This window comes from Schistosoma haematobium, chromosome 7 (assembly GCF_000699445.3).
Source record: "Schistosoma haematobium chromosome 7, whole genome shotgun sequence".
Lineage (NCBI taxonomy): Eukaryota > Metazoa > Platyhelminthes > Trematoda > Strigeidida > Schistosomatidae > Schistosoma > Schistosoma haematobium.
This window is the reverse complement of record NC_067202.1, coordinates 11,011,513-11,083,601: the sequence shown is the minus strand read 5'-3', so window position 1 is coordinate 11,083,601 and position 72,089 is coordinate 11,011,513. Positions and strand designations below refer to the sequence as shown.

At 34.1% G+C, this 72,089-nt stretch overlaps 2 protein-coding genes across 4 annotated transcripts in view; one reads left to right on the top strand and one right to left on the bottom strand.

The window, feature by feature from the left end:
- MS3_00009592 (uncharacterized protein) overlaps nt 1–23,838 on the bottom strand; it is a 45,002-nt gene extending 21,164 nt beyond the window's left edge. The window contains exons 1-10 of one of the 3 annotated variants that reach the window (XM_012941215.3): nt 23,401–23,707; nt 22,546–22,799; nt 19,479–19,671; nt 15,822–16,057; nt 12,357–12,474; nt 10,756–10,870; nt 8,849–9,014; nt 4,831–4,986; nt 3,915–4,074; nt 1,938–2,118 (exon numbers count right to left, since the gene is read on the bottom strand). In XM_012941215.3, coding sequence (XP_012796669.1) covers nt 1,938–2,118; nt 3,915–4,074; nt 4,831–4,986; nt 8,849–9,014; nt 10,756–10,870; nt 12,357–12,474; nt 15,822–16,057; nt 19,479–19,671; nt 22,546–22,770 — 1,550 coding nt within the window. In that variant the 5' untranslated portion in view covers nt 22,771–22,799; nt 23,401–23,707. Of the gene's footprint in view, nt 1–1,937; nt 2,119–3,914; nt 4,075–4,830; nt 4,987–8,848; nt 9,015–10,755; nt 10,871–12,356; nt 12,475–13,649; nt 19,672–22,545; nt 22,800–23,400 lie in introns of those variants that run through there. The other 2 variants (XM_051217978.1, XM_051217979.1) reach the window with 2 other exon arrangements.
- Nucleotides 23,839–53,562: 29,724 nt separating this feature from the next.
- MS3_00009591 (uncharacterized protein) lies at nt 53,563–70,832 on the top strand. Its single transcript, XM_035731297.2, has 8 exons — nt 53,563–53,900; nt 55,761–55,923; nt 58,326–58,429; nt 59,967–60,041; nt 64,989–65,093; nt 66,499–66,583; nt 68,476–68,663; nt 70,310–70,832. Exons 1-8 carry the CDS (start codon nt 53,847–53,849, stop codon nt 70,352–70,354), a joined length of 819 nt encoding a protein of 272 aa, XP_035588153.2. The 5' UTR covers nt 53,563–53,846; the 3' UTR covers nt 70,355–70,832.
- The last annotated feature ends 1,257 nt before the right edge of the window (nt 70,833–72,089 follow it).

Below are 72,089 nucleotides of genomic sequence, written 5' to 3'. Positions count from 1 at the left end.
TTAGATTCCACTACTAGCTGACACATTCCTTCTATTCTATATCACATTCAACAAGTATTATATTATTCTATAAGATTATTGATTGTCAACTATACTCAGTTCTACGTCTATTATCAACATAAAACCGACAATACTCAGGTTTTTCATAACGTATGAACTAGATATGATTGACTTACAACTTGAATTCAATTATGCTATATACTAATTAACTGACTAACTAACTAACTAATTTAATATAATCAGAGACGGGTTTTATGGATACTATAGTAATTTAATAGTTGAATTCATGAGTTACTTGAAGCTAGACCACCATGGAATACGTGAAAGCATTGGATGGCCGTTTCATGGGTGCGCACTGCTGAAGAGTCCCATACTAGGATGAAACGGCCATCTAGTGCTTTCAGAGTTTCTCTAGTGGTTTAGCTTCAATTGACTGATGAATTCAACTATTAAATTAATTTAATATAATCTAATTTTCGCTAATTATTTATTATTATTAAGAATGATCATGATTTATATTTGAGAAAATCATTTCATAATTTATATGTTTACACAAAAACTTCACAAAAGTTCACATTCATTGTTACAAATATCTCTGAATAAACTGATATATTCCTTACAAAAAAATGTTTTATTTAATTTAAGGTAAAACAGTATAATTCACATAGAGATTAGATAGAAAGTAGTGTATTAAACAAAAAGTGATGTCTAGTTGTCGGGTAGTGGTATTTGTGAATAGGAGTATATATGGGTGCAACACTGTGGGCTTAGACAACCAACCAACCAACCAACCAATCAATCAATTATTCAATTGATCATGAAACACTTAAATTAGATAAAAAGTGCAAATTTAATAAATTTACATGGTTCATTTAAAAAAAAGTGAATAAATCACTGAATTATTTACACAATCTGTAGAAAAAAAACATATGCAGACAGTTACGCCAGTATTTAAAACGGATGGGTTTATGAAAAAAAGGGAAGGAAGAGAAATTAGACAAAATAAAGATCATTTTATACAATGTGAATTGAGAATGTAAATAAATCGGTAAAATCCTATATGACATAACAATCTATCTATGTAGGAATGTATTCAGATGTAAGTTACTGAACTACTGAACTACTGACAATATCCATAGTTGGTCCAATAGAAAAAATTTAAAAAATTTCAATGGTTGAGATCATGAGTCAATTGAAGCTAGATCAACATAGACAGCCTGGAAGCACTGGAAGGCCGTTTCGTCCTATTGTGGGACTCTTCAGCAGTGCGCATCCACGATCTGTCGGAATAAGTGAAGAAACTCAACAGGAAATAAGATAAACCATAGTACCGCTAACTCCGTGGAAAAAAGACAACACCCAACTAACTTCACAAGAACAAAAAGCCTTAAAGAAACTCAGAACTAGAGATGATATTGTCATAGTCCCAGAGGACAAAGGATGCACTACAGTGATTATGGACAAGGAAGATTATATCAGAAAAGCCGAAAATTGACTGTAATTCCGGATAAAAAAACATTGGACCCTATTTAGGGTTCAATGAAAGTCTAATCTATAAAATGACTAGGTACAGTAACAATGAGAAAACATAAGTTTCGAAAATAAAAACTGGATGAAATAACGTGATTTTGGATCGGCGCTCGAAGATTTTGAAGTCGATACTGTGTACACACTCATGGATGAATGGAAATGACCTCAGAAAACAATTATATGATAAAACAATCCATGTAGTGTTCTTCATGATTTTAAAATTATTCTAATTAATCTGATCGAATGTCATAGAAAGCAAAGATAAACAAACTTTGTTCATCCCAGCTTTCACTATACACGTACAGAAATCTTGATTTCTTAATATTCGAATTATTAAAATCAAGGTATATTTGATAATGACCACACGAACTATTAACCAAAACAAAATTAAAAGGAAAGAAACTTACAAGAAGCCAGCTAAGTAAATATGCAATTGATATCGTAATACAAAGCATAGACTACGTGCACGTTCCATAACAAGAACTAATGCGATTAATGTGGTCCAACAACGTGTACCCGTAGAACCAAAAAAGAATATTGCAAAATGCAAGTAATTTAACCAACGTATTGGTTGACTCAATTTTCCACCTAATTTTAAGTAAAACAATGAGGAAACTACAAAAAAACTCAATAAATAGGAAGATGGTAGAGAATAATCAATTTGTAATATACAAATAATGCATAAAAAGGGTATAGTTAAGAATATATATTACAACAAATATTCTAAGGCATGTGAATCGTTTTATATAAGACTACAATAGTCAATGCATTAATAAAATTCATCTATGACATACGAAATCTCACGTATTCACCTTTAAATGAGGGCTACTGGTTTTAGACGGCCATCCAAATCGAAATATGTAAAGTGAAGTTCCGACTTGAAACTTACTGTTTGGAAGTCTGATGCTTGACTCAATAAGCCACAGTGATTGATATGAGCTAATATATTCCTTAGTTTTCAATCATTTAAGAAATTGATCAAGAAATCTAACAATGTTTGTCAAAACGCAACCGACCAACATTTATAGATGAAAGTAAAGCCATATCGAATCTTGACTTGGCCACAATGAACTTTGTTCCGTTCAGCGATAATTCAGAGTATTACTCTACAACATGCTTCACATCAAGGATCTTGGTGAAAAATCCACTGAAAACCAGAAAGCATCAGGAGAATGTTTCGTTCCGCTATGGCACTCCTTAGAAGTACGCACAGGACTTTCAGATCTGAAAGTGAGTATTTGAATTCTGCAGTGAGCCAGAATTCTGTGAGCACAGCCCACAGGTGAACTTAAGGTAGCTCAGAAAGAGCCGAATACCTTCCATCCAATCATCTTTTGGAAGAACACTCCAGAAAATAGACGTGTAGCTTCTCTATTGGACAGAAGCTAAAAACGACTGTGAGCGGGCTGGATGATTATAATGATGATTTCGCTTTTACTAAAAAATATAAATACCTGAGAGTTTTGCACCATATTTGACACTGTTGGAATAACGCTACTTCTCATTCATCTCATTTGAGAATTGGAGGGTTCTAGCGTTCGAGTGCCCAAGTAGTACGCGGTATAGCAAGAACCTAAGCTTTATATGTAACACATACTGTAGTGAACAAGACACGGGTGGGGACAATCGAATGTATCTAACACAAAATTACAGGACTTGTTAAAAAAATCTAACAATCATAAAGTAAATGCTTAATTTGCAAAATGTTTACCAATTGTCTCAAAATGACTCAGACTTCATTGTTCTTGCATTTTCATACAAATTGCATTCTGTTTCCATTCTTTACTGTTCGATCCTCTTGTCTCCCTACTGCCAGACCTGTTCACGACTAACATCACATACTACTTATGTCAATATAAGTAGCACACACCACAATACAATTGTTTTCGATATATCCATAATACACCTGGACCAACTTAGTCCATTCAGGTTCACAACAATAACGAGACGAGCATATACTCATATTTTTGGACAAAACACAATTTACACTAGCTGGTCATATCATGTTTATCTAATCCCCAGAGGTGACTGAATTCTGCACAAACATGAGATTAAGAAACTACTTCGCAACTAAGTGCTGCAAATATCTCAGTCTTATAGGTCGGTTAGGATATAAATAACTTCTTGATCACATCATGTCACTAAACGTGATAATGAGTGATGCTGGTTCAGTTCCTATGGGTAGCATAAGATCTTTCAAGATTCCAGGTATATCTATATGACAAGTGCCACCTGGATAAAACAGAGCTCCATTTCAACGAATGCCTACAACTAGCTTATAAGTTAGCCGATTACAAGTATGAGTATCACATGTTATATATTCTAGTCAATGTTCAATAAACAATAACACGATTTTCCAAAATTTAATAATTTGTATAACAAACCGTTTACACTTTCTTCAATACCATAATAATAATAATTTACGAAACGACCAAGTAATAATCCAGTACAAGTGAATAGCACACAAATTAAATGACATAATGTGAATCGATTAGGAACTCGAATAGCTTTTCGACTAACACAAAGTACACCCAATGTCCAAATCTATTAGTTTTAAAATGAACAGTCAAAGCAAGTTAGAGGTTTTTACTTTAAAAAACAAACAAATACAATAATTTAGTTTATACAAATAGATATAGAAAACGTTTAAACTCAAATTATTCCGACCGTTTTCAACCCTTAAGGTGTGTGTTGCTTCTGACAATTTCAGTCATTTTGTTGTTTATTTAGTGGGCTAGTGGCGGATATTGAAGTGCGATTTACCTTAAAGTATTCACTTCAACAGGGTGAAGTTTCCTGTAACTGTCAGCTATAAAAATGTCAGTGTAGCACAATCAAACATGCCGGATGAAAAACATAAGTATGGTGAAAGTTAGGGCATAAAAAAGGACTTATACTGATGATTGTAACCTAATATCCGGCACTCACTCATGTAAAAATGGTTCCGGATACAACACGTATATTGAAGACTGAAAACGGAACGAATAACTTCAGTCGATTCATGAAGAACGCTGAGAGCAGTTCACCTAAACCTACAAAATATACTGAACAAACAATTTCCTAGGCTCTGCATTTCTCATTGGTAATATTTAGGTTGTGTATGACTGATTGACTATCATTCAATGTCTATTGAAATGGGTAATAATAAAATCACTGCACATTTCCTGAATGACATGTGGTCTTTTTCGTGAAGTAGATCGGTTTTTGCAAATAGTTGGCGTATATCTTAATATTGCAAATAAAAAAATTGGTAAAATACCATTTTGACAACATACAAACAAAACTGATTAGTAAACTTACACAGCATACAATACTAATCCAAGAAATATCTTCAACAGTTGTACCGAGTATACTTGCATAATCACTTGGTTCTGCGTTGTACAATGTAATAATACGTGCAGAAATAAACATAATTGGCACACATAGGAATGTTCCCAAGACAAGACCAACACCGATCTGTACGTGTATATCCCAACCATGCACATAATTAGATAGTGCGAAGTAGAAAAAATTAATGAATAATAACAGATGATTAGAGTGACCATGGACGAAAAAAGTTTACCAATTTTAACCAACGATAAAAAAGAGATAGGAACTTTAAAGTGTACACTCAATGGAAGTCATGTAACTTTAGGTATCAATCGTTAACAAATATACTATGGAGTCGGAAGTTTGTATGATTATGAGCTGAAAATTTACTTTACCCTATTTATTATTGACTTTTGTGATTTTGGACAACCGCATCGTAACAGTGACTTGATGACTTGGAAGTAGCAAGATTGTATTCCCAGGGATAATGTAAGTCTTTAAAATTGACAAGATATAGTTATACATTTGGCCTTAATGGTACATCAAACAGCCATTCAGAAAACAAATATACGGTTAAGGCATCAGTACTGTGCTACTCTTTTAGGATTATGAGGCGTAGATGTCAGGATTGCCTGAATACGATCATATTTATGTGATCACTTGAAAGTTTGAAGGAGAATGACAGTGGTATGCAAGATAGATAATCAATTCAGGGTTCAAAGTTGAGTTTAATAGAGAGAGATAAAAGGTCTTTTTTATTAAAATCATGAACCAACCAATGTTAAATCACCATCAAAAACCTGAAAACATTGAACGCTCACCTCGTCCTAGCATGAGATTCCCTATCATTGAGTACTCACGATCACGCGCACGAGAAACGAGTACAGCACCTCCGGTCTCTCACGAACACTTAACTTCTAGATCACTGAGTCGGCATCCATCGATGTTAATGTTTGATTTCAATCAAACCATGATATTACACAACAATCTTCCATTGTCTCTGGTGGTAACTACCTCACACTACACACGGATCTACGACATTGATTGAGATTAGATAACAACATTGTTGGATGCTGGCTCAGCGGTCTAGAGTTCGCGCACGAGGTCGAATGTCATAGGTTTTGCCCCTCAATGCGGGATTGTGAATGGACACTACTGAGGTGTAACGTACTAAGAAGAGACGCCCGCTCAGTGCTTCCAGGTTTTCAGGGGTGGTTCACACCTTGGGTCGGTCCATGATTTCAATGAGACTGATGAAAAGCGGATTACAGAGGGCAGACGTCTCAACTTCATGAATAATGGATGACTCAGTCTTTATAAGCATGAAAGAGATTCCAGTAAGCATATAGACGTACATGTGTTAGCATACATACGTGTATAGACATGTGAGTAATAGGATAAATGGAAATATGAGACGCTTTTGTCCAAGTGCTAAAACAAATCACGAAGCCATGTGATAACAGAAATCTGCTAGACATTACAAAGATTAAAAAAAAGGAAAAACACTTTTTATGTATGATGATAAAGGCATAAATTATTGCTCTACTCTCCCTCTATTATTTCACCTCTTATTTTGTCATTTGTGTCAACATTCTATACAGTACAAAAAAGTGCATTTCCATTTAATAAAGCGACGACAAACTATAATGTAATATCTCTTCAATTCATTTAAATTCTGTTGTTGTTTTGTTCTTTTCTTCTTGTCATCTATAAATCGATGCACTTTTATACAAAAACACTCTGTGTTGTTCTGTGCGTGTGTGTTAAACAGTTACTTTTACACTGTTCAATTCGTGGTTAATTCCTACTGTGTTCATCTTTTCATTTGTAATAAATGGAGAGTTAAGCAATGGAAAATCGGGTAAATTTGTAGATCGGTTCAAGTTGCTACACAGCATGTGTAAGTAAAATGAAATGAAATTATGAAGACAAATATCAACTGTAGAAGTAGTAATAGTATCAGTAGTAGTCGAAAAAGATTAACGATGAGAATATTATATGAGAAAGATAAATGAGTTTATGAAGTAAGAATTGTAAATAGGACAAAAGAATTAATGCATCCGCACTACTACGATTGATTATTAGCTGTAAACTGAGAGAATTCAATTGAGTCACTAATCTCTTCTAGATAACGTTCTTGGATAAAACAGTAATAATAATAATAATAATAATAATAATAATAATAATAATAATAATAATAATGGCTTAATGCGAAATGAACTTGGTACTTAATCATGAAGTTATAGTAGCTTGGTGAAGTTAAACACCAAGTCCATCCAAGGCATGGTTAATTTACATTACAACTATAAAGCTTACATCGATTAACTCAACATTCATTGGCTTCATAGACTGCTCGAATTTATCGATGTACTTCTCTATTCCGGCGTTTTGGTTTAGACATTGGACTATAAACTCGTAATATATAAGACAATTGCATCAATCAGTATAATTGGTAAAATGATCTGTTCATGTGCCTACGAGTAAGTAGCTTCGAGATGAAATCCCCAAACAGGGTCAGCCTATGTAAAATATCCGAAATTAAACGGATAGTTTATGTTAGTAGTTCATGTCTCGTTCGTTCCTTCATTATTCCTAATGGGATAATGATCTTGAGTGCTGTTAGGCTCTTTACTCGAACACTACTAGTGGAGTCAGAACTTATGGAGAACTTTCATCTGATTTTTCAACCTCAAGTGGTGTTCGGTAAGGTGGTTGTCCACTATCTCCATTTTTGTTCGACTTCATCATAGACCTACTGCCGGAAATAATGTTCTCGTCGACTGGATTTTCAAGCATTGATCCCCTTCAAGGAGGTTTACTTATCGACTTGGAATACGCAGATGACATGGTCCTGTTTGGTGAAGACGCTGATAAAATGCAGTCTTTTGGTAGCACTCAGCAACAATGCCAGGATGCTTGGGATGCGTTTCTCTCCCTCTAAATGCAAGTTGTTGCTCCGGGACTGGCCTGCGTCAACACCTTATCTAAGGATAGGGAGTGAAGTAGTCGAACGCGTAGACAACTTCACTTATCTTTGAAATCTGATCAGTCCTAATGGGTCGGTGTTTGAAGAAATCTCAGCACGGATTCGAAAAGCTCGTTTGGCTTTTGCCAACTTACGTCACCTGTGGCGAATGTGAGATAACCTATCAATTAAGGGACAAGTACACTGCGCAGCAGTTCGTCCTGCTCTACTTCACGGCTGCGAAACGTGGCCATTAAGAGTAGAAGATATTCGCAAGTTACCAGTATTTGACCACAGATGCCTTAGAAATATTGCTGGCATCTGCTGGGATCACCGAGTAAGTAACAGTGAGGTTAAACGCAGGGTATTACGGAATGATGATTAATCAGTTGATGAGGTTGTGGATCCTCATCGACTGAGATGGCTGGGCCACGTATTACGTATACCTCAACACCGACTACCACGACGTGCAATGCTGACTAGTGTTGGGAATGGTTGGAATAAAGTTAGGGGCGGCCAAACCAAAACATGGCATCAGTGCTTGAAGTCAGTAACATCTAGTCTGTGTCATGTTAGTAGATGCAGACTACTTGGTTGGGGTCCACGTGACGATCGTAACCAATGGTTGGAATATATCTAATGAATATATTTAATGTATGGATTCTATAGTAATTACTTCAATTTTCTTCAAACGACGCAGAAGGAAAATATACAGACTACCATGGTGATACTTATGAATTTCTCAGTAATAAGATTCATGATAGATATTCAACATTTTATGAGAGCCAGTAAGTACATATGATTGGTAAACATAGTGTACGAAGACAGTTTTAAGACAAGGAAATTGCCAGTAATTAATGTATGTTTGGAAAAACAACAGGTCAGAAATTTGAACAAGTCTCCATGTCATATCACTTAGCTGTCTAAATTGGAAAGTAGACATTGAGGAAAAGGTTCAAAAACCAACTACACTCTATCGGTAAAATGACAGAAAGCAATTTTTATACAATTAGATAGTATACATTTATTAATATATAAACTTACGGCCACAGGTATAACTTGATATTCAGCAGCAAATAAGAACACAGGTGGGGCTGTCGGTGTAGTACCATACAAGAAACCAAATGTAGAATAACGTAATGTTTCATTAGCCAATGCAATAGGCATCATTTGAACAACAAGTTCACGTGTAATAAAAGGAACAATCAAACTATTAAATTAAATTGTAACAGAAAAGAGAAAAAATTAGACATGTGATTTCGTAAACCATCTTTTTTTTAAAACTAGAAAAACTACTTTAAAGTTTGTAGCAATACGTAAGCTGTTAAAGAAGAAGAGTGTATTTGTAAAATCTCAGCGAATTAACGTCTACCCATGTGGCCTAATGGATAAGGCGTCTGTGGGTTCGAGTCCCGCCGTAGGTGTGAATACGTAAGCTGGTTTTAGAAAGAAACGCACGTTAAATGTGTCGACATTATTTAATTCATAAAATTGAGAAATAGAAAACTATCATGATTAAAATTCAGAATTTGGTGAAGAATTCTACAATGATAACTTCTTACTAATCAGTATAAATAACTTCATTTTCTAAGAAGAAATCTAATAAATATCGTTTAGTCAATCAGTTATATACAACGTGCAACTTCGTACATGTGTACATCGATTCAAGTTGTCACATTTCATTAGCATAATGAGATAAAACTGTCAAGGGGAATTTCAGAGTACTAGAGGTAGTAACATTATATGATACTAGAAAAGATTAGGTATCGAAGATAAGATTCGAGGAGAAAATATGGATTATTGAAACCAAAAAAAATTGGATGGTAATTTAGAAACTTAGGAAAGAAAAAAGAGTGGTTGTACTTGTGCGATTGTGAACGATTCTGAGTCACTGTCATTCAAATCCTCCGACCATTGGTTATTATAATCACGATGACTCGAACCAGGTAGTTAGTTTTTATATACCTACATGGCTCAGTTTAACAGTCAGCATTTTCATGAACTGATGCTACGTCTTGATTTGACCGTCCCTAACTTCCAACCTATTTCTACACTAGCCATAACCAAGTATCAGGGTAAGCAGTGGATGAGAATACTTAATACATGTCCTAAATATAGCAATCGATAAATATACAATACCTCATCGATCGATTTGATATCTTTACTTAGTATCTTGAGTATAACTTAATATAAAGTTTCTAATTCGCAAAAACTCACTAATTCACATTATAACTATCTTCAATGCAGATTTTAATCTAACTTCATTTGACTGGAGTCAAAGTGTAAACATCGAAGGTTGGTGATATTAGTAATGAAAATGACAAATAAGCAAGATTTCGTTATATTTTACCAAATACCAACATAAAGCTGATAATTTAGTGGATTTAAAGTAATCGACTTTCAACTAAATAGGTTACAGATCCGAATCATTTTTCATTTATTTCAGTTTCAGCATTCGGGTAGTATCACTAATTCTTATTAACAGCGTGGCTCAATGTCAAATGCATTAATCTGTAGTTGATAAGTGAATTGCATTAATTAATCATTTACTCACTAGTGACCAATTTATAGAATTCTTGTAGTTTTGGAGAGGAAAAAAGAGGCCGATGGTATTTTTCAAGAGTGAGACAGGTATCATTGACTACAACCGACTATATTTATGAAATATCACGAATTAACTGAAATCAAAAATATGAAACATTGATTGTCGACTCAGGGATCTAGAACTGACTCATTCGATGTGAGATCTGAGGGTGTGGATACACACTGCTAATTAGAAGTTCGATACTAGAACGAAACAACCGTTCAATACTCCCTATTTTCAATAATTATCTAGGTAAAATCCGTTCGTTATGTGAGCGAACTTCAAATTAAACAGTTCCCACGAATCTCCAAAGCTATTAATACAGACTACGTAGGAAGTAGACACACATTGAAGAAAGGGAACTTACAGTTTTGTCAATAGGATTGTTGTCAAAATGTAAGCTTCTCTTTGAGTGATGGTAGACATTTTGCCAACCATACCATAACCGAGTGAAAATAAAGCAGTCGCACCGAAGGAGTCAGCTTTCAAAAGAACATTAAAAAGACGAAATATGTTTTATAATGGGCCAAGCTTGCATGCAAGATTAAAAGTACAACAAACCCTGGCAATCAGTAACGAAACGGATGACAGACATGAAAAAAAAAACAAATCAACTAGAGTAAAACTACAATCACATGAGGATTTTTTAAAAATATGCTTCGAGGTTGGTTCTACTCTCTTTAGGACATTACTCGTCGAAATTGCCATAAACTGGTATTTAATGAAGTGGCTTTTATAGAGATTTTAAATTAGTTATTGAAAATCGGAGAGATCTGGGCCAGTTTCTTTACATCTCGGTTAACGGCAGCATAGAAACGAGACAGCATATTGATGACTAAACATGATAAACTGATTGAATTTTTTAAAAGTAGGGACTATTGGATTTCAGTTGAAGAGAAGGCTTAAAATTTTCTGGATTCAGTCTAGTGTTTGTGGAGCTGCGACTCAATAGCTAAAAGTGTACGACTTTCAATCATTCAACGCTAGATTTGAAATTTTTTCCATCTATTTTAAATTGGACAACTGCCAATATCATCAGCTCTCATATGTAGAGTGCGGCTCCAAGCCAAATACACGAATTTATATCCTATGAGTTTTGTAGTGTAATTGTCGCATGATGAGCGGACTGATGAGGAATCCAAAGTTAAAAAGAAATAGCTGCCCAGTGCTTTTTGATTTTCAATGACTCACCAGCATAAAAAAACATGAATAACGGTCATTTGAAACAGAAGCGATTGTATTTCGTAGGTCACCCGTATGTCAGTGAAATGAAGACTCAACTGTGACGTTTAATTCTTGTTCATAATATCAGAAGTGAATTACTACTGAATGAGTATAACATTTTTTTAAATTTTAATCTGTACATTCTGGAAAAACATAAAAGATTTAGACGTCTAACTGAATGAAGTTGGGAATTTGACCATAGTGATGTTATTGTTAAACCACTGATCCAAACAGCTCTGATCAATTTGATGTACCAGATGTGCTGATGTACTGAATAATTTACTCATTCCAAAATGAATACTCATAAATCTATCAGTGGTGATTTCAACCTGGATTTAAACGAAACGACAGTTTTGTACTTAGATAGTTCTGATTCATTTAACACACAATCCGATATCAATTGATATGACTAGGTACTATTTATCTCCACATATTACTCAATACTGAAATAACAAACAACTAATTAGTACGTGAAACCTATGCGCTATAAGATTGGCTCAAAGATATCGTGTCTGTCATGAGAACTGAAAGTTTTGTATTCAATACCATGTGAGGTAGGAAGGGATTATGCCAGTGAGCACTTATACTAATGGAGAGTTTCAAACTACCAAAAAATAACAATCTATAGAATATTGATTTCCAATGATACTATAATTTTGATTTTTTATCTTACTTTAACAAAAATTACCCTCATAAAAAGTCCGAAATAGTAGTAATTTAAGAAAAAAAAACAGGAACACTTACCTATAACACTGAGCAAGCCATTTATATACACTGGTAAATGGTGCTTCAATATAAGATTAAAAATGATACCAATTAAAGTCATGAAAATTAAAGGATTCTTGAGAACATTGAACATAACCTATCGAATAGAAATAAATAAGTGGATACATGTAGACAAAAATTACAAGAGAATAATAACAGTCATGATGATAACATGTATTCCGTACAATTGCACTGTAAATAGTTCATTGACAAACTTTAGTTAATTATACACTAATAAACTTATGGAGAGAATTAGCATCTATCCAAAAATGAAGCATAAATATCTTTCATTTGTCAGTAAATAACAGATTTCTTGTTGAATAAACCTGATCACAATGTAGCTGAAAAGAAATTCATCTAAAATTTAATAATTCCGAGTATTTGTAATTAAGTAAGAAAGAGTATGGTGAGCCCCCAAATGCCCTGGTACGGTCGAGGGTGTGGAGAGTCAGCACTCCCTCTCCAAATGCTCTCACATGGCCACGTGCATACAACCACTCTCAGGGAAGTCCTACTCACTGCTTTCTCGCACCACGAGTGTTGTTTACGAAATTGAGAGGGCGAAAAGCGAATGTCCGGAACTTTAACCAGGTTGGTGGATACGGAGCATTCACCTAGGGGATTGGGAAAAACCTGATTCCAAACCAATGGTGCACATGGGCTCCGGTATGCTGAAGGAACAAATGGCGTATGAACCAATCGTTGGTCACCGGCTACCATGAAACTGTATCTCCTGGAGTTGCTTCACTGCCTTGTGGATCAGGTCAAATGCTCCGGGTGTGGTTCCCCAAGAAAACCACCTTCTTTGGATCGGGCACACGAGCAGTATTCAAGCCCCTTAGACAAATCGAATGATTTACGTGGAGTATATCTGTTTGGTGCCTCCTTGTACCAATGTTTGTGTTTAAATAAATAAATAAATAAATAATCTTTTAATAATGAGAAAGGTTTTTGAAGTCAGTAGAAAGACGGTTTAAAGTAGACGGAAAGTTGTTGCTGAGTTCTGAAAAAATCTCAGTCATTTATGGAAACAACATGCCAAACAGGGTTTGAGTTCTCTAATTGAAAAAAATCATTACTGCTAAAATTTTAAAAGATATTCAACTGAAATTAGTGAGTAATTAACAACCAATAATGATAGTTGTTATTTATCTAGAATAGATCACACTCAGAACACCATTAGACACTGTACCATTTCAATCTTCAACGATAGAAGAATTTAAATTCACACAAGTTCAAATACCATTCTATCAATTAGTATTCACAAAAAAAGTCGGAACTCCAGTATTTAAACCAGTGGTATTCAGTTTTTAAGCTGTCTACTTTATGAAATTCAATTTTTGGAGTAAGATAATGTCTGTAATAAATCAAATTAAGCCTCAAAGCTTAGTAACATATCAATCTGAATTTAATTGAGTACCACAAATTGTTTGAAATTATTAATATCCGTGGCAGTTTGGGGGTAATCTAGGTTTTATTCGAGTTGATACTTATCAACAAGTAGTTTTACCCTTGAAGGGAGTAATTTTCTACGTGTCGCTCGGTTTTAAAATGATAAACGTTTCTTTTGGGCTACAAATTACCTCAAATAAGACTAAGATGTTTACAAACTAGTTAATCACGGAGTATTAAACTATTTTGTATTGAGCAGTCTTTGGTATTATATAGATTCAATTAGTCAAATGGCAATAGGCCTGTAGTACTTCTATGGTTACTGCCGGTCCCAAGTGCGGATAAAGGAGAAGAGTTGGGCATGGGGTCAACAGCCCCATCCAGTAGGAAAAAATATTGTCAAAAATCATTTAAACCATTCACACTGTATCTTGGGATTTGAAGAGTCTTCATTTAGAAGGATTATGAGGCCTTATGGTGAAAACCGAGATTCGTTGGAAGTTATGAGGCCGATGCCCTTTCTAACAACTAGAGCAACGATTAATATAGGTACATGGAATGTCCGTACAATGTGGGAGACTGAAAGGATCGGTTAGAAAGCTGAAGAAATGAGGAGACACAAAACTGTGGTGCTCGGAATAAGTGAAACCGATTGGATGCAGGCTGGACAAAAAACATGAGGTTCGGGTAACATGCTGTTGTACTCTGGTCATCAAGAAAGTGCTTCGCACACATAGGGAGTTGCACTAACGCTGTCCAAAGGAGCGCAAAAGGAACTTATAGGATGGGAATCTCATGGACCTAGGATCATCAAAGCATCCTTCAAAACAAAGGAGGGGGTCACAATGAATGTTTTCCAGTGCTATGCACCCACTAATGGAAGCAACGAAAACAATAAAGATCAGTTTCAAGGAAGGCTGCAATAGATCATAGCGAAGTGCTCAGAAAAGGACCTGATTATCCTGATGGACAGCCTAAATGCCAAAGTCGGAATGGGCAACACCGGGTATGAAGACATGGACTGAGAGCAAGGAATGAAAATGGGTGGAGTATGATGATTCGGAATTCGCAGATGACCTGGTCCTTCTATCCCATACACATCAACAAATGCAGGTGAAGAAACCCAGGGTGCCAGCAGCCTTTTCAACGAAAGGCCTCCAAATACACAAGGAGAAAATCAGGATCCTGAAATACAACAGTGAGCAACAACCGGTCCGCATTTGATGGAGAGGCTCCGAAAAAGGTGGGAACTTTTACGGGTATCGGCACTATCATTAATAAACAAGGGGGACCTAATGTCTATGTAAAGACAAGGATTCGCAAAGGAGGGTCACTATTCCTACAACTAGAGAATATATGGGAGTGAAAACAACTGTCGGCTGACCCCAAAGTCAGAATCTTCAATACAAAGGCCAAGTCAGTTCTATTGTACGGAGATGAAACTTGGAGAATCCCCACAACAATCATCAGAAAAGTACAGGCATTTACAAATAGTTGTCTGGACAGTATATTTAATATCCTTTGGTCGGATACCATGAGCTTCCAACTGAATAGGAAATCTGGAAAAGATGCTGGAAGTTGGTAGGACATTCAGGAAATCACCAAACTGCATCACGAGGAAAGCCCTAACATGGAGTCATGAAGGCAAAAGGAAAAGAGGCAGACCGAAGAACACTGCGTCGGGGAATCGAGTCAGATATGAAAAGGATGAACATAGCTTGGAAACAACTAGAAAGGGGAGGTTGGGATAGTTGGTTGGAGGATCCTGGTTGGCGGTCTATGCTCCAAGGATGTGTGTAGGTAACCTGATCGCTAGTCCACATGAATTGACATAATCTACATAATATGTCTTCACTTGGATATTCATGGATGGTTCGTGATACTACACCCGATCGCCAAAACCAAGGTAAGTGGAATGGGATTCGAATATGTGAACTAGTGGTTCAGAAGGCCGAACTTCTTAACCACTTCTAAGTAGCTACATTACAATAATAAATATTGAATATATGTAGTTAAATACAAAAAAGCGTTGGTTCTATAGAAAAGCCTTACCTGTGTCAATTGTTGGCATCGACCACATGATGGGACTGAATTCGAGCTTTTACCATCTATTAATTGTCTTCTATCAATATCGCTATCTTCACTATGAATTAACGGTTTAAGCTCACTATTAGTTAGTCTGACTCGTTCTAGCTCCAATAGAAAATAAGCGAATGGATTAAGAACAATCAGTTGGATTGGCGCAAATAAATAAATATAACTAGCCAAATCAGGGAAAAGAGCATAGACTAAAATTTAAAAGAGGGAAACAAAGAGATGGTTATTTAATGAAAATATGACAGTAGAATGTAATCGACCAGTAATGTGAATTGTTGATTCAGAACAGATTTGTATCAACACCCAGAAAGGCCGAAGGGAGTGCTAGGAAAGTAGTTAAGTGCATTTTTCACTTCATTTGTTATTGAAGTTTCATCACCCTTAATGAGCTGGTGGCTGGCAAAATCCTGGTACCAACACATAACACTTGCTTAGATTTTACTAAATCGTCTCACCTGTTGAGTAAGGAAGATATCTCTCTGTTTATTAAACAGTGAATATACTAGACATTATTCCCCTGTCCTACTTTAGGGCTGTGATATAGGACGTTTCTAGAGTAGAGGATATCCATAGCTACTCTTATTTCATCACAAAAATATTCAAATAATTGATGGCATATAGCAGAACAGTTAGGTAAGTAATACTGCAGAGATTAAACGCCGGGTCATAGGTAAATATTTCAAGTATGTTGAGGCTACGAAGTTATCCATTGACTGAGTAATCGAGACATAAGTCACAGGTGCACAACCACTAGTTACCACAATGCCCAGTGTTGGATGGAGCAGAAATAAGTTGAAATAAAATTAGGGGACATCAAACCAAGGTGTAGTATCAGTCCGTTGAGTCACTCACTGCTGGTATGAACCATGTTTGACGGTGCAGATTATCTAGTCGAGGTTTACATGATAATCATGTGCGATGGCTGAAGACTATAAGTAGCATATCTCGAAATCGGTCTCAGTCAGTCACAACGTAGAACCTGTACTTATGTACATTGGTTCAAGTTGTTATACGCCATTAGCACAGAGAGATGAATTTGTCAGGCCAAACCTCAAAATAGTAGAGGTAGTAACAGTATCAGAGGTAATACGAAAGATTAGGTATGGAAGATACGACTGGAAAAGAAAATACAAATTAGTGAAATAAAAACAAGAAAAAGTTATGGGGAATTTAAAATTTTAGGATTTGAGGGGAGACGAAGAGTGGATGCGCCTGTGCTATTGCAAACGATTTTGAGCCATTTCATCTAAAGTCTCTAACCGCTGGTTACGACAATCACGAGGATCCCAACCAGGTGGTATGTGCCTAATAACATGGCTAAGTTCAATCACCAGTGACTTCATGGACTGATGCCATGTTTTGGTTTGGCCGCCCCTAGCCTTTTTCCGGTCTGTTCCTGCACCAGAAAACATCGCTCATCGAGGTAGGTAGTGGCTGAGCATAGGTAATAGATATCCAAATCACCTCAGTTAATGAAGATTTACTACCTCATCAATAGATTTGCCATCTTTGCCTAGTATTCTATTCTTAACCCAGGCATTGCTTACTCCGTGTTTCCAAAATACACGAGTAGTGTTTCGCAGACACCTATGATCGAATACCAGTAAACCACGAATATCCTTTACTCTTCATAACCATGTCTCACATCCACAACGTAGAACAGAGCGAACTGCTGCGCAGCAAGCTCGCCCATTGGTTGGAAAACGGGTATTTCACCTAGGCCATAAGTGACGCAAGTTGGTAAAAACCAATCGGGCTTTCTGAGTCGACCTCAGTGATACAGATGTATTTATTTCTCATCTTTTTTTCTGAGTGCTGAGCTTCATTGTTAATTCAGATTTATTATTTTATTCCTTCTGGCCGGACCATATTCTCTAAAGTTGATCTTTATTACTATTAATGATGATACTATTGTCTTAAGTCTTGTGCTATTCGTCTTGATAATTTCGTTTCATTATGTTGATCTAGTGTGACAACTGAGATTGGTACATATCTGAGCCAGGTCGTACATTGGTTAAGACTGATTGGGTGCAATTATTAAAAAATTATATGATGAGCCAATTACCCGTAGAGATTTATCTAACATATATGATACATAGCAATTTTCAGTAAATTATCCAGAGAAGCAATCTTACAGACAAGGAATATGTGGCTAAAACTATAATGATTGTAAATGTCAAGTCTCTGGATGAAAATTAATAAAATTTCAACTAAAATCACCAACAAAGCTTAGGATTTCTAGGGTAAGAAAATAGTTATTGCGGTTCCATTTACGGAGGATGATTCAAAGGATGTTATTCAATATCAGTGGCTACTAATATTTTTCTCGACACCATAGATTTTGCAACATCTGACGTTCCTTACTATGGTTCACCACATGAATGACGGGTGTTCAGTGGTCATGGTGTTCAAGTTTCTGCCACTAAATGTTTAAAACGAGTTCATAGGTTGGAAGGATTTATATAGCATAGAATAAAACTAACCATGGTCATTGATACATTCACCTATTATCTTAACTTAATTAACATGTTTTAATTACTGTTCTTCTACATATTTCTTATCATTTAATAACCTCTTTCAATAATTTCATTATTTTTACCGGTCTTCTATCCGTCAGGCAGTTCAGGACTGAAGTTATGTGAAGTAATTAACTACTGTATTACGTGCTTTACATTTATCTAGTCGGTCAGTTCAGAAAATGGAAAAATGGCTGAACTTTGAATGCAGTTAGCAAACAAATAACGGAGTAACTGTCATAGTGAATTAAGGTTGTATCTTTATTTCGCCCGACTATTATTTACCTTGTGTAGAGATATGACTGACTGATATGAACGCAATGTTCACATATTCGAACTCCGTTGTTCCTACCTTGGCGCAGAAATCCGGTTCGCCTATTGTGATGGCATAACAAAGGTATGTTGGTTAGGACACGTTTATTAAGGCTCAGCCATACCACATAGATTACGCGGAAAGAGTAAAGACCAAAAACATCGAGTATTAAACCTGAAGATGAAGTTGACTGCAATGTCATTTGAGAACAATAATGTATTTTCAGCGGATAACCAGCGTCCTCAGAGACAACCTGCTTAAATACGAAAGGATAAGTTGAAAAAGTATTGTCAAACTAACAAAAAAAGAACATTCGCCTTCTTGCGCTATTGGTTTTTGGTTCTGATGGTGAAGTTTAGAAAGTAGGGAGCTAATATAGAGAACAGAAAAAGGTAACATGTGAACGACTTCTAATAGTTAACTTTTGGGTTTGGATTCCCATTTACAGGTCATCAATACCACAGAAATTCATTTTCAAATCCTCCAAAAAGAGATTTACTGTCAGGGTGTGAGCAAACAGGAAATATTGAATGCTCAAATGTGCACAAAAACCAGAACTTACACAATTGGCGTAGCTTATAACCCAATACGCGAATACAAATACGTTTGCTTATTAAAATGACTAATTTTTTTTAACTTAAAGCACTCGTTATTAGGTACACTTGAAGTCTATTTTAAAATCAACAAGCGAGTATATAAAAACGAAAGTTATCATCATTTAAATATCCAAAAGCAAGTTAATTTTACTAATTAATGGAAAAGAGAGTATTATAAACAACTCACGTATAGGATAAGCTAATGCTACATCATTGGTCTGCGATACAAACATAGCAACAATAGCAGCTATGCCCAGATGAAAACGTCGACTGATTAAATACGTGAACGTAATTGCCATTATAAAACCGATCAATTTACTGATAGATATAGCCATGACGAAAGACCAACAGACACCAGAAAAATTAATTATTACCATGGCCTAGAATAAATCAATAAAGTTTTCAGTCAGACAATGAAAAGATAATAGTGACTGTACACCAACTGCTGATTTATAAGTGAACAGTGGAAAAACAAGATTATTAATCGATCGATTACTGTTTTAGTTGTTCATAAGATAAAACATGATTAGTAGAGCAGAGCAATATGGTATATATCACAAAATGTGTGTGATCGGGTGTTTGAGGAGTGTTATTTATGTTCCCGACTTAGTTTAGTGAAATTTGTATGAGCGCTTTTGAATTGTTTGGATGTCCAAGCCGAAGTAAATGATTTCCTTAATTCCTTGAGTCTTTAACTCAAGGGTCTACCTCGCAAAGTAGAAGGAGTAAGTCGAAAGATCAATACCTATGGTTGTTAGTTATTTAAGTGGGTTTAGAAACTATTTGTTCCGTGCCTGAGAGCCTACACGACTCATAGGTAAGAAATCAGAGTTCGCTACCCCTACCACAAAGACTCTTGCTATTTCCCATCCCATTTTAATTGTCAGGCGTTTGTTTCGATATTTTGCTAATTATAGGCCCTTTCTTACTGAGAAGACAGAGACCACAAATGTCCCATAGGCGAATATGGATTCTTAATCGTATGAAGACATATCTAGACAGAGAACGAACTTTTTCTATTTTTATCTGTAACAGTTAGATACTATCAACATGGGGCCTAGAGTAAATGTAAGTCCAAGTTTCCATAATAGAAAAATACAAAACAGGATTGAAGTAATGTGGTAGCAATGACAGAAAGACTAAAACTCGTAAATAAAGTTTTAAAAAACATATGTATTTATTCGAACACATAAACATTGGTAAAATGAGGCACCAAATAGATATGCGCCACATAAATCACTAGATTTGTATGAGGGATGGGATACTGCCCGAGTGCCCGAACCAAAGAAGGTGGTTTTCTTAGGGAACCACACCTGGAGCCTTCAACCTGAAGGTCTAATCCAAAAGGCAATGGAACATCGTAAGGAGATGCAGTCCCATGGTAACTGGTGACCAACAATGAGTGCATACGCCATTTGTTTCCTTAGGATCCTGGAGTCCATGTGCACCATTGGTTTGTAATCAGGGTTTTCCAAATCCCCTAGGTGGATTCTCCGCATCCACCAACCCGGTTAAAGCGCCGGACATTCGCTTGTCGTCCTCTCAATTCCGTAAACAACATCCCTGTCACGAGAAGGCGAAGTAGTAACGTAAGTACGAGGGGATATTGAAATTCAAGATCAAAGAGATAAAAACAAAATGCATCTTGGCCATTGCAAACAACTCTAAGCTACTGAGATCAAGGTTTGAAGCCACCGGTGACAATTAATACGCGGATCTCAACCGGGTAATTTGTATCCATCTACATGGCTCGGACAAACAGTCAGCAACTTCATGGATTGATGCTACATTTTGACTTGATAACTCCTAGCTCTTTTACAGCCTACTTCTGCACTACCAAGCATCAGTCGTCGAGGTAGGTAGCTGTTAGGCAAATGTAATATAAGTCCCAACCACCTCATTCAATGAAGATTTAAAACTGTCGACCGATATCACGTTTCCTAAGTACTATATGCCTAACCCCTATATTGCACACCCGTTGGCATCACAAAACACAATAAATGATTCGAAGACACCTATTAAAAAATTTTGAGCCTGCGCCTATCTTCTAGCAGTGAAAATTATTAAAAAGGATAAAACAAAATGACAGAGACAGGGTATTCTGGAAGGTGAATTGCAACCACATATCTCAAATCATGTTTTCCTCACTTTGCCGGTTTTTCCCCTCAAGTATTTTCTACGTTACTTTCACAACTCTCCTGAATATACATTCAACAACTGACCTTTCAAAACTGATCATTGTTTCCCTTTCTAAAAATAGGTTTCAACCGTATAATAATTTTAGATAAAACTCTATTATACTAAACTACATCAGAGCATAAATAAAACTGTACGGCTTGACAACTACATTTATAAAACGAGATATTTTTCACTAAAAATCTATCCCTTCATGATCAAAGAAGAAATCCGCCCCGGTTAAGTGAATACAAAAATTCATTAGCAGTGAAATAATTTCATGATGTTCTGACATATTTTGCTAAATTTATGTAAGTTATCACGAAACATTTGCATATAGAAACCATACATTAAAATTACACCTAGAAATATCAGAATAATAGTGACCCTGAATATTTGGCTTACAAGTATAATGCTAGTTGTAATCTTAGTTACGTTTGTGTATGCACTGAGGGAATGATTACGTCAGTGAACTGGTTTTTAAGTTTGTGAGCTTATAGTTTATAACTACTCACTTACGTTGATCAGCTGACTAAAGTTAGCTGGAACTAGAGTATAAAAGGATGCAAACAATTTCTATCCAGTAAGACAAATTTTGTGGTTGGATGAAATGACTACAATATATGGAACTGTTACAATGACAAAAAAGGAACACACTCCATTGAATTTCTAAGTTGACTAGCCTTTTCTGAGAGGTATGTACCAATATGGAAAAATGTGCGAAGTAATACCTCTAATCTGAAATAGTTTTCTGCTGATCATGTTGGTCATACTATATTCTCACTTTCGATTATTGCAATTTACCAATGTAATTAGGACAAGAATAAATATTGCACTTCTTATGACACTAATTTTATAGATTAGGACTAAGTCGTGACAGTTGTGTAGCGTAATAAAGTATACCTTTAGAAAATGAGGTATTTTATGAAATATGAGGAAGTGAATGCACAAATATTTAATTTTCAAATACTCAACTAGATGAGCATTAGGATGCACCAATCAATCAGTAGTGAGTCAACCAATAGAAAAGCCCTAGTGGCACTAAAAAATAATAACTGGCAAATCATGAGAAAACTTACGCGAAAAAATACAATGGGCAAAGCGAATCTAGTGACATAGAGGTTAAGTCCCTTAGCTTGGGGTTCCGAAAAAATTTTCAGGAGGCCAGCGATATAACCCAAGAGAATTACACCAAAACACTGAGTCAGCACCGGAACCAACTCACTGAATACTTCATGATAGTTAACTGTCGAATTAGTAGCAGTAGGCAAAGATGATCTTATCGACGTAGGTTTGTTGTCCATTTCTCTGGAAAGTGAACTGAAATAAAAATCTAAGAAAAGATAAGTAGTTTGCTTGCCAGCTATCCTTATTTAAATGTCGTTTTAGAACTAAGCGATAATATGATTTATAGTAGAACCAATCAGATTTAAGACAACAGGCTGTTGATTTCGGCGAGAAATCTATTTATTAATATTGGCTAAATAGCATTTCGGCAATATAGGTGGTGTCAGTTGGTGACGAAAAGTCCGAATCTAATTCCTAACCCTGACGTTCGACTGTATGTCCCAATCCAAATGCATAACGCTAATCATTCTTACGGTCACTTCGGTGTCCATCAAAGGTTGTCCATAAATTACAGTCGCACCTAGAAACGTCAAATAATTTTGACAAACCTTACTAATTGATATTATTAGGTGTCTATGAAATCTGTAAATTTCATGCCGGTATACCGGCACTCAACATCACTAACATGTTATACAAAATGGGCCCTTATATTTGCCATTTTTGGCGATGAGCTCACATAAAGATTTCTCGGCTGGTAACGAAAGATTTGTTCGTTTAACCTACCACAATAGACGTCGAATGCGTATTTAGCATGAAACGAGAAGATAAATAAGTTTATAATGATGTTCGGTACCAACAACACTTACTTATATTACACGAAAACCCTTCTCTTTCAGCTTTTGCAGAACACAACCTTTAAACGATGAAAATCTGACGTCAATTTCACCTTCTTCTAGTTCATCAAAGCCATAAAGTGAGTTGTAGCAGCTTCTGCTCATACAAAGACGAACACATTTAGTATGTTCGAGTGAAGAGCTATTGTGTTCTAGTGGGCAAGTATCACTACAGTTTGTGGCAACTTTCTGAAACAACTGTTCGTTTGTGGCTTTGCGTTTATATTGATACACAGGAAATTTGAAGAGCGATCTCGCGGAAGACCCACAAACAAGGAAAACCAAATATATAGTGAGGATTATTAACATGCGCGGAAGGACGCGAAATTCACCTACACAACTTTAATTTGAGTGATTAAAACACATGGTGACTGACAGTTTTTTAAATTAAAGACTCTACGAAAACGAACTGAACGTTATAAATATTATGGTTTTAAAGTAATGCGTTCATGAAAATGCCATTCAATTAGTGTTAATATTTTTGTGCTGGAAATGTGGAGTTCCCAAATACGACTTATGTGGAAGATAATAGACGTCAATCTAAGGCGAATGTGGGATTGGTTTTTAATAGATTTCCGTTTCATTACTTTATGAGTACACAAGTTACGAATCATTATCATTGTAACTGATATATAACTGATTCATTTGAGTGCCTTTTTAATTCTGCCAAGGATGTCACAAAGTTTTTATCAAGAAACGGAACTTTTCTCTCATGTTTTCACGGCACTGAGGGAAAAGCAGGAGTATTATTCAATATACTGAAGTCGGAGTTGCAGATATTCTAATTTAGTGCAAAAACGCATCACGACAACCAAACATCCAAGATTTTCAATAGTATTAGTGCATGGTGACGACTAGCAACAACTGCCTGATATGAATACGTCAGTGTAACACAACCATACACATTAGATCGGAGCACATATATGATGAAAGTCAGATTTGGAAATGATAACTCTAGTATCAATTTTAATATCATCTACAACGATGATCTAATGAATATACGGGGGAATGAGAGAGAATGTTGGTTGCTTCGCACTCGTTGATAAATCAAACTTTCATAAATCTTTACACAGAATCTTCATTCATGCACACCTAACGACTAGTTTACCAGATACTTGTTGTAAGCACGATTTTAGAGACATTTGAGAATACGTAAATGAATTTGATTAAACAGATGATGGGGGTAGTTTTTGTAGCGGCAATGAACCATCTTTGAAGTTTGACCAAGAAGTTGAACCTTCTGCATATTAGAAGAGACAATACGATATTGAAAATTTGTCAAACATCGTAAACATTATTAATGACTGACGGAACTACTGTATTCGGTGAAGGAGTTTTCAGTGAAGTTTCTTTCTCGACTCACTTTTCACCCAATTAAAACACTTGATTGATACAGTGCCATAGTAGTAAAGCCTATTACCACGGTAGGATTATCCTGGCTAGATATTGATCACTCAGTATGATTTAAATTAAATGAAGTTGTCAAATCTGAAGATCACACACGTATTCGGAGTTTGAAAACACTTATACGCCTAATCTATTTGCAATCGAAGTACAAACGCAGTCAAGTCAGAGGTCAGAAACAAGGAGTTTCAAATGTACATTTGGAATGCTACCGATATGTCGAGGAGCGTTTGATCTAAGCTGACTAGCAGTTGCAAGGAATACGTAGCACGGAGAGCCTACTCGTGATCTAGTAAAGATACTTGACGGAGCACTATCAACTAGAGCATGTCTAGTAAAAAATTCGAGGTCAGCAACAATGTCCAGGACTTGCGGAAATATTCATTTAGGGGATTTATTTACATCCAGGAATCATTCCTTTCAACTCGAGAGGATCTCTACCCGAATTTACATAGAATCAAGCGTTGATGCCGTGTCAAATTACTAAGATTATTGATAATTAACTATCAGATTACCTAGCACAGTGCTTAGCCTTCGTTAAATGTAATCCGTTGAGTTTGTCTTGATGTGGTCCTTAGTTTGCATAAGATCTAAATCTCTCCGGATCATAGCACTTGATTCAATTTCGCAATGTTTTTAGAGAGGTGAACACAGAAATGTAGGCATTCTTAGATTCAGATCAAGCCGCCCTTTAGTGCGAGTATTCAACAAACTACTTTATAATCGCTTGTTCTCGATTTCAGTATGTTAAGAACAGAACTTAAGGTGTCCTGTGTTATTTCCTAGGGACAGTGGTCTTCCAGTTAACCCAGCATTATTTTGAACGCATTGGTAGATAGAGCTTCAATCACGTATTGAGGCAACAAACAACATTCACTGGTAATTCCATGGGAAGGTCGAAAGCGTAGTGCATTTGTGAGGGAGTCTATTCAACATGCAAGGATGTGTATAACAAATAAGAGCAGTCTGATGCAAATTTCGAAACTATAAACCGAATGCTGTTTTATGACGATTAGAAGTATTCCGACTATTATATCAAATAGGAAGTCTCAAAGTAGTACAATTAGGTGTAAATGAAACGTCTGGTTTGCGTTTTTTAGCGATTTAGTTTTCTACGGGATGGGGTCGATAACCTCATGCTCAACCCTCCTCCTTTACCCGGGCTTGCGACCGGCAATAAATCTAAAAGAGATACAGGCGGGGTTTGTAAGTGGAACTAGGTGAGCAGAAATGAACATATTGTGTTCGAAGTCAGCGGGTAATCAAACACAAAAGAATCGTTAATTTGTACAAATACCACACCCGCCACAGCTTAGATAAGAATCCAAATGTATGTTATCAGTCGTTCTTCTCCTTAGGTTCATTTTGTGTCTTTCCGACTGTGTATTGGATGTAGACTCTGCATGATCTAGAATTTACTCATAAGTATTAAATTTAACATCGAAAGTTGGAACGGGCTCGCCTGAGTATTTGGAACTTATTCGGATGTCGTGACTGCCTAGCATATGAACCATAGATTTACTGATCTGTTTTAGCTGAATTTCTATAGATTGTGGAAAGGGAGTTATTTTACAAAGTTTTTCTTGTTCCAGCAATTTCACCATTGTTTCGTTGAGTTTGGTATAGTGGTTTTGCACTGATGGAGTTTCTTCGCTCTCCTTTCCGGGTCTTTTAACTTCGCAGCAGTAGTAGAACTGACTATTATTTTCAATGTTTTGACATTTCTTGCTCGTGTATCATAACGAGGGGTTTCGGAATCGTGAGTAACTTTTCGCATTTCTATTCCGTCATCAAGCACTTCATTTAGAACCTTCTTCGGTGACCAATAATAAAAACCGTATCTGAAGCACTATTAACTTTTCTGGACCGTGTACAGATTGTCCACAGTCAGCGACGAGGAATTTAAGAGTTCGTATTGAAAATTTATTGTTTCTAACTAGCGAATTACGGCACCCAAAAATAGGAAGTTTATGACTTGTAATACTCAAAATAAAACTTTGGTAGGCATAATTATAGCATCGGAATTTAATTAATTCAACTTCCTGATTGAAATAATGAACTTGATACTGCCAGTTTCAACATTAAAATCGTGAGGTGCATCACTGAACAGATATGATCATTTTTGCGTGTCAAGTGAAATGCTAGAAGTAGTAAATAAGGATAGCATATGGTTACTAGAATTGCTAAATTAATAAGATTTGATTTGTAAAGTCTTGTATTATTTGCGGCGAAATGTACAGTAGTTTGACAAACTGACTGGATGTCCCCAATTTTACCACATGTAAAGCATTTAGCATTAAGAAGTACACATGAATCAAGTGAGTGGAATTCACCACAGGACAAAAATTTACCAAACATGTGCTCACCTCTGTGACTTGCTTTGAAGTTCCTTAATAAAGTGCCATCCTTATGACCTTGAAAACTCAATGGATTAGGAAACTAAGCAATCTAGTGAAATTATTGACGCCCTGGAAGTCAGTTTCGTGTACTGTCTTCCGATTATTACACGTAGTTCTAACATCTGGGGAAGAACACTTCAGCATTCGCATGACCAGTCTTTACAGTGTAGCGTGGCATCCAGTCACGGTTGTCTATGATCACCACTACAGGAAAGCTGCGTACCACAACAGGCGAAACCTCCGAGTAAACCAGAAATCAGAAGGCGATTGAAGGTTGTAGCAAGATATATTTGTTGGCGATCTCGTGGTATCGAAATAATACAGAGATCTTGCCAAAGGAGTACAGGTGGAACTACTGAGCGAAAGTTAGTTCGTGCAAGGTCACGAGCAACGGAAGAATGTGTCTTTAGTACAGTTAAACAAACAAGTACAGTAAAACAATCCCTGGTACGATTGGTAAAATAATATTTGTTTCCGTCATACCAGTCGCGTTCTTTCGATAAAAGTAGGTCACTACAACAGATTAGGTATGTTAATAACTGCACTCAATCGATCTCGTGGCTTCACACGATGCTCATTGCTAAATTGCATTTGGCAGCTTATTTCTGCGATTCAAGGAAAATTCTCTAAGCTTTTAGTTATTTCGACGGATCATTCTATGAAACTTTGCTCCATTACAGCATTCAAAACCAGTACATTTTACGTTATTTATTATTAATTCTTTGAGAGTTGCATAGGTTGGTGAAATTTACTTATCTGGAAATGTTAAAGTTTTTAGTGGGCTGCAAGTATCCTTTCCGATGAATGTTGGGAAATGAACCAAAATTTTATCATCCTTGACGTCTTTTCTGGTAATATTCAAGATCTCGAACCTATCCATGTATTCTTTGGAAGCTTCAGATTTTGGATGTATATCAAACTGTCCAAGATTCAACTCCATCGTGACGCCAATACGACGATTAAAAGTATTCGAAATACCGTACTAAGAATTCCCGAAATAGTGAAACTTAAGGTAGGTAGATTTAGTAGAGCGTGAATGAACGTATAACATCCGGAATTCGAAATCAGCGGGCAATCATGTACAAAGGGATCATTAGTTCGTACAAATACCACATGTATGCCAATAATCCTAGGCAGAAAAATAACGCACAAAGCGAAGCTGAGTATTGAGTGACAAAACGGTAACAACATGAAGATGCCACAGGTATTCGGAGTTTGACAACGCTTTAACCAGTAACACCTTCTAATATGAAGCGCACCCACCAAGTGAAATCAAAAGACAGAAGCGAGGAAGTTCGAAGATATATTTGATATGCTGTCAATATATCGAGAATCGTCTGGTCTAATCTGGCTAGTGATTGCAGTAGATGTTGAGCACGGCGTTCCCACTCGTGATCTGGGGCGGATGCATGACCGAGCGCCTTCAGCTAGGTGAGTCCATTAAAACTAATGTGGTCAGCATCCAATGTCGAAAACTTACAGAGCAATTTTTTTGGGGATTTATTTACCGCTACAAACATATATGTAATACATTATGCTAAAAATCCCTTCTGAAATAACTACCTCAATTATTCCTTTGCGATATTTTGGATCGACGGCGTGAAAAGAAATACAAATCTAATATTATTATTGTAAAATAATACAGACCAACAGTTGCACGTAGAGTAGGATGGCCTTATAACACAGTTATACTCTTCAATCACTATCCGTGGTCAATAAAGCAGAAAAAGTAATATTTATTTGAACAAAAAATGTAACGTGGGTATCAATAAGTTAGTCATTCAGATTCATTCACAATAGATACAAATAAACAATAGATATTCGATATAAATTATACAAAGAGCATCACAAAGAAGGAAAAAAATATTATATTGTTATCATAACTATAAAAAATGCTTAATTTACAGGTCACAATAATAGTCATTCGACAAGTAATTTGTCCCTGGTTTGTGAATACTTTTAGTCTCCTCATAAATTCCATACAGCGAATGTTTTCGAGTAAAGTCAGTCAGTGAGTAGAGATTTTGTTAAATTAAACAATCTTTGTCAGTTGTGTTGAATAAAAGACGTTCTTAAAACATACGCGTAAAATGAACGACTGTAAAGCAGTATAAATCATTTGAGCATACAAATATACAAATTTTATGAAACTTGGTCACAACTTACCTTGAAATGAACTGAAATTAATGATATTTGTTGGTTAATCTCTACCCTCACATTAATTTAACTGATTTTTTGCATCTGCTTGCCTCAACTAACGAACACTCCTTTCTACCTACTATCTGTTTATCATGTATAAATGAAATTAGCGCATACTCATAACCATGTTGGGTGAAAAAAACATTAGATTGTGCTACATCAAACTTAAAATTTTGAAAAAACTGCCCCAAATCAATTACCAAGTGATCAAATAGGACGATCTATAATGTAGTCTAAGTAGGACTGGATGAAATTCATTATTTAATCCTAATATAAAATCACTGTCATAATTCCTGGTTGTGAATGGTAGTTCCACTGATTTATATCAATGCTGATTTGGAGGTCATAAAAGACATACAGTACCTTCAGTCAATAACATAATTATTTTCCTTTAATAATTAAACATTTCATCCAGTAAATAAAATGTATATCAGATAAATAGGGCACGGTCAGGATTTTCGCGCACATGTTACATATTGTCGATGATTTACTCGCAATACATTTTGCTCCTAGGCAAACAGAACAGGACGCCCTCGACCAAAATTATCCCCGAAATCGGGCGAAATTTCCCCCAAAATGGGGAGATTGAGAAGTTACGAAGTAACAATCGATCAAACTTGTGCACTACAAGACAGAGATAGCTAAGTCAATATTCTTCGCAGTGCTTTTTTGGTTTTGCTTCAGCAAAAGACCACTCAAATATGAGAACACTTGATATTCGTCCAACCCAATGGATACTCAAGAAACCCACAGCTTTTGAAATACGGAATGACTGCCTCTTGTGAGGCTGCTTGTTGAAACGGAATGGTGGGCAGTTATGAAAAGGTCTGACTTTTTCCCCGTGCCCTTTACAACTTAAATTACAGAACATTATTGAAAGGTAATACGATACATCATTAATGATAGAATGAGTTAATAGAAACGAAACCTGATAAACGAACATTCTGAGTACGCTGTTTATTAAAAAAGAATAATTATTTACTTTATAATCACCTGATCATGTTTTGAAACTTGGATTTACTCTGTTATTACCATAATATTTTACGATTCATGAAATCAGTGTTCAAAATCTTTTTCAAGAGAGCGACGACATTATTAAAGTTCCCGCATTATACTTTTACTCAAAGCGTTTAGAAAACTGTTACTTTTGTTAGTGTATATACCAAAAAGAACTATGTCATCTACCTTTTGGTGGGTATTTGTTTAATGGACATTCTTTAAGAAAAAAATTATTGTTAATTTATGGTTCTATTAACTTCCTTCTGTTAATTACCAACAGAAAATCTAAAAATCAAAGATGGATAGTGGCTAGCAGTGAAATCCAGTTCGGCACGTGTTTCGTCGTATTTAGGACTCGTCATCTGGATGTACCTGCCTCTCAGAGATGATGTTCACTCCGGGACTTGAACGCGGTACTGTTTGTTATAAACGCCATCGCATTATCCACTGAGCTATTGAGTCCTGGGATTCAGGTACATCCAGCTGACGAGTCCGAAATAAGACGAAACGCGTGTCCTGGATTTCACTATTAGCGTTTATCCATATTTGCTTATAATGATTTTAAATCAAGGCACTATCGAGGCAGTCCGCACAGGATAAAAATATACCAATAAGAGATTGATCACTTACAGCCATAAACAACAATGGGAAGATTTAAGCAAATGATACCAAGTGAAGAAAATCTAATGTGTTACTTTTTTTTTATCGAAAACAAGTTACCCGTTTATCGCTCAACAGTAACATGTGACATGATGTTATTCAGTGACGTTGATTAATTTTGAATTAATACGTACAAATCATGAAAAAAACTTTGTCAGAATATAAAAGAAACATCAAAAATTGAATCGTATGAAAATCGATCATAATCTAGGTAATTTAATATTTAAGAAAAGGATAATAACAGACATTATGAGCAGAGACAAATGGTGGGAGGTAGTGGACTCCAGGACGCATATTCCGTCTTATTTAAGGTTCTTAAGCTACATGTACCTGCATCACATAGTTGATATTCACTCTGGGACTCGAACCCAATACCGTTCGCCTACAAACATAATCACGTTATCCAATTAGATACTGTGTCCAGACAGCCCCTAGTTTGTGCAGTTGCAGTCCTGAACATTAATGGGGAGGTTCAAACAACCAATACAAGAATAAGTTAAATTTGACCCCATTACAGAATAATAGTACACAGTCTTTTTATTTTAGGTCTTTAAATCAAAATTTATATTATAATCCAAGTTGACATTTGTGCATTTTGCATTCAAATACATACCATATTGTTTTGTTTTCCGCGTGTGCTTATGTTGATCTATCTCTAACACTAAAGTAACAACATTAAAGCAGCACGGTGAAGATAAACTACACTCCCATTCTCAGTTTTGATCTTACACCTATCGACCGATCAAAATGAAGCAAGAATTATCATTTACACTATCGTAATCCATCATGGGGAATGTGTTTCGTTATTTGTTGTTTTTGTTGGCTAACATGAAAAATTTAGTTTTCTACGACAAAAATACCATTCCATTATGCTACGAACGTGTTAAGTTTAGCTAAGTCAGTTATGATGGAAGAAATATATAACAATATAGCAAAAGTCAAACCTTCATTGAATTGTATAATAGAAACTATTCTGAAATATTTAACAATTAAGTGACGAAAACATAACCATAATTACTGATTACGTAACACTTAGAAAACTTGATAGCTTACTGTTTACCTATAGTCAAATATTCTGATTGTATTTATGAGAAATAGAGTTAATCGATTGTAAGTGCTAAAGTTTACAGATAATGATCACAAGTCTTTAAAATCTTATTTATTCATTATATTTACTAACATAGTTTTTCTAATGATATTATAAGTACAAAGGTTTGAAGATAGGGTTAATATTGTCATTGATGAATGGATGAATTCATTATCGATGAATGATAACCAATAATCTATGGATAATTATTTAAAAGTTTAATAATTCGAATTCACTTGGTGTTGTTTTACTTGTATTCATCTTCCCATTGTTATTTAGGACTGTAATTGATCAGTCCCTTATGGGTATATGTGCATCCTGTGCAAATCAATTGCACTCTTAAATAAACAATGAGAAGATACAAGTAAAAACAACAGCAAGTGAATTTAAACTTCACTCCATTGCAAAAGCAGGTATCTAACAGGACTCAGTAGCTAAGTGGATAATACGATGGCGTTTTGAGGCGAACGGTAGTGGGTTCGAGTCCTAGAGTGAACACCAACTCTGGGATGCAGGTACATCTAGCTGACGAGCCCCAAACAGGACGAAATGCGCGTCCTGGATTCCACTGCTAGCCACTATCTATCATTGTTTAATAATTCGTTTGTTATTAAGACCAGTTTATATACTTACTTACTTACTTACACCTGTTACTCCTAATGGAACATAGGCCGCCGACCAGCATTCTCCAACCCACTCTGTCCTGGGCCTTCTTTTCTAGTTCCATCCAATTCTTGTTCATTTTTCTCATGTCTATTTCCATTTCCCGGCGTAATGTGTTCTTTGGTCTTCCTCTTTTCCTTTGGTCTTGAAGGTTCCATTTGAGGGCTTGTCTTATGACGCAGTTGGGTGCTTTCCTCAATATGTGTCCTATCCACTTCCAGCGCTTCTTCCTGATTTCTTCGTCCGCTGGGATCTGGTTTGTTCTCTCACACAGTAGGTTGTTGCTAATAGTGTCTGGCCAAAGGATCCGAAGTATTTTGCATAGACAACTGATAATAAACATTTGTATCTTCTGGATGTCGGCTTTCGTAGTTCTCCAGTTTTCCGTCCCATACAGTAGAGCTGTCTCAACATTTGTGTTGAAAATCCTGACCTTGGTGTCGGTTGACATTTCTTTTGAGTTCCGGATGTTCTTCAATTGTAGATATACTGCTCTTGCTTTGTCGATCCACGCCTTCAAATCTGCATCAGATCCACCGTGTTCATATTTTAAAAAAAAATTTGATTTTGAGGCTTCAGTAAGTGATATCAAATGTATCCATATAAAGAGGGATATTATTGCATATAGTTGCTCTCCTTATAAATGTCCTGCGCAATGAGACAATTAGCTTCTTGTGTTATTATGTTTATGGTTCGAAAGTCGACAATAACATCGTAAAACAATAGCTGCTATACTGTTGTTTGGACTTGCGTTTCGGACTTAAGAATAATTTCTACAGACAAATAGATGTTGTAGAAATTCTATAACCACTAGGTTCTCATTTAACAAACTGTGTTATGGAAATTTGCAAGGATGCTTGAATCTTCTCATTGTTGATACTAAAGACTGTGGTCGATTAGTTTATTTTGGAAAATGAGCATCTTCTAAAGACTATCTCGATGTTTCCATTAAGTCACATGCATTTTAGGCAAAAGTTGATCGTGATCAGGAGTAGAATCCAAGGCGCATATTTCGCTCTTTTTAAGATTTAATAGCTCAGTTAATAATGCGCTAGAGTTGAAAGCGAAAAAGATGGATGACACCATCACGTGCAACGAAAATAGAAATTTTAATGACATCTTACAGAAGTTCAATAATTGTCATCAGTCAACTACGTGCACAATAGAATTGTGAGTAAGCTTAGAATTTTATTTTCTTAGTATTCTGCTGGAACGAACATCTGATTACTACATATAAAAACCGATACATGGAAAGTCAACTTGAAATGAACAGTATAAGGACTTCCAAAGCAGGATGTCACTGAGCAGAAAGAAAAACTCAGTTCATTCCCTAACTTTGAGTGATAGATGAATGTGAATAATGAGCACAATATATGATAAACTGAATCGAATTCGATCAATAATAATGAAGAATGATTTATCCCTAGGTTCATTGACCCTAACCTTAAAGCAAATTATCTAACGGAATGTTCTTCATGGTTTTGAGAGGAAGATTTTTTATTGAATACTAAATTCATGGTGAATAAAGTAGCAGGAATCCTAAAAGATAAACGTCAATATCTCCTAAAGGTACTTTTCATTCATTAGAGCTATGAACTGTTTCTCCTACTAGGTACTTCATTTGAGAAACTATTAGGAATAAAGTGAGGCCTTGGGTGACCTCAATATATATTGATCAGCAAGTTATATAGGCCACACAAAATATGAACTTCTCGATTGGATATTCAAAATCTTTCCTTTATGTATGACGGATGTTAAACGTAATTCGGTCAATAGCTCAATCCCTGGACATATAGTTCCTTGTGACCACGCACTTCCGCTAGAATAATCTTTTAGTATCATCTGTTGGCAGGAAATTGTTTTGCATCTGAAGCTTGTGAACGTCTGAGGCTTTAGCAATCTATCAGTTGAAGCCTGATCACTATGCTCAAAAGTGACATATTCAGTGTCCTCTTTTGTTATGGTTTTAAGATACTTTATAATGCTTGATATGTTAGTTCCAATTATTCTCTTATTCTTCATCTTTATATTTGTCACGTTGAAAACGATCTTTTACGTTTCTTTTCCTAATTACCTTTTCTTATTACCACTTAATACTATTACGTAACTAACGTTCGTACTTGAATCATTTTGGTAATTTCTGAAATCCTTACTTAATGACGCGATACTGTTATTTTATTGTAGATTACAAAGTTAACTATAAAAATGGTTGTTCAGTACTTTAAAGAACTGCCTTGATTTTTTAAAAAAGTGATTAGAATGACAGAATGAAACTTGTTTGATATCTAATTGAGATTAAAACAGTAAACCAATAAATGACACACACAATAAATGACAGTATAATTAACACTGATAAGCGACTAATTAGGTTTATTAATGTACAAATTCAAATATCGGAAATAAGTAGAAATGAGAATGTACACCTATTAGCTTATGAACTAACGGAGTATAAGTGTGAGAACATTATGACTGTTATATTATATCACATTCAATCACGATGGTATTTATCATTTAATCAAAGAATAATCAAAGATAAAAATAAAGTAGGACCTAATGTAACCAATAATGATTCAGTTTTGTAGAAATCATTCAAAATGAATAGCAAAATGTTTTGGTAAAATTATGAGAATTAACCAATCAGAATAGAAGATGTAAATTTTAGATTTTTGTGATAAATTCAAGGATTACGTGTAGTGAGTAGTAGGCATACATTTGTACATTGAACAAAAATGTTTAAATAGATGGTGGAAAAAATGTACTCTTACACTAAACAAATCTTAACTTGGTAACGATTCATCATATTCCCTTAAATTCATTAATCCATATGGTTACCGAGCATTTTGCTTTATAATTAATTAATGTCAATTCACGATGAAAACTCTGACCTCTAAACTTCCTACTTCCTATTCCAGATGATTTAATTATATTAGGAACAATGTGAAGACTTAAAAATCTGTTTCAATCATTATAAAGGTACGAGAAGATGTACAAACTACATATATTAGGACGAGTTTCTCTGTCGTTATTTGTTAAATTTACGAGCAGAATAACCTGTAGAAAACAATTTGGAATAGTCTAGGAAACTATTTATTTACAAGTTTATTTTTGGATAGACTGAAAACTAAATGAAAATTCGTGTTGGTTATTTTAAGCTCTTCATACTATAATATACGTTTAGCCTGGACGAGCATAACCTGCAACTCATTTCTAGCCAATTAGAAGACAGTTATTGCATAGATTATATAGAACTAATGAACTTATCGAACTCTTCCACATGTTATTCTGTCTGAATATCGAAAAAAACAGCTGTCTACAGGTCCGTCCAAAATATGCGTCTTATCCAACCCTTATAAATATCTAAATAATTACCGGATTGTCCATCATTATTATTTTATTTGAATTGGAAATTGTTCAGTATGAAATTAGTTTTCATCATAAACTCATATTACCTGGAAATCAGAGGGAACTGAACAGTTAGTTTGTCCTAGTTGATAGTTTCTCAACAGTGATAAGAGATGATTCCATTAGATTTTCACTCAGCGATCTGAAGATGTTGTACATACCAATGCAACCTCATGGTTCGGATTCAATATATTACACAATTATTAGTGAAAGATGGTAGACCGGACGATTACAGACAGTCTTAAAGTCGCATGATAAATGATAAATGTAGGTGTGGATATAGTATTGTAAGCGAATAGTTCGACTGGTCGTTTTTAATGCTTATTGTCTTGGCTCGTTTAATGTTACATTTTGTATCTGGTCGTCGCTGATTGTTATGTCGGAAATGCTTATCACTTATACTCGGAATGCGGGACCTCTGCAATTCCCACGACGCAAAAGTAAGGACACAAAGACTGGCATAAGCGATGATTTATTAACCCCAAAACACGACGACGACTCTAGTAGGAAATGCGCTCATTTATATATTGATTGTACACCCATTTTGATTAATAATTAAGATGAAATCACATATATAACAAATCACATACTGAGCATAGTTCATGTTAATGGAATACAAGAATATCGTATATTATACAGAATATCATACGAGAAAGGAAAGCAACTACTACATTGAATAATCATTACATTGAATCAAAACGGAAGTAATCTTGGACTAAACTCATAATGATTAAATCAATCGAAAATTGATTTTTCTTTCCATCATATCATGGTCATGATCACAGCTTACACATCACTGTTTGGGTCAGTAAATATATATATGATGAGTTATGCTTATTTTGATTGAGTTATGTCATTAAAACTTCCTATTCATTCTCAGTTATCTTATTATTGTATAGTTAGTTTCATCAAGTAAATAACTATGAAAGAACCGACTTAGTAGGTTATAACACATAACCAGTACTGAGAAGTTTTAAACGAGGGAATAACAGTAGTTTGACACTCCGAGGTTTTTAATGATTCTTTAATGTTTCCATTGTCCCTGATCTACATGTCCACACCGAAAAATAATTTATCAACTACTGATTAACACACCGACAAATTCAACTGTTTTGTCAATAACAGCAATGACGATTGATGGAAATTCAAACCAACGGTTAAATTTATATTCCTCATAGAGATTGAATATAAAAATAAACAATTTCGTTAATATAGAGTCACAGCTCCAATTCACTTGGTATTGTTTACTTGAATTTTCCCATTGATATTTAGGACTGCTATTGACCCATCTCTTATTGGCATATGTGCATACTGTGTGTATTGCCTCGATATTGCATTAATTCAAAAGCATTATAAGCAAAGATGGATAGTGGCTAGCAGTGGAATTACCTCATTGCACAAGTAAGTGGCTATCAGGACTCAGTAGCTAAGTGAATAACGCGATAGCGTTTGAAGCGAACGTTGCTGGGTTTGAATCCCGGAGTGAACATCAACTATGGAATGCAGGCACATCCAGCTAACGAGTCCCAACTAGGTCGAAAAGCGCGTAACGCTAGATTCCACTACTAGCCTTTATCCATCTTTGCTTATAGAGTCATACTGTCTAATTCCAGTCATTCAAGAACTATTCTATTTTCTCTATTTCTAAACAGGAATCCATGGAATGTGCACAAAACTAATTTTGTTTTGAAAATACACCATTTTATTTGATTAAAATTTAAGTTGAAACTTAAAACAACGACTAGTAACAATAATGATAATGATTACTGTACAATATTTCAATTTAAACGAATGAATATTGGTAAAAAACATTTACATGGATTTAATTACCAACCAAAAACAAACAAGAAATAAGCAAATCCGAAAATATTCCATGGCACATGGTTGTTTTTGAGAGTCAGTGAATCATGTGAAAGTTAACTTATCATTTAGATTTGTCTAGGCTACTATTTTTAGTTACTCAACTAGAAATTAAAGAATTATTCTCTTAACTCAATATTGTAGTAATTTAATAATTGAATTCATGAATCTATTGAAGCTAGACCACCATGGGAAACCTGGAAGCACTGGACAGCTGACGATAGGTCCTGTGTTCGAATCTCGCGAGGTAGGATCGTGGATGCGCACTGCTAAGGAGTTCCATACCAAGATGTAATAACCATCTCGTGCTTCCAGGTTTTCCATGGTGGTCTAGCTTCAATTGACTCGTGAATTCAACCACATATATATGTCACAGACACATTATATTTGTATTTTTATATGAGAAACAGGTGATTGATTAGCAAAGAACTGTGGATTCACCAGTTACTTAAATAAAAAATTCCAACAATCTAAACCTTATATATTGAACAGAGTTGGATGGTGACTAGTACTGAAATCCAGAATGCGAGTTTCGTCTTATTCGAGACTTGTCAACTGAATGTATCTGCACATTAATGTTAATGGTCTCACAGGGACTAATCTTTAATTTCTTGCAGGGTACAATGGGAATTACGCTTGATGTCAGCTTTTCGTTTTATTGTCTTATGCATTATATGGTACACGTTAATTATGACAAATATCGGTAATTTAAGTAAATGAAGATGAGTTTATTCGTAGTTCAAATCCTAGGTTTTATTATATTTGCGTTTTCACCAAACATGTGTAAGACTGCATCAAACTGGACATGTTGCAATTAACTTGATTAGCGTGAAACGAAATGCTTATTGAAAATTATATTCTAATATGTAACACTCACCTAGTAAATGAACGGAAAAGTGATTGAACGTAATTGGTACAAGATGGTTAGGGAAAACTGAAAACTTTGTGGACAGCCTCAGTTATGATTAAACACTTACAGACAAAGACAACCTATGCACCAGTTACAACTCATATAACTTGAAATTAGTTGTCATCTTGAACTGATATCCACTTCCATCATCTTTTCCTAATTCCCTCTTCAGAATTACAAGTTATAAGATTTTAAAATTAGTGTACTTTGCAGACTAGTACTTGTAATCGTGTATATTGACTGGATTATGATTATTCCTATAAATGTTGACATCAGTTGGAGAACTTTCAAAAGCCAAGATTATTAGATTGGACATCTGTCTTGTTAGTTGGCAAATTCTAAGCAGTGGATAACACATATATAATTTAACATTGAACCGTAAGGTGTCGTCACAGCTGAAAAGGAAGCAAGGTAATAAATCGGCATCCAACGATTCAGAAATTGTACATGATCACCAAAAAACCGTCATATTTCATGCTCATCATTTCAGTACAATATGAACAAAAAGTGTAATAAAACTAATTATTAAGTTAATTACTCATTTATAACAACTGGTTAAGCTAATAAAATAACACAAAAATAGTGGAGGTTGTAAATTTGTGAAGTTGATTGACCAAACAGTAACCTGATCATTGTGATACTTTAAACTCCTGGGTTCGATCTCACGTATCGATGTAGGTACTCATTAATAAGGATTCTTACTCGAAGATGAAATTACCGTCTAGTTCATCTTGGTTATTAACGACACTACTGACAGTATCAATCAATGGAAAATGAATCGTCAGTTCAATATTTTATTGGAAGATAAACTAATTTATAAAATCGATTTATCTTGTAAAATTATCTGGTTTTTGGGGCTCACAAAAACATTCCTGTAGCTTCAAAAAAATATAAATGTGACATTTGGTTATCAGTTTTGTTTCATAAGATTACATTGTTTACATGATGTATTTATACTTGGCAACCAAACGTTAAAAACTGATACACGAGACTTTTTCAGAAACAAAGTATATCCTGATAATAATGTCTTTTTAACTTTAAAAAAAGAACATAACCGAATAGTTTTAGTGTCAGAAAGAAAGAGCTTCACTGTTAATGCACTCTTAGAAACTATTTTGAGATGTAATTTGAAATTGAATACTAAGGTAACTGTTCAACTTGTAAAGCATTTATCTTTCATTCATTAAAGTCATTAGTTTGAACCATGCTCTGCTCACTTTGCTTTGACAGTATGACAGTATCCTTGGATTTTATATATCAAGTGTGACCTAAAGACGAATACATGAGATCATATTTAGGGAATAAGTTACATTGATGAAGTCACTTTACTTCGAATGTACTGTTCAGTCTCGATGATGAAATGTATCAACAAATTGATGGGACAGGTCTACTTCTAACCGATTCCGTGATGATGAGGGTCGAAAATAAACTAAGAGTAATAACGGATCTATTGGCTTTATAGAAAACTTATATCTACGAAAAATTAAAAAAAAAATACATTAAGAAGTTTGATGTTCAATAAATCATCAGAAGGGGATTTGTGGAGATTTTAGTAAGCTTATGGTTGGACTCATGAGTCAATTGAAGCTATACTACTATGAGAAACCTGGAAACACTGGACGGCTGTCTCGTCATAGTATGGAACTCCTCAGCAGTGGTATGGAGGCTAAGCGCTCGCGAGTTTATGGGTTCGAATCTCGTGGGGCAAGATCGTGGTTGCGCACTGCCTACCAGTTCCATACTAGGATGAAACGGCCGTCCAGTGCTTCTAGGTTTTCCATGGTGGTCTAGCTTCAATTGGTTCAAGAAATCATCAAAACGTTAGTTTGTTACAATCACTCACATTAAAATAAAAACAAGAATGTGAACTGATATACTTGTAGAGAATCCAAATGGAACAGATAGTTGAAAATAATTTATGGTCAGGTTTATCTGATGATTAATTACAATTCCATAAGCCTTTCACTCTCACATTATGGTTAACACTATTCATCAGGCTGTATGTAGGAAGATTTAACCATTCTTAAATTTACTTTGCTAGATTAAATATACCCGTTGTAATTTATTAAGGACAAAATTCCAGAAGGAACAGTCTTCAAAAACAAAGCAAGTACTTTCTAAGAAAATAATATTCATGAACTTTAAGATTAACAGAGACGTTGTAGGTGATATGCTTAAAAGCTATTAAGAAAGGTCTCTCCAAAAGATATATAATGTAGCTATCTCTCCGGAAATCTACCTTATATATTTTTAAAAAAATAATCTCTTACAAAGGATAAATTGTTACCAGTAACCAAATAAATGTGCCAACTCTTGTGTTTTTGTGGATTTAAGATGAAAGGTAATTCATCAAAACCATTCTTCATCTGCGTTCGACAATATACTCCAGAATGGCTTAGTAAAAGGCAACGTGCGTCAATTACATGCTATTTTCTTCAGAATGCAATAGCTTCAAAATTCACTATATGAGGTACATTCTTTGACATCATGAGCAAGTTTACGATAAGTTTATACCTAAGAATACTTCACACTGCAGGAACTTTAACAAGATGCGGTTTAGACCCAGAGTTTTATGAGTAAAAAAGTATTCTTTTTGAATTGCTCTTTTTATCAAGGGATTGGCTTTAGCATATTTTGCTTGTGGATTCAGGAAAATGGGATAACTTTTATTACTGAATGACTTAAGATGAACAAATATTCTAAACACGTGATCACTCAATCGCTACTTTATCCTAAAGCGGGAGCTCTTAAGAGTGAAAACCTGTTATCACATTATTGGAAATATGAACCTTTGAATGGGAAGTTGATGGTTTAAAGGAAATTTGATCAGAACAAGGAATGGAAGTACTTAAATTTGATTCTTATTTACGTCCTAAGTGTGGACTTCTAAAAAGTTCCATTATGAAAGGAAATAGCAGTTCAGTGCTTTACGGTTTTTCAATAATTGTGTCTAGTCGCTGAAATCAATTTGTAATGTTAACCATCTTCATTCATAGAGTTTGTTTCTAGTTTCATTCAATAAAAGTACTACTTCATATTAACCCAAGATATGTACTACTGGAGAGATTTGAATAATCGTACAATGCTATTCTTAAACTCATTATTATCCAGTGACTGTTCATTTGATTATATTTTCTGGTGTAGACTTAAACTTTAGATTCGTCAAGCTAGCAGATAAACTCTGAGCGATAAAAGGACAATATATGCATAATATGATCAAATAAGTAAGCTTTGATGAAGAAATTGCAAAAATATTCGACAAAACTATCATCATTAACATGAAATTATCATTGCTAAAGTTATAATTGATCGCTAAGATCAAGTGTATGAAGTAGATAATTATTGTGTTCTATAGTTAGATCAAGTCATTATGCATGTTTTTGATTCACTACTAACCCAGTTATTGAAGAAAAGAGTATCATGACTACTTTTATTAAACAGTCATTGTGGATTATAATTTACCAACATACCCTTTATAATAAACCTAACTAATTTAACATTAGATGATCATCATATCGGTTATTAAACATGCTCCGTTGTTGCAAATAATAAGTTATTTTACAGTTTACATTGCGAACTTACGTTAATTCGAAAGCCGGATGGCACAGGACAATTGTTACGTTCATATATGGAACTCTTAAACAGCGGACGTCTACGATTACACCAGTTATCGAATATCGGAATTCCAAGCCTTATGATGAGTGTTTAATATTTACACTACTGAGGTGCCATTCAATAGTTTACATATCTGACTCAAATCACTTAAAGATATTGCACAGCTATTTTTCAATGACACTGATACGAAATTGTCTCATGGCTGACAAAGTTGGGAAATTTACCGGTCGGTGTTTCTAGCTAGAATTCTGAAAATTCTTCACTAGTTAACATATAACTATCAATATTGTTAAAAGTTTGTGCAGAATGTTGGATCTCATAGTATTATATCACAAAATAACTTAGTAGATCATGAATACACACTACCACCAACGTGTTCCATAATATGACGATACAACTATCCAGTACTTCCTGCCTTTTAATGCTTGTCTAACTAAGGTTAGTTTATGATGTAAGCGTTGAGTGTTTGAAAATCCCATATACAAAGTGTAAGGGAGAAAATCTATCCTAAAATTTGTATAACGATTGAATGTGATTTTCATCCAGTTAAGTTCTAATGTATTCTGATTAAATTCATATATTGTGAATGAAATTTATTCATTAACTTCCAATTCATTTTCATTACATATCTATACTAATTGTAACTTATTACCGATTGATAATTACTCAGTTTGATAAAATTTTGTCAATCATAGTCATCAAGTTAATTGATATGTAATTGAATAAACTAGAATATAATTAAATCAGTCTGGAGTTGTTGTTGAGAAAAGCTTCTATAACAACTTAGACTTCTCGTTCTAGTTAGCTGTTGGAAACGAAGAAAGCGAAAGCATTCTTATTCATCGTATTGAAGTCAGGATTGTGAATAGTCAGCACAGTGTACAAATGTATCCACAAACTCACTTGGTATTGTCTACTTGAATATTCCCTATTGATATTTAGGACTGCTATTGATCCATCTCTTATTGGCATATGTGCATACTGTGTGTATTGTCTCGATATTACCTTAATTCAAAAGCATTATAAGCAAAGATGGATAAGGGCTAGCAGTGGAATCCAGTTTGACTCGCGTTTCGTCCTATTCGGGACTCTTCAGCTAGATGTACATGCATCTCAGAGTTGATGTTTAATCTAGGAGTCAAACTTAGTACCTTTCGCTTAAAACGCCATCTCATTATCCACTTAGTTACTGAGTCTTGATAGCCACTTGCTTGTGCAATGGAGTGAAGTTTAAACTCATTTTGTAGTGTTTATTTGGATCTTCCAATTAATGTTTAGGACGCGCGTTTTCTCCTATTTTGGACTCAGTAGCTAAGTGAATAGTGTGATGGCGTTTTAAGCAGATGGCACTGAGTTCGAGTCATCGATTGGATATCAACTCTGAGACGCATGTACATCTAGCTGAAGAGTCTCTAATAGGACGAACAGCTTACATTGAAATACAACTCGAACACATCAAAAATCTATCAATCATTGGAAAAAAATAATAGATCTGACATAAATCATTATGAGAAACCAGAAAAAATGATGATATCCGATATACATGAGGAAAGGATATAAGAAGTATAAACAAAACAGTATTTACTGAGGGGCCTTAAGCTCATAAATTCAATCTCACTAGGATGTGGTTATAAGTGTTCACTCTTGTTCAGTTTCCAACTAAACGAAACTAGTTGTCAATTGTTTTTTGGTATTCGATAATCTTTGTACATACATATGACTCAATTTGTAAATTCTCTAATCAGATGATGATTATATTAAGTAAAACAATATTGTTTAACTCATTAAATGTATTTACTTCATTATCTTCATCTTAATATTTGCATTGTCCACCACCTACGTTATTAATTTAGTTGGGTAAATAAACCATTTATCTTATGAAAAGATGTTCACCTACTCACTATTTAGAGGTCTTTGTTTAAAAAAAACAAACAATAAATCCATCCGTACTCTATTAGATCAACAAATTGATGAATGTGGTCTATTTGGTTTATCTAACAATTTAAACAACAACAACAACAACAACAACAACAACAACACTCATATCCATAAACCTAATCACAATTGATTTCAGCACCATGATCGCATACTCTTTAAATAGTACACGAATTGTTAAAGTTTAAACTTGAAATTATGAATCAAATAATTTATGCGCTTAGTAACCAGTGATTTAATTGGTTAATCCAGTCTAATGATATTCATAGTGTATACATGATTGAAATCAGATACATATACACATCTATATGTCGTTTATGCATGTATCCATGAGATAACAAATAAAAGCATTAAGTCTCATTAAGACAAAACATAATTATTCAAAACTAACCATTTAGGAGTAGATTATTCCTTGAATTAATTCGTGGGTTTATTCTTACAATTATGTTTAATATATGTACAATAGATTAATCAGAAAAGTGAGTGAAGGTAATTTTGATAATTGTATAATTAGTTGTAATAATTAAATACTAAGTTCATATTTAGATTGAGAAAAATAAGGTATCCGAAATGAGTTACATATAGATATATATATGATCAGTTAGAAAGTAGAGGTATATTTGGACTTAACATTTATAGTTTATCCCAAAGATATAGACACTTCATAATAGACAATAAAATAAACTTTTATAGTTGAATTCATGAGTCAATTGAAGCTAGACTACTAAGGAAAACTTGGAAGCAATGGATGTGGATTGGCTGAAGTTAGACATTAACAATGTTGGATGCGTGCTCAGCTGTCTAGACTTTAGGCGTTCGCGCGCGAGACTGACAGGTCCTGGGTTCGAATCTCGCAGGCGGAATTGTCGATGCGTACCGCTGAAGAGTTCCATACTAGGGCGAAACGGCCGTCCAATGTCTTCAGTTTTTCCATGGTAGTCTAGCTTCAATTGACTCATGAATTCAACTATAAAATAACTAGAATCTTCATAAAACCCCCTTCTGATAATAAAATAAGCTGTTTATAGAAAAATTAATCAGTCGACAAGATTCTTAGGCAAGAATTTTTTTCAGGTTGTTTACTGGTATGATGATGCACACACTGCTTTATTCTGCATTCTTTAATTTACTGAATTATTCATTATTGTTATATGTTAGGAAATGGGATTAAGCAAATCCATAAATTCAGTTAGTTGATGAAATCCACAAAGTTTCAATGTTTACTCAATATATCATATTCACATATCCCAGTCATTTTTTTGTTCATTTAATGGGTGAATGCTATAATTTGAAAACTAATGTTCATTAGATAGTCCATTTTAACCATTAACATTTACTATACTTGTGTTTTTCATTCTATATGCTATAGCAGACTGTTACAGATAAACCTAACCGTTCAGATACTTGTGGGATTTTTAAAACTTACAACAATCAGTAGATTGGTTACACGAGATAAATTATTGACTAACTCTGTAATGCAGGTACATACGCCTGACGAGTCCCAAATAAGATGAAACGCACATTCTAGATTCTCCTGTTAGTCAATATTCATTGATTAATCGGTTATGTGTTTGATTGAATCATATAAAATCATCACGAAAACATCTTACCTAATAATCGTTATATGCTCACAAGTAACTAACTTTAAGCAAATCTCTCGAAAGCCATAAAAAACGAAGTCAACCAAGTTGAAAGTGTTACTTATTCAGGAAATCTGATAATGATTAAGCTAAAAAAAAGAGGTGAGTGAAATAAATAATAAACTAACCATTATTTTCTGAACTATTGTATCATAAACCAAAATAGAAGATCTAGACCATATAAGTTTGAGCACACTTGTCATTTCATATCTGATCAACTTATTTAAGAGAATTCAAATATCATCAGGTAGGAAAAATGAAATCGGAATCTAGCGAAAAATGTGTTCAGTGGAGCGAATGATTGAACATTTCAGTAAACCTATTAGGAACATTTAACAGAAATGATTTAGTTAGTAGTATGACTGTGTACAAATGTCTATCTACTCTCTTTTTACTGAATCATATGTAAGATATCAGCATAACTAATTCTATAAATGAACACGTGATTTTAACTAGTCTATTCAGCAAGTAGTAAACAGGATTACATTATTTCAATGTAAATGCTGATTAAATTATGGTCGATCAGTTCGACTTAACTGTCTCTAGTGTAAATAATCCTACCTTACGGTGTATTTCATTTAGTGTTATTTTGTGAAGTACAAGCCGATAAATTCAAGTAAACTTTGACTTGAAAGTACCGTATACTTTGGGAGATTTGTGTCATTGGTGAGAAGCATAAATAGAGTTTTCTTTTCTAGACTTGGTTTGTTTGTAGTGAATAAGACTGCGGCATCGAATGATATCCTCAGTTCGTCGCTGATGATCGGAGTCTCCATAACGTTTGATGGAGTGATTGAATCAATCCACTGAATTTTTTTCGAAATTCTTGGAATTTCTCTCGGTAATTTGTATGTTGAGGTTCTGGAGAATGACACAACTGGAAGTGGTGTGATGTTTAGCTTGTGTATTTTTGGTCTACCGTAGAATCGAGGGGTATCGGTCCATCGGATTTTATTCTCCATTGATCTTGCTTTGATATTTGTCCTGCTTTGACAAACTTATTTAAAGTCTTTGAGATTTTATTCTCAAACAGTTCCCCGGCTTCTCTGATATATTCTTCCTTGTCCATAATTACTGTAGTGCGTCCTTTGTCCACCAGAACTTCATTAGAGAAAAAAAAATCAAGTATAGAAACTACCAAATGGATCATCCTATCATATACAAAAAACATCAGAGTTCACAACGAGACTACTGAAGCCGTTTGGAATAGGTGTAGCAAAACATAGGACGAAATGACGGAAGAAGAAAAACCAAACATCATCTACAAAATAAACCGTTCCAATTGCGAAAAACAATACATCGTTGCTTGCATGAACATCAATTAACAGTCAAACGCCATGACATATCTTCGCCTATATCAACGCATGTGCACAACCAAGGACACATATTCGAATAGAAAAATGTTGAAATCTTGGATAGAGTGAATACTAATAACACCATAGAATTTTTAGAAGCTTGGGATTCAGGTCAGTCAGTAATTCCTAAACACATTGAAATCGATCCAATCTATCAGCCAATTAGGAAAATCATGGACAAATTTAAGATCAAGGATCAGATCAAAGGGAGATACAATCAACATGAAAAAAATAGATAATGAGAGGTTAAAGGTCAACAATAACCAATCAAGATCGAGGTTGACAAGAGAAGCTGTGAGTTATTTTAGGAGAAAACCAAATACTTCGCTTGTACCTGAAGTTTGTGCTAGTGTTGTTCTTCAGAAGAACAATGAAAGCTCCACGACCAAACGATCCAGCTCAGAGAATGAACTCCACCTACAAACAATTTCACAATAAATTGAACTTTGGATATTCAAATCTTGCTGCAGTCGCGCAACTGCATATTTAATCAATTCACAATGTTATGTAACTGTTATTCGTCGATAATATCTGTCTCATACTCAAAATGATTGATTGTCATCACACAAATGACCTTTGAGCCTTATGATAAAAATTTACTGAAGTTGAAAATGTGTTAAACCGGATTACAGCTCGATGAACTAATGACAATTTGGACGCTGTATATCAAGAACACAGTGAGTTCAATATTTTTAGGATTGTTGATATAATTGTTTTTGAAAACTTACAATTAATGGTAGTTGTAGTAATAGAAGAAAAAAAGATTAGGCATAAAAAATATAAAATTGAATCAATAGAGTAAGATAACTATTGAATTCTTTCTGTTAACTAAGTGAATAAAAGCAAATCCATGTAGCATGTAATGGTGGTTTCAGATAAGGAACATTTGACTAACCGTAATATATAACTATGATTGTGATACTGAATGATGCGCGTTCGAATCCAGTAGGGGATACTAATTCCCTAAGGGTTGTAAATATAGGTCTGATCATTATGAAATCTAAGTATAAAGCATATAGTAAAATGTTTTCAATAAAATAACATTAAATGAAATACAACATAAGGTCGGATAAATTACACTAGTGACAATTAAATTTAACTCCCTGACCATAAATTAATCAGAACAATGATGAATACCCCACAACCAAACCACCCAGTTTAGAGGACAAAACTTCAACTAAATCATCCACCTGGGCATTATTAATTACTATCTTAGATCATGAATTCTCACTAGTTTGTAAAACAGTTAAGTAGACTTACACTTCAAAATATGATTTTAATTTAGTGGTCAGTAATTTTATAATTTTATAACGATCCTTACTAGCTGGTCAACCAGTTTTATCATTATTGGTTCGTTAAACTTATTTGATCACAGATGTCTTAAAAATATTGCTCGCATCTGCTGGGCTCACTGGGCAAGTAATAGTGAGGTTAGACGCCCGGGTATTAGAGAATGACGGTAAATCAGTAGATGGGGTTGCGAATCTTCATCGACTGAGATGGTTGAGTCATGTATTACGCGTTCCCAACCACCGATTACCACGACATGGAATGCTAATTAGTGTTGGAGACGGTTGGAAGGAAGTTAGGGGCAGCCAAACCAAAACGTGTCATCAGTGCTTGAAGCCGCTAACTTCCAATCTGTGCCATGTTAGTAGATGCAGAATACTTGGTTGGGGTCCGCGCGACTATCTTAACCAATGGTTGGAGATTCTGTGTGACATGGGTCAGAGTCGATCGACCAGGTAGTCTACACCTGATTATAAATAAAACCCCAATATAATCAGACTCTTTCACAATGAAACTATCAATTTCAATTATATTCACAGGATAATATTGATACAATAATCAAATATACTACTGATTTATCTTCATATTAATATCGTTATTATATTTAGACATCTATATACACATTGTTAATTGGATTACCTTGAAATCATCTAATCGATATTGATTAGATAACTGATTGTTTAAATTTTCTGATACGTTTACTTCTATTAAGCTATTCAGTTTTGTATTTCATCTGAACAATAAATACCCAATATGATGTACATCTTTTTCATTGGAAAGAATACCTTAGTTAACATTATTATACTTTAGCTAAATCTTTACACCTTATTACGTAACAGGTTTCAAAGTCTCTCTCTCTCTCTCTTTATATATATATCCAAGCAATCTTGTTCATACTGTGGTTATTCAGTGGGATAACTACTAAACAATGAACAAATGAACAAAGTATTGAATATACGTGTAGACAACAGTGTGTTTATAAAGAAGGTAAGTACAATGCTAATTTAATAATCATTAACCAATACAAACTGCTATCCATTATTATAATTTAGTTTTGAAATAAACTATCAATTCATTTAGATTATAAATTTTGGTATGGAATGATAGAAAACTTTCCAGCTGTAACTTCTAATGTTTAACTATGTTGGGAATGAGATCACATATTAGAGTTGTATGAACAGCATTATGATATCATCACAACTAATACATAATGATCTCAATGTCTGTTTTGTACAGTGAAAGTAATATTAAAAAAACAGCTGATGATCAGTTTTACCGACTGGATAAAACCAATAGATTTTAGGCTACCTTTATTTAGACATGTATTTATGTAGGTAATTTAGATAACTTGTTTTATACATTGAACGAGTAACGCTAATGAGTATCTTTACATACACTATGTAACTGATCTCTTTTAATGGTAGGTGGTTGGAGATAGTCAGCATAAAATCATTGACCTAGGTTTTAAGCTAGCTTACAATCGTCAATAAAACATATCTAGTATATTAAAAGGACTGACCTACTGTGAAAAGTTAGAACCCGGGTAAATCCGGTTCACAGCCCGAGACAACATCTTTTGACTATTCGGGCCGTGAATGACCTTCCGTAGGATTATTCACTGGATACTAATCAATGGTGTATTTGTCTAGTCGTTCATACTAACCAACTTCGATTCATGAACCGATGCTTAATAAGTATCAGCTGTATATATATATATATCGTTACATGATCATCATGAATGGTATGTGAGATATTTATTCTGTTCAGATCATAAAATGATTAAAAATTAAGAAAACCTTGGTCGATTTATAATATATTGTGCTCTTCTTATCAAATGTCATTTATGTGTTAAGATCACAGATCCTTATTAGAATTTTCAAAAGTTCATTTCATAGCTCGTAATCAGTAAGGATACGATTATTATAAAACGATGGGGTTTAGGGAGATTTTATTGAATTTGTGAAAAACAAAATACGAATTAAGTTACTTTTAAATACTTCAATGATTATATAACCCATCAGTCATTAAATTTATATCTCTTATCCAGAACTGTCTATGTTTATTTGATTTCGAAATAACATCCTCTAATCTTGTTGATAAGTCTGAACATTGGAGTCTTGCAATAATACCAATGTAGCTAACTTCCCAGACTTTAAACACAACAAAATTTGATACTTGAACATAAATGACTATAACTCAAACAAAGTTTCACTTCAATTGTTAGTTTATGTAATGAAATCAATGGTTAAATGGTTTGTTACATGAGAACTTGGAGTTCTAGGACTTTATCTGGAGCTTCTCTGGGGCTACTGCCGGTCCCAAGTCCGGATAGGGGAGGAGGATTGGACATAGGGTTAGCGACTCTAACCCGTAGAAAATTAAATGGCTAAAAAACGCTAACTAGAAAAATAATTCAAACCATTTAAACTCTGTCTTGGGAGTTAGGAGGTCTTCATTCAGAAGAGTTATGACGCCTCATGGTAAAAGCCGAGTTCCTTCGGAAGTCACGAGGCTGATGCCCCGTCTGACAACCAGAGCAACCATTAATTTAAGTACATGGAATGCTCGTACAATGTGGGAGACCTGGAGACTCTTCCAAATTGTTACATATGTCATTTGAAAAATTTATTTCAAAATAAATTTTTATCATATTCATCTAACTTTTATCTTCCACTTTACAGAATCATGAACCACATTGAGAACAATGTACAAACATCACAAGTGTTGGTTTAAAAAAAACAACAACCTTTTTTATGTTTTACAATTTATATCAATGTAATTTACATTTTGCTGAAATAATAAACGAATACTGATCTCTTGAATATTTTTTTTTCAGTTGTTAAATTTCATTGTGCATGTTTGATTGTTTTGAAAAGTTTATTATAAACTACAGATTACTGAAGTATTATTGTACTGGTGAATGTTACTTAGTTCGAAATACTGTATTGACTAAAACGTATTTGGTTACATTATCTAATTGCTTTTAATTCTGAACCAAAAAGGAAGATGCTTTTACAATTGATTAATCACTGAGTGGTGATTGATGTCCTATGTGTCAGGTCCTTCTTAATGTAAATTGAGTCCTATACACCAAGTTCCAATGTGACGACTAGTCTAGGTAACTCGACATTGCGTGCACTATGCTGAGATAAGATTGTGGTTGGAAGAAGTCGACAGGAAACCATGATCCTAGGTTTCGTGCTACTTGGCACTCGTCAGCAAGGTGTACCTAGACTAATGGCTAAATTGGGACCTGGTCGACAAGATTCGATCTGCACTAAGAAGGACCTGATATACATAACACTGATCACCATTCAGTGATTGATCAATTGTAAATACATCTCAGTCCTACACGATGTCAGTCGCAGCCCGGTTAGCTCAGTGGTAACGTCTCTGATTGTGAAGCTGGGTGACACGGGATCGGATCCGTCAGGGAGCATCAGTTCCCTCAAAAATACAGATACACCTTACTGACGAGTGCCAAGTAGCAAGAAACTTTGGTTCAGGGTTTCTTGATGACTACCTCAAACCACTATCTTATCTCAAAAAGATAATTAAACAATATTGAATAAAAGATTTGAGAATGAATAGTATGATATACCTCAACATTCTTGAAAACATTCCCTCTGATTCTATTGATTCTTTTGCTTCAAGCTTATCGAACAGAACAAAAGTGTCGAATCGGGTTTCTGACTATCGTTCTATAGGTGAAAACTGGTCGACTTTTCGTTTTATTTCCATGTTTGGGACTTTCCTAATAAATAAGAAAACTCTGAACAGTTTTAGCAACTACTGAAACGTAGATACTAAAGGTTTTAAATAAATGAACGTAACTTAAACTATCATCTCTGTTATCATCTGCAAGATTTGAGTCTAAAGCCAAATTTAAACTAACTATTGGAAAGAAAGTAAAAATCCTGAAAAGTCATGAATCATAGATTTTACAAGTAAAAGCTTCAAAAATTACATGTCAGTCGGTCAATAGTAACAAATATCATGTTGTGTACTCTGCAGAGTGGCACTCGGTCAGTTGGTTGATATAATTCAATTAGATCTATGAACTAAAGGACATGATTTTAGTCCTACAAATCAGTCGTAAGTTAGAATAGTGATAACATTTTCGAGTTTACCATTAGATAATGTTGGTTCATAGTTCACATGGTAAATAATTTGCTCGAAGGCAAAACTTATTGACTTGCTTTGTATTACAATGGAAAAATTGAAATATTAACAATTAGCTCAGCTTATAACAGATAAAGTCGACACTACTACAGATTAATCATCAGAAGAAATTTATAATTCGGTAAATTAAAGGAACCGATAGGTTGTAATAAGATTCATAAATCATCAAATTAGTGGGAAAAAACAAACAGAGGATTTCTAACAAAAGATCTTACATTCACAATTGATGTTGTTTACTTGTATCTTTCGATTGTTATTTAGATCTACAAGTGATCAGTCTCATATTGGCATATGCACATCCTGTGCAGACTGCTTTGATATTGCTTTAGATCACATGCATTATAACCAAAGATGGATAATAGCTAACGAAAGGTACTGTGTTCCAGTCCCAGAGTGAACATCAACTCTATGATTGCAGATACATCCAACTGACGAGTCCCAAATAGGATGAAACGTGCGTCCTGAACTCCACTGCTAGCCACTATCCATCTTTGTTTAAAAAATCTAACAGATTTGATAAAAAAATAAACATTGAGGAAAAATTAACGAATGATTGTGATTATTCGTAATGATATTTCATGAAATTGTAATTTATCCCTCTGAATGAACAATCCTAAAGTGTCTATTGTTTAAGTGTTTGTTAAAGGGATCGCAGTTGAATTTATTCGATAGTAAAGTTTTTTTGATTCGAGCTTGAATGTATTCTATGCTACAGCGGTCCATTTCCCCTTTTTGAATTAAGATTTTATTCTATCATGTTTATTGTTTTTACAAATATTAATATAAAAGACATTTTATTAAATTCATCTAGATTAAATAATGGCAAACATACTATTTACACTTGTATTGTTTTCTGTGAACGTTATAGTTGGGGTAAGTGAATACAATATATTTCTGATTTTGAGTTATGGAAAAGACATTTTTCATTGTCGTTATGAAATGATGAACCCATTTGCTGTGGTGTATTAAAACTGAGGATTGGGAACATAGTAAGACTGCAAATAGTTGACCATTTTGCATGTATACTATGTGTTTTAGGCAATAATTGATATTTCAATGGGTTTGTTTTGGGATAATTGAGACAGGTAGCTAAGTGACAATGTTTGGAGTGAAATTCGAGTCTCAGAGTGAATATCAACCCTGTAATGCAGGGATACTTAGTTGACGAGTCCATAATAAAGTGAAACTCACGTCTTGGATTCCAATGCTAGCTATCAAGTGGGATAAGTGTCAAACTCGTTGAAGAACTACTTATGAGCACATGAGTTACTGACAAATATAGAAATAGATAAAATAAGAAGTTAAGAGCAGTCAGATTGTCATGAATCTAATCCTTAAGACTTGGCCTAAGCTATGAAAGAAAACTTGAATATTTTGACCACTCTGTTCGAGTTACTGTAACCCTACATTACATGAATCAAAGCTATTTTGTAAGTAAATGCCACGAATGTGTTCGTGTCAGCATATTTGCAGCTGTATACTTTAGTTATACACAGTGTGTAAAATGTTACATTAGAAATTACTCAGATTATTACGAAGTATTGGTGTTTACTTTTCGTTATTCACTCTCATCCATGATAAGTTAATAATATTGAGATGTTAAACAAATAAACAATGCTCGATAGTACATCCATTTGTTATAGTAGAAAACCATTAACTGAAACTGGTGATTTATCAACTCCTTTACTGAGACACCATAATGTTTAGTGTAAAATTTCTACCGAAAGATTGGGTAACATATGATTGGATCATACTTAAATAAGCTTCATTTATACTTGTTTTACTGGATAACAATAATAATAAAAGTGATTATTATTATAAGCTTATCGATTAGACATCCAGTATGCTAATTCTTAATTAATTGGATATTTCCAGCCTTAATGACGCTAATTGTGACAAAAGCTTTATAAATTTATAAAGGATCATAGGAAAGGAATAAGCTGATTTTATTAACCAAAAGTATATTGTGGTGGAATCCGGTTGACTGATAAAAGCTAGGGTGGGATAGAACATCAAGAACTAGAATGTACTACATGATTAGTTTATCCTAAATTGAGACTTCTAAACAGTATGCGAATGTCCTGTGTTGGTCTGAAATTATTTTCCCATGAGATGATAAATTAACCAGTGTAGCAGCAGCCTATGCAACAGTAAGCCTCAACATACACAAGGAAAAAAACCAAGATCCTCGAATACAACAGGGAGAACACCGACCAAATCACACTCGATGGAGAAACTCTCGAACAGGTAGAAAATTTCACGTACACGCACAGCATCATCGACGTGGGTATTGGGTAGGACATACATTTCGAAAACCATCAAACTGCATCACGAGGTGAGTGCTCACTTGGAGTGCTGAAGGAGGACGAAAAAGAGGAAGGTCGAAGAATACACTGCGTCTGGAATTGGAAGCAGACATAAGAACGATTAATCGCAACCGGAAAGGACAGAGTTCGATGGAGAATGCTGATGGGTGGCCTATGCTCCTCCACGAGGGTAACGGGCGTAACTAAGTAGGGGATGGTGGGTGAATAGGCGATATTATTTTCTCCTGTTCAATCTTTGTAGAATTATTGAAAGTTTATGTTTACTGCAGAGAATACCACTTCTAAGTCGACAATTAAAATCATCACTCATGTATTTGACTCAATGTTACAATGATGAATTATTTGTTTTAAAAGTTTCATAGTATAATTTATTCTATTTTTAATTTATTTCTATTCAATTCTGTAGATAGTTGGATTAGCCTTAGCTATAATTGGTGGTTTAATGACCTTTTCAAGATCTGCAACTACACGAACATTTGGTGAAATATGGGGTAGATATCTTGAGAAAATGAATTTATCAAATTCATCCATTGAACAAACTATTGCTGATGCCACATTAAAAATGAGTGGTAAGCTGCTTTTTCTAGAACTAATTAAAATGTAATTAATTATACTATTCAGTGGTCTAAATCAAAATAAATGAAGTAATGTATAAACCTGTAACTTGTTAGTTTGAAGTTGAGTGCTTTAGCTACTAAACTAATCAGTCAGTCAGTCGTAAGCAACGTATGACATGTCATATATATGCATCGGTTCAAGTTTTCAGACAACATAAGCTCAGTGAGATGGCATAATCTTGATGTATACTAAGATAGTAGAATAAAAGGTTTAAAGTATATTTTAGTGAAGAAAATGAATGAATGCATCTGGGACATTGAAACTGATTCTTAGTCATGTCACCAAAAGTTCAAAGCCATCAGATATGATAATTGCTCGGATCACAACCAGGTAGTTTACACTTACCAAAATGACTTTTCGTTACACACTACATTTCTCATATGCCCTACAGCAAATACTTATTTTAAACATTGCTACCATGATTGGGTGACCTATTTAGTACACAGTTAACCGGAGAACCACGTATTTATTTATATTCAATAATTCTGATGTTCGGTTATGTTTCCTTGAATTAGCTTGAACCAGTTTTCTGAGCGAGACGCTAGATATACTTAAAATTCAATGGCTGAAATTTTACAAAAATATTCTTCCTTTTTAGTGTTTTACCTTAACACAGCACCCAGATACTGTTAAACTATTCGTTCAAATTTTGACGAAAGTTCTGATACAAAATGACTTAGTTTAACATTGATTGATACCGACAGTATGTCTTGATTTGGGAGCCCACGGTTTTCTCCCGAATTATTCTTACACAAGCGAACGTCAAGTTTCAACGTAGGGACATGCTTAGTACATGTCTTAACCATCTCAGTTGATGAACATTCACAATCTTATCAACCGATTTACTACATTCATCTATTATCCTCAAAATTGTTCAGTAAATGGTCCCAACGTACTCAAACAATGCATAGAAGACATTTGATTAAACACTAGTAGCCTACAATATTGTGTATTTTTAGAGAGTACGTTTCACATCCATAAAATAGAACAAGGTGAACGTCCGCACAGTAAGCTTCTCTTTTGGTTGGCAAATGTAAGTCTAGTCTGATCCGAAAGTGACGTGAATTATCGGAGGCCAAGATGGCCTTTCGAATCCATGCCAAGATTTAATCAGACACCATCCCAAAAAGACTTATGAAGTAGTCAAACAATAAACTACGGATCTACTCTTTCTAGCATATTCAATCATAATGTAATTAATATCAGTAGTTGTATTAATATCGGTATTATTATTGTAATGGGACAATTCAAGCAGTTGGAACGGGATCAATAATTTTTCTAGCGAAATCGATCTCAAAATACCAATTAACCTAACTTTCAAAGATAAGACCACTAATGAAATGATTGAATGAGTACCTTTATCTGGAATTGAAATATTTAATCAGGTTCATAAAGTTGAAAGACTTTTTGAATGAGAAGCACTGAGTAAACAAAAATGGGATAGATATAGCAAGATAACCCATTAGACTGAACTACTGTTCATCATACAAATTATGAAGAATTCCATCCAACCTTTTATATGGTTCGATATCATACGTCTTACATCTAATGGAAGAAGTGGGAACTCACACAATTGAACGTAATTTATTCATCTATGGTAAGATAATACAGCTTTTGTCTTTACAGTGACGAATAGGGTGGTTAAAAGACTACTGTGAGATTATACTTGTTACCACGCTTTATCTATGGCAGAACCAAAACATACATCCGTGAATCAAAGAGCCACTGTGTTATTCAACAATTAGTTTTGTGTTACTTCTTAACTGTGAAACGGTAGTTTGAAGTCAGGATAGATATTCACACTTCTGGTAATGTGATTGTGAATGTCTTTAATTAAGTGTTACTGACGAAGATATGGACTTTGTGCTCGAGGTTTACGTGGTAATTATAGTTTATGGTTGAGAAAATAAGATGGTAAGGCTCAAAATAAATCACCAATGGACAGATATCTTCATTTTCTATTACTATTTGGACTTTAATTTTCAATATTATTTTCCATCTTTTATTCCATTAACAGTAAGTACTAAACCGAACAATTGATTGATTTTTTAAGAATGTAGGTTCTTTTCGAGATGACAAAAACCTTTTTATTGAGAACTGCCCAAGAAGTACAATCTTTCTTCTGGTCATCTGACTCCTCGCTTAGCTACTAATTGTTGCTTTACAAAAATGATTGATGAGTTATTCTTAGCAACTGTTGGAACAAAACAAAATAACATTGAGTTGAGTATCAGCGAACGACCGCTTTACACCATATAACTTTTGTTACGCTTTTACATAAGTATAGTTCTACAAAAATAGATCAATGTTTAATCTAACATTCATTTTAATATATTTTTTTTGTTTTTATCAGGTCATTACAGTCGACCTATATTTGCTATTGGTTTGATTATACTTATAATTTGTATCGCTGGAATTTTGGGATCATGTTGTAAAAGTTCATTATGTTTAAAAATTGTAAGTACATTGTTTTAGTCTATTGAAATAATGAGGAACATATTATTGTTAATTAGTATGTAATGATATAAAACGTAACCAAGTGTTGAATACTTAATAAAACAGGAGGTTTACAGGATGATATTAACAGCGTAATGTTTGGAAACCAAAGAGCGCTTGATGGTTATTTCGTCAAATTCTATGGCTCTCCACAATACTTTTAGAATTTAAACGAAAAACTTTGTCTTTCAGCTAACATGCTACTTGATACGTTTGTGTATCAAATGAACAATTCCGAACGCTGACTTGGGTAACAATAAAAAAGTGTATTGTTATATCCCGACTAGAATAAAGGATGGTGACTGTTGGGATCTATTTATGGTCTAATACTATACATATATTTTTATTGTATAATGGCTAAGTAACTAAAATATACATATTCATGTTCCTCTGTGTAAAAGATTTATTTTGATCCATGAACTGTTATCATACGATTTACCGTTCTTGAGTTATACACAGTCTAGTAATTACAGTCCCCCACATTCACAGCCACTTCTGGCTAGATCGCGTACAAATGTTGTTCCCTATTTTGTGGTGTGGTGATGTGGTCTGTCTGGTTTATACATAAACCCAGTATGTTTGAAATACATGATTCATATCGCGGAGCTGTGGATTGGTGTTCTGAACTCAACAGGCATGACTAGGTAGGAAGAAGGACCGATAATGACTGTAGACCGCTCGTACGAGTTTTATGCGTGATTGGTCCAGTCGATAAATCACTGTTCTCTAATTGGCGGTATCATTACATCATATATTATTAGGACACATGGCTACAAGTTATAACATGTATCCCACTCGTGAACTGAAGACAGAAGTTATACATTGTTCAGAATATTTACTCCACCAACAAAAATCAAGATTCATTGATTTGCAAAAGTAGTTTGAATTCTACCGTTGGTGATGTTAATCGGTCTTTTAAGATTACCTAGCGTACAACTCTCGTATATAAATACATATATAATACTGTTAGGCACAGAATAACAAAATACTATACTAAAACGTAAGTAAATTAATAGGATAACAGAGTGTTTCTAAGCACACACAAAAAAACAACAACGGGTGGCTAACAATAATGGAAACTGAGCAAAAGAAAGCTAAATTCATATTTAAACGGAATAAATTACAAGATATGAATCTACAAATTCTTTTAATGATTTAACAGTATAGATTTCAAATTTCAATCAGTGACTATCATCCACATCTATTTCCCCTCCAATATGGTTAATAATGATATGATATCCATTGATAATAATTGAATTGATCAACGTTGATAAGTGACTAATTTGTAAGTTGTAATCTCTAGCAATTCAATACAAATAATATAACAACTGTGCCTTTTCAGAAATAATAATACATAGACAAAATATAATTAGTCAACTCTTCAGATTATGTAACCATTTTCTTAAACTTCATATACATATATGAGGGGTTCTTTTGTTGCTATATCAACAAGAATGGTCTAAAATCTGGTTAAATCTTCTTTTTTTTTAAATTTTAGTACATTACAGCCATTTCTATCATCATTATTACACATATCATTATATTGATCGTTTATTTTGCAAGAAAACAAGTCGTAAGTCATGAAAATATAAAAAAGGGAACAATATCAACTTTTTTTCTTTGCCTATTGAATAATATGTCTTTCTAAACTTATACTTCTCTCAGCTAGATGATTCGATCTCTTATTTTATGCGAAAATTGAGATTTTCACTTATTCCTCAATTACTATTTTTGATCATCCTGAATTCATTTGTACTTGTATTCACGTTGACTGTCTTTATCGCTTGGTCTTTGACTTTGTGATTAGTTAACTTTACATCGATGTGCCTGTTAGTTGCTAATTCATCTGAAGGTTATGCTGCTAAGAATCCTCTAAGACTCTCAGAGTATCCCTATCCAGAATTTCAATATTTCATGAAACAAATTCATGTCCGTTGTTGTCTGAATACACTGATTTCAGTGGTAGCATACCATGATGTTTCATAGCTAATCCATGTTCATTTCTGCCTAAATGAAATGAACGCTTGTTTTGTCCAATGCAATATTTATCACAGTTTGTATCATTTTATTTATAGATTTTTAATTTGTCATCTTTGCTATTATGTATTTTGATATGCATAAAGCAGAATGAAGTGATTATGCTGATTAGTAAACAACGTTGATCCTAAAGACCTTCAGAATCCTTGTAATGCTTTTGGAGACCTTACTCGGATCTGATAGTGGGATCTTTTTCTTGTTGTCCGGGATTAGTTTTGTAATATCATTATATAAACATCTTTTGATAAGGTTGTAGGTATAGTCATTCTTATGGAAAATGTGCTTCTTCAATGAAGAAAGTACTATAGTGGGTTTTAGCTCTTCTAAACAGTGTCTGGATATGTAATTTACCTCTTGGGCTATTAAATTTTAAAGCGCACAGTAACTATTGCTACTGTTTCAATAATATAATCATAATCACAGTGCGGCCTGAGGCTAATATACATCAATTTAAGCTATCATATTTTACATTGGCATAGTGAGATAAAACTGATAATTTGGATGAAAAAGAAGTCAGTGTAGTAATATTAGTAGCATTAGTAATAGTAATGTGAGTAATAGTCATAGCATCAATAAAAGTAACCGAGTCTAAATATAATGTTACTGATGACCGAAATCAAAATTTCACTTTTGCCCACCAGTTATTATCGTGATTCCACAAATAATTATTATTGGTTTTTTACTTGTTATTTAGTTCCAATTCTTAATAGATATTCAGATTGACTCTTAAATAGTCAATCATTTATAACTCAGGACCTGACATGTATTATCATCGGTTCACGTTGCCCCGCAACTTCGGAACAAGATGATAAAACTATATAGGAAAATTACATGGTAGTAGAAGGAATAACATTATCGAGAGTAGTAGAAACGATGGGGAGGGTGAACATTTTTATTCGAGAAACACAAGCAAATGTGTGGAATGAAAAGAATAGATCTTTGTTATAGTGACCTATTCTGAGCAATGTCATCAAATCGATTTTGAAAAAGAGTAGGGAAAAGACACGAATCAATAATTCTATAAGCTCTTAGAATTCAACTACATAGTTTGAATTTCGTCACATTTTGATATTCACTTGAAGAATTACTGAGATCCAAGAATTATTGAGTTTACTTGTAGTGTTGAACTAATAAGAATGAAGGACACACTTACACCATATGAGCTCAAAAACCAAACCATTTCGGCTGCTTTACGATTACAATAATTCGTAATTTGATGGTTCACATTGCGAGAACTAGTCATTTGAGAAGTCCCTTTATATGACATTTTGTTGGGAATAAGAATAATTATCATGAACAACTATCCATCTTTGTTTATAAACCTTGTGATCTAAGGCAATATTGAAGAAGTCCGCATAGGATTCACATATGCCAACGAGAGACTGATCAATTACTGTCCTAAATAACAATGGGGAGATACAAGTAAAAACGACATCAAGTGAATTTAGTATGAACAACAGTTTAAAGTTTTTCTACAAATCAACAATTAGAAAGGATTCGACATCGATCCTACAGATAGATTCTTATACCACATGTTAGTAACTAATGTTATACCCTGATCATAGTCCTAACTGAATTTTATGGATCACAGTGTATAATGTGCTATGTCTTATATCACTGAATGACTTAAGATTTCTTTCAATGATTTGAAGACAATAGATTAGCTTAATGCAATCAACCATTTAACTTCTACATTAAGATGAAAGCAATGAATTTCTTAAATAAATTTTATTAAATGTATGATGAGAACATACAGGTTGATGTAACTGATCTTCTTTTTTTTGTAAATTAAACAAATAAATAAATATGAAACGATTCGGCATCAATTCTGATGATGTCAGTTGTTATTATTTACACAGTATCATATTTTTAAATGTACACATAATGAATATTAATATTCTCTCCCTTTCTCTCTGTGTATCTTCCGTCTCTTTCCATCTTTGTGATCTACTTCACTATCAACGGTAATGATGAGACTCAAAGCAAACCTTTTGATGAATACAAGCTTTACTGGTGAGACTATAATTTATGAAAGAACCAATCACGTTTAAGATAATAGGTCTCGGATTTTGGCGTGAAATTCACTCATCCATTTGAATAAATAGAGTTTTGGCATTTTAACTGATGTCAGTTCGTGATGAAAACCCGAAATCTAATTTCTAACTTTAATCATCAACTGTAGATTATAATTGTAATTTCTCACACTGGTTTATAACCCTCATTTGGTCCTGATTATTAAGTGGACACTCTCAAGGTCAGTCTCACAGGTCGTCCATAAATTATAGTCTCACTTATATTGTAATGGATGAGAACTTAGGTGAAGACAATTAATTTATTATTTCATATATGAAATTACAGAATATGACAACTGTACATTAGATGCTTTGTTGCAAACCTTCCATCAATTGTCCTTTATATTCTATTTAATTCTTACAATTCACAATTCCTTCCTATTTCTTTTTCTGTTTTTCTCAACTCGAACTTCTTAGCCTTTTGATGTCATACATTTTGAGTTCTGATTGGTGTTACATACTATTTATGTCGACAGACATAAGTAGCATGCGCCACAGTATTATTAAACCTCTGTAGATTAATAACCCCATTCTTTAAATCAAACTCAACTATTGTCTTTTTACGGTAATCAGTAAACTATTCTATTATACCATAAGTAAATTTTTAAATTTTTTGGAGATGCTTTTCTGTTAAGTTTAAAGGTGATTTTCATCCAGAACTGGGTTCAACTACAGGTGATTGGTAATGCAGGTACTATGATGTATTTAACTTGTCTTGGGGAGAGACTTCGCAGCACTTGTCGCCCTCGACCAATACGAGATTGGGCTTTAAATTTTTCAATTTTTATCTAAATGTGGTATCTTCACATCATTGAGTCTTAATTAAACTGTTTATAATCTCAATTGCAAAGAATTTGCGACTTCACTAGTGATTAAGTTAAAGATAAATCTTTCGAATTTGTAGTGCGAATTCGTGACATGTAAAGCCAACCAATTTGTAAGTGAAATCTGTTTCTCAAGAAATAACTCAGTCAACAAATATTCACTTATTGAATTGGTGACGTATTTTAATTTTTCCGCCCATATATATTCTGATGAACTGTAATTCTAACCAATACTGTACATTCACAGTTACTAGTGACTGGTATGTGCTTCATGCATGTAAAGCCTCGTTGGTCAATGAAAATTCACAGCATTATGAAAAGACATAAAATGTATGTCAGGTACTGTACGCTGATCCCAGTATTACTCAGTATTCTGTTGCGCCATTAATGAGCACTAGTTAGAAGACCACTGGGATAAAATACCAGTAAAAAGAACTTGATGAATATTGTATGTGTGGTAATAATAATAACTAATGGTAGTAATAAGGAATACTCAATTCAGTACTGAGTGCTTAATTATAGTAAAGAAGTGATTACTCACATACTTAAGCCTGTTACTCCCAATGGAACACAGGCCGCCGTCCAGCATTCTCCAACCCACTCTGTCCTGGGCCTTCCTTTCTAGTTCTATCCAATTCTTGTTTATTCTTCTCATGTCTGTCTCCATTTCTCGTCGTAATGTGTTCTTTTGTCCTCATCTTCTCCTTTGGCCTTGGGGATTTCAACTGAGGAGTTGTCTTGTAACGCGGTTGGGTGCTTTTCTCATTGTACATCCTGTCCACATCCAACGCTTCTTCCTGATTTTTTCCTCCACTGGGATCTGGTTTGTTCTCTCTCACAATAGGATGTTGGTGATAGTGTCTGACCAACTAATTGAAAGTATTTTGCGTAGACAACTGTTAATAAACACTTGTGTGTTCTGGATGTTGGCTTTCGTAGTTCTCCAAGTTTCCGCCCCATACAGTACAACTGTCTTGACATTTGTATTGAAAATCCTGAATTAGTTGTTGGTTGACAGACAATTGTTTTGAGTTCTAGATGTTCTTCAGTTGTAGATATGCTGCTCTTGCTTTACCGATCCTCACATGAACTTATGAAATGTCAAAAATTCAATTTTTTGCTCCTATGTACATAAAAAAGTTATATTATTACTATTAGATGATAAAGAAGATTTTTAGCTCAGCTATGATGTTTCGACCATTGTTATTTTCTCTTAGTTAAACGGTTTAATTGAAGAACATTGATCGTCATTGTCCAGGATGACAATGCAAGTTTGAATAGGCCTCTATTGCTACTCAGAATGAAAATGTTCACTACTATATATATATATATATATATATATATATATATATATATATATATATATATATATATATATATATATATATATATTCCTTTAACCTGTCACAGGATTCTATTATCTACGGGAACTTTAAGAAGTTTATTTTAATCAATAAACTCTTTTTTAAACCAAAACATCCCATTGATCAGTGATCATAATGAATTCAGTCAGGATTTAGTTTGATCTTAATCGCCAACATAGTTTTCTTCCTTTTTATTTTTTTCCTTTTGTATGTTTTATAACAGCCTCATACATTCCTAATTCAGTTTTTGAATTATTCAATTCATGATTATATAAGTATTTCCAGTGGTGATCCGAATAGTATCTTAATGGGTCTTATCATGATGAAGGTAGGTGTTTATTTTTTACAGAAATCGAATAGCATTTACCAGACTTATTATTATATTTGTTAATATAAGAGGTTTGTAAAGATTATTTATGTCACTGAGTAATTTTATTCAGATAACCATTGTAAATAAGAAAACAATGGACAGTTATTTTGTCTTATTTTGGGATATTTTAACAATGTTCACCTACTGCCACTACTGGGATCGAAGTGACTGAAGTTAGAAATCCAATCCTTTAGAGATCAGCTCAATGATCTGAAAGTTAACTGCTTGTCTTGAGGCTTTAAGAGCATTAAGTTGATCTCTAGTGATTTTGTGCATCCTCACTTCTGAATAATCTCACATTGAGACAATACATGTGTCAATTGCTTCCTAGTTTTTAATATTTGTCTAACGATAATCAGTCAGTGATTTAGATTACAAATTGAATTGATTCAATGTATTGTTCGGCTATTACTTCGTAACATTTTAGTAACCCAAATAAACATAATTATTTATTCTTATCTAAACACATAAACATTATTACAAGGAGGCACTAAATAGATATGTATCACATAAGTCATTCGATTTGTGTGAAGGCTGAGATACTACCCGGGTGCCCAAACCGAAGCAGGTACCGAAATAAAACTTCAAGAGAAGTTATTGTGCTGTTAAATTCCAAATAAATATTCTATGTAACTTTTAAAGATTTATTAGTGTTTCAAAAGATGTGAGCAGTGAACTTGGCTAAATGGATAGTTCATTCAATAATAGCTAGCCTACATTTAAATTTTACTAATCATGCAAAACTGTCATCTATGCACAACTGTGCATTTATGAACCGTAGGTAACACCTACAGTAATAATGGTCTTCATAGTTATCCAATGTTCATAAAGTTCAAAAATAAGTTGTATCATAAACATCTATCACCTGGAGAATGATTTGTAAACCTTAGAAGAACCGAATAGCTTCGATAGAAAACAATCATCGTATTTTAAAAATAAAACAAAGAACTAAATGATGCGCAATCAAGCCTCAATGTATTTGGTCATCACAACCAGCACATCATATTGAAGTCTTTCAATTGCAATTCATTATTTTGCTTTTCACAATTCAGTCAATTCAATCAATCAAAATTATTGATAGATTACTGTCTTATAAATGTAGTTCATTAGTCAAGTCTTGTTAACTGAACGTTAATAAAGAAGGAACGAATTGAGCGAAGAAATTTCTTTTCAATTCGCTTAATTCGTTCTTTCTTTATTTACCAAATGGCAAAATGGGAATTTGCACTATATTGAACGTTAATAATCCATCTGAAAGCTATTCACTAGTAAACTTCACGATTGTAGTTTGATTAAAATATTATCGAATCTGTAAATAATTTTTGTCAATTTCCGTTCAGATTTTTAATCTGTTCTTTTTCAGTTAAATTGTTGTGGAGCCCGAAATGGAAGTGATTTTTACCACCCAGTTAAATTTAACAGGACGGATGTTTGGAATGGTGTAACATGTAAATTAAACTTTAAAGATTTAATTTATAAATTCACTTGATGTTGTTTACTTACATCTTCCCATTGTTATTTAGGACTGCAATTGATCAGTCTCTTATTGGCATATATGCATACTATGCGAACTGCTTCGATATTGCCTTAATTCAAAGGCATTATAAGCAAAGATGGATAGTGGCTAGCAGTGGAATCTAGTTTGACTCGCGTTTCGACCTATTTGGGACTCGTCAGCTGGATGTATCCAGAGTGAACACCAACTCTGTGATGCAGGTACATCTAGCTGACGAGTCCCAAATAAGACAAAACGCGTATTCTTGATTCCACGACTAACCACTATACATCTTTGATTTGATTTATACTTAATTATTATTATTATTCAAAAACTGTTAGTAGATTAATTTTGTGACATCTTGTGAATCATCATCTAATGAGCATTTAAACAGCTTTTTTTATCACAATTGATTGATCACTGGGTGGTGATCAATGTCATGTGTGTCAAGTCCTTCTTAGTGTTGATCGAATGATATCGACCAGGTTGCAATGTGGTCACTAGTCTAGGTGACTCGACATTGTGTGTACTATGTTGAGATGAGATGGTTGTTGGAGGTAGTCAACAGGAAACCCTGGACCAAGGTTTCTTGCTGCTTGGCACTCGTCTAAATCTTTGTTTAGAAATATCTTAGATTTCTTGAACATGTTCCAAAAAGCCTCAGAACAAGAGAAGGAAAGACTCTAAACAGTGCGATCACCAAACACTTCTTGGATACAGGACATCAGGTAGGTGCCTTTCAATCTTTTATGGTGATTGGTAAGCAGCCAAACTTCAGTCTTCTGAAGTTTGCTGAAGCCGTTGCTATCAGGCGTCAAAAATCAAACTTGTGTGTTCAAAAGGAAATGGTTATTAATCTTTCCTTGCCTTGGTGACAAATATTCCTTCGCTACATCCTAAAATGTTTTTTTCTCTTTTCCTTTAAACTCTTTCTTACATTTATTACATCATTGGGTTTTATTTCAACTATCTTCCAAATTAATAATCTTATTTTAATTAACTGGTCTCTATTCACTATATTCCTATAAATGTTTACTCATTATATAATCATTTGTTTTAGGCCGTTTGTACTGTTGTCACAGTCAATATTGTAGAATGTTGTTTCACATAAGATACATATATTTACAACATTCAGTCTATTTAATTTACTTACACCCTTGCTATACTATACTAATGTGTCTTCAATATAACTTCCAACCAAACTCTTTCATGTAAGTAATTTAAACCCATTATGTAACTGTGACTTTTAAATATCACAAGTTGTAAGTAGCTGACGATAGCCAAATCAAATAAAATGAATTCATGCTATTCTCACAGACTGAAATCATGAGTCAATTGAAGCTAAACCACCATGGAAAACCTGGAAGCACTGGACGGCCGTTTCGTCCTAGCATGGGACTCCTCAATTAACTCATGATTTCAATCTGTGAAATTTCTAAAATCTCCACAAACCCCTTCTGATCATGCTATTCTGTTAGAATCTTTTATTCTTACTCTTTTCAAAATGATAAAGGAAACTATGTGTGTATGAAATTTCAGCTGTTTAGTGTTGGATTATCATTTTTATAACCAAAATAATTCAGCACTAATGTGTACCGTTTGATAGGATATAGTTAAAAGATCAGTTCCTTTAGATTAACAAATCAGCTATCTATTTTACTGATAAACATCAATTAAAATGTCTATAAACTTTTGTTTATATTTTGCGCCACAGATGATTTAAAACAAAATGCCAATTATGATTGGTGTTTATTAAAATCTTTAAGATTTAAAAGTATATAGATTATGTTTGTTTGTTTTTTTCTTTCTTTCTTTTATTTTACTCTTTCTATTATCTATAAATAGATACACATTTGAAATATCCATTACCATGTTGTCAATTTAAAGATAATCTTGAAATACAAGGTGATACATGTCCTAACAGTTTTAGAAATTCCAATGTACATAATGGATGCTTGAAACCATTACATCAACTTTTAACATATTACGTTGATATAGCAGTTTATATCTCATTCATACTTTTATTATGTGAAGTAAGTGGGCGGTTTCATTTGATAATCGTTTTTTCTCTCTTATTAACATCTATAGATGAGAATTATCAGTTTGTTGATTGAAACAATCATCCTACTTAGTTGAGTTTCAGTAATGGAAAAATATATGATTTACACAGTATTCCTATGATTCAGTTAATTCTCTAATTGTTTATATGTTCAACTGGTTATATAATTAACTTTGCATGTTTGGAAATCAAACAAACATAGTTTGATTGAATCATTTATGAAAAAGTTTTAGGGAAATTACTTCTAGTAAGTGAATTATTTCGATTTGGTGAGACTATAATTTATGGACGACCTTTGAGCGACGCTAGATTAACCTTGAGAGTGTCCACTTAATAACCAGGACCAAATGAGAGTTAGAAATTAGTGTGAGGAATTCGAATTATGATTTACAGTTGATGATTAAGGTTAGAAATTAGATTTCAGGGTTTTCATCACGAACTGACATCAGCTATAATGCCAAAACTCTATTTATCCAAATGGATGAGTGAAAACCGAGTGATGTAACAAAATAATCCTTTTTGTATACTTAAAACTTAAGTATACAATTTCTGTATAATACTCTCAGAGTTTGTTCCTGATTTTGTTTTTAGGAACAAATAACATTAGTATTCCTAAGAAATTTGTAACTCATTACTGTCTAGTCTCTTCGAATCCAGTTAATCAATAATAAAACAGTTTAATAGGGTACATTGTACTACGAATTTAAAGAATAGTTTTTTGCTGCCAATGATTTCGTCTAGAAAGTCATTGAAAACCAGTCAGGAATTGGTGATCATTTTGTCATAGTTCTAGACTTTGTGCGGGAATGCGTACTCATCAGTGAAGTTTAAACAAGTGCTAAACCACTAACCGTTGTCAGAACACTATCATATATTCACCATATCAAACTGTAATCGATTTGCATTAAAACCTACGTACAGTTTAATATCCTTTATTGGGGCATAACTGATTCCATAGTTCAGGGTTTACCAACTAGTATTCCTAAAGTTTCATTGTGTATCAGTAATGTACTTAAACCTTATATTTGGTAAGTCAGTTTGTAAAGTGATTTATACTTTGAAGATGGTTTATATCAAGTGAAAAGAGTTTACGTTTTTACGAGTCGACTGAACTTGGAAATAATGATAATCCTTAATTTCCGCTAACCTGTTCATTTATACAGAGACTTGAATTTTTTTGAATACGATTCCGTACAGAGTTACTTCGGTATATTGAATAAGAGCATCAAATTAAATCAATAAACTATCACCCACTATTCGTTTTAGTCAATGAAATTGCTTCACTGATGTTTAAAACTTACGGTAATAAAAAATATAGAAGTAAAGGTTTCATTATGTTTTTCTATACCGTATATGGTTGAACTTCACTGAGCATGGCTTCTCGCTAGAACTTTAGGAATATTTTTAGAGACGAACAAAAATCAACAAACAATTTTTCAATCTAAGAACAGTGTGGATTATGAAGTGACTAACTAGGTAGTCAATGAAAATGTTGGAACACTCTATAGTCATATCATTTCACTTCAAAACTCTTCAATAGTGTTCACTCATCATAAAACAACTATTTCTTTAATGTGCTTTTATATTTGATGTTTTTACCCGCCCCCCCCCCTCAAACAGATCATAATACTCCTAATGGCTGTATTGATAAATAAAAAGAGATAATAACTGGATAAAAACTATTAACAAGTGGATACGTATTTAATGATAACTTCATGTAATTATCTCATCGCTAAAGGATGATATAAACAACAACAACAACAAAACAAATAAAATCAATCTTATATTGTTCATCTTTTGTTACTAACACGTTCTTGTTTGGTTTGTCCTTTTTTCTGATTCATAATGCCCATTCAATTGATAGAATATTTGATTAACATTAGAGACTGTCTTGTACACTTTAAACACTGAAGATTTTAATTTAGTAACAATAAATCGATTTACTCATCTTATTGGTTCTCATAAATATAAACCTCTTCAATATTGTTTTCTGGGTGTTTTTGTTCCCCTTTCAAAAGAATTGACAATGACAATATTGATCTATTGATGAATTTTTAAACAGTAACAATAATTTACAATGGAAATTCACTTAAAAGTTTGTGTATAAAATTACAATATAAACCAATATATAATTCTACTAGGGTTTTTTTGTTGTTGTTTATTTTTCAGCCAAACTATCAGTCTATATATTATTTATTTATTTAAACATATAAACATTAGTACAAGGAGTCACCAAACAGATATGCGCCACATAAATCATTCGATTTGAGTGAGGGATGGGATACTGTCCGGGTGCCCAAGCCGAACCAGGTGAGCTTCTTAGAGGGCCACACTCGGAGCCTTTGACTTAAAGGTTTGATCCACAAGAGAGGGGAGCGACGTAAGGAGATGCAGTCTCATGGTAGCCGGTGATCAACAATTGGTTTATACGCCATTTGTTCCTTCAGGATACTGGAGCCCATTTGCACCATTGGTTTCGAATCAGGGTTTTCCAACTTCCCCAGGTGGACTCTCTATGTCCACCAACCCCGGTTAAAGTGCCGGACATTCGCTTTTCGTCCTCTCAATTTCGTAAACAACATCCGTGGAGCGAGAAAGCAGTGAGTAGGACTTCCCTAGCAGAGGCTATATACGCGTGGCCATGTGAGAGTATTTGGAGAGGGAGAGCTGACTCTTCTCATTCACGACCGTACCAGGGCATTTGGGGGCTATGTGTGATTGATTATTAGAAGAATTAAATAAGAATAACCAGTTGTTCAGAGTTGTTTTACTGTTTAATGATATAAAACAAGTCCACTGAAAAATTTCTTCATCAATAAAGATTTGTGTGTGAGAGGAAGATAATGATTGGTTGTTTGCTAAGTCTAACAGGTACCAGATGAGTGATATACTCTCTTACCCATATTATTATTATTATCGGATTGTTGTCAGATTGTTTCCGGTTTTTGATGTGCAAATATATTTACGTTCTAGTCAGGCTCATCACATGTTCTTGTCCTGAGTTATGTTGAAATCCTGTAGAATAGATACTGGGAGAGTATCTAGTATAGATATTTGTCTAAGGCAAATTAGTGTCCCATTCGTGTAGACAAGAAAAACTGATCGTTATAACAGTATGTAAAAGAAGAAATAAGTAGTGTTCAAATGTTAGAATATATTTTCAATTATATTTAAGAAAACAAGTTACTGAAGAAGGAAAGTTAATTCAGAAAATGTTATATGCATTAGATAGGATAACTCATTTAAAATTAGTAGAGTTTATAAAAGAAACAACAGTAAAAAAGGATTTATAATTAGTAGTAATAATAACTAAGATAATAGATAATTACAGGCTGGAAACTAAAGTCATCAATAATTAATACCCTTTGGAATGCACGGAAGATGTAACTATTCAGTGCAG

Coding starts and splice junctions, on each gene's coding strand:
- MS3_00009591 (XM_035731297.2), top strand. CDS start 53,847: ATGGCAAACATACTATTTACACTTGTATTGTTTTCTGTGAACGTTATA. Junction 58,430..59,966: donor GTTCATTATGTTTAAAAATT/GTAAGTACATTG, acceptor TTTAAATTTTAG/TACATTACAGCCATTTCTAT. Junction 66,584..68,475: donor TGTTTGGAATGGTGTAACAT/GTAAATTAAACT, acceptor ATCTATAAATAG/ATACACATTTGAAATATCCA.